Raw genomic sequence first — 72,089 nt, 5'->3', positions numbered from 1 at the left:
TAAGATTTATTTGCATATCCTTTCCTATAAAATGTTAATAGCATTTGACTCTACTTTCCATTATATTGTTATTTTTTATATTGCTTTTTAGAAATCATGTAGTATGTATGAAATAATTGAAACCTTTGTGATGTGAGTTGTATTTTTTTTCCTGGTTTTTAATTTGCCTTCTAATTTTGGTGAAGGTGTTTGTTTTTACTGTACACATTTTAAAAGTATAGTAAAACTTATCACTCTTTTTTTTAATCATCTCCAGGTTGATGTATTGTACATAGAACAACCTCTTCCACTCTGAGATCATTTTTAAAATGCCATGTTTTATTATAGTTATAGGCTTATATTTTACATGAAAATATAAAATATTTTTTATAATTGATGTACACATTCGAGTTATTTTTTAATCAGACTATATATTTTTTGCCACACAAATTTTCATGTAATCCACTCATTATCCCCTCATATGAAATGTAATCTTTATAATACACTTAAATTCTAAATTTGTTTAAGTCTATATTTGGACTTTTATGATATTCCATTGATTTTTGTTTTTATTTATTTGGCATAATTGTACAATTTTAATTATTATAGCTCCAAAATATGTCCAAAGTACTAGTCATAATCCTTCTTACATTTACTTTTGACAAAATTCGTTGGTTTATTTTTTTATAAATTTTAGAATCTATATAGTTCTAAAAACTATTGGTATCTTTTGGTGAATTATCTAATGCTAATAAATTGAAAGTAAAAACATTAAACTTTCACTAATTTAATTTGAGAATCATTGCTGCAAACACAATAGCCATGTTTGTGGCTATTATTATTATTACTGTTTAAGTATTGCTTAATTTGGTTACATGTATGCATACATCTATACATGCTGATATATCAATGCATAAATACAATCATATCTATCTTCCTTGTAAATTAAAAAAAAAATTCTCTTTGATTGGCTCATTTCCCCCAGTTTTTGTCTTTACTATTCTTCAGTATCTCTCCATTATAAACAACCCATGTTAACAACACATTGTATTTTTTTAATTTCATATAAAATAATATGAAATAATAGAAGGAAAATTTCTTCTGCCTGAACTTTAAGAATAATAGTAGAGCCTTACCAGCAAATATCCTTGTTTTGGAAATAAGATTAAAGTATTCTATTTATTTTTTATTAAATCTCAAGACTACATTTTAAGCATATCAAATGTATTTTTAACATATACAGTGATATTTTTATGATGTTCTTTTAAAATGTATCAGTATACTGAAATACATAATCAGATTTTCAATTACTGGTTCATTTTTGCTTTCCTAGAGAAACTCTCATGCCACTGATTGTGCCATTAATCTTTTCCTCCAGCTTTATTGAGATGCTAGAGACCTGGTGCACAAAATTCGTGCATGGGTGGGGTCCCTAGGCCTAGTGGGTGATCAAGACCAATCAGGGCCAGGCCAATTGGGGCACAAGAGTCCCAGTATGGTTGGGGGAGGAGGTAATGGTTGCTGGGCTGGGCATGGAAGAAACAGATGCCAGATGCAGATGCTGCCCTCAGCGCCCCACCGCGCCGCGGTTTTCCACCTCCCCCCTTGTCCTTCCCTTGATGTTGTGCAGCTGTTGGGGACCTACTGGCCAGGGAAGGAATAGGGAAGGAACTGGGGGAGGTTTCTATCTCCAGTTTGGAGCATGCAGGAGGCAGCCAATCAGTGATTCTATATCATCATTGATGTTTCTATCTCTATTTCCCTCTCTAAAATCAATCAAATATATATATTTAAAATGCAAGGTTTTTAGAGGAAGAAAGGTAGGGCAAGGGAGCTATTGACAGGGGAGCATTTGAGATCTTGCTCACTTTTCAGATAGGATAACATAAGATGGTCCTCGGGGAGGTGACAGTTGAGGAGTGGCAGTGAGTGGAGCAGGGCACTGCGGGCTGAGGAACGGGCTGTAATGACTGGGAATGTCTGTGACAGTGACACCGAGTGTGTGTTGGGGCCACTGCTGGGATCATTCATCCCCAAGAGGTTTTGATTCTTCATGGGAGGAGAGACACAGAGATCAACAGGCCTTTCTTAGCCTAGAAGGAGAGGCAGGTGGCAGGAGTGGGCTGCCCTGCTTCTCTACAAATGTAAACATACAGTGTAACTGTAGTACATGGATGTCAGTCAGCGGCCTAACCAATGCCCAGCCAGCCCTGGAACTCTCTGGCTGTGCTGCAGTGCTATTGGCTGGGGAGGCCAAAACTACCCCCCCTCCCAAGTGCATGTAGTATATGAAGGATCAGGCAGGAAGCCAGCAACTGGAAGTCAGAGTTGAGGCGGCCCAGCAGAGCTATGTCTTCCATGGAGCTGGACAGGGAGCAGCTGTCAATGCAGCCAGCTTTGGAGTCGGAGGGTCTGTGCTTCCTGCATATCACTGGTAAGTCCTTGTGAGCCAGCAGCACACCAGCCAGGCCAAGCAGGGCCTGGGGAGCCCTTTCCCTCCTGGAGCCATTCTTCCCAGGATGGCTGAGTCGGGCCACTTTTTTTCAGTTTATTTTTTATTGGAAAGCAAGCTCTAGGTTTGCGGTTCCTGGGATCCCTGGGATCCCTTGGCCATAGCATGCACCTCCAGACTTCACTGAGCCCCCTCCCCTCCTCCTGCGTGGAGCATTTGGCCCCCAGTGGTCAGTGTGCATCATAGCGACTGGTCGACCGGTTGTTCCAATTGTTTCGCCATAATGGTCACTGGGCTTTTGTTATATAGCTAGGTAATTGACATATAACATTGTTAAGTTTAAGGTGGGCAAAGTGATATTTTAATATATATTGCAAAATGAATACCACAATAAGATTAGGTACTGCTTTCTTCATTTCATGTAATTACCATATTTTTTGTTACTGTTGTGGTGAGAACATTAAGTTCTACACTCAATAATTTTCAATTATACCATAAAGTATTGTATTTTGTAGAGATTTTGAAATCTATGTTCACAGATATTTTGGCTTTAGTTTTGTTTTCTGGTGGTGTCCTTATCTAGCTTCAGTAGCAAGGCAACTGCAGAAGTACAAAGATTTTGGGAGATTTTGAGAAAGTTGGGCATTCATTTTCCTTTAAATGTTTGGTAAAATCCACTAATTAGCCATCTGGTCCTGGACTTCTCTTTGTTTGGGGTCTTTGATTACTGATTTAACCTCTTTACTCATTATTTTTCTGTTCAGATTTTCTATTTTTTTATGATTCAATCTTGGAAGGTGTTCTGTTTCAAGAAATTTATGTATTTCGTCCAGTTTATTCAACTTGTTGACATATAATTTTTCATAATAGTCTCCTATGAACCTTTGTACTAGTGTGATATCAGATGTAATGTATATTTCACCCAAATTAACTTTGTATTTCAAAATTTGCAGACCTTTTGGATTTGGGGTTCTCTGGGGTCAGTCAGATGGCATTATAAATATATAAGCAAAAGTGGTATAAGTTAAGGTTTCACCCATAAGAGGATATAATCATCTCTCAATGTTCTTATTTCTCAAATTATTTCTCCATGACAAAGCAAGAGGGAGTTATTTAAGCTTTTATTTTACCTATGTCCAAAGGTATTTTTAAAAAATATATATTTTGTTGATATTTTACAGAGAGGAAGAGAGAGGGATAGAGAGTTAGAAACATTGATGAGAGAGAATCATCGATTAGCTGCCTCTTGCACACCTCCTACCAGGGATGTGCTCGCAACCAAGGTACATGCCCTTGACCGGAATAGAATCCGGGACCTTTCAGTCCGCAGGCCAATGCTCTATCTACTGAGCCAAACTGATCTCGGCCAAAGGTATTGATGGCTGTGCTCTTGGAGTATCTATCCTCTACCTTATTGACACTCTTTTGGATATTTAGTAAGAGTAGTTGTGACTATTCTTTCAGGCCATGTCCTATGCTTTAAGTTTTTGCAAAATGGGTTTTCATGGGGATTTCAGTGCCTACTGGTACACTTCATTCCTGCTGTGTAAAATGAGGCGTCATTAGTTTTGTCCCTTCATAGTATGTCATCTACTTTGGAGATTTGAGTTCTGATAACTTCCTCCTGACCCCTGAAATCTGCAGCCACAGGTAGTTTTCTTACTTGTTTGATATCCATTGTATCTCCAAACTTTAAAACACTCAAACACTGAGCCACAATGCCAGGCACAACCTTTTTTTTTTTTAACATAAAAAATATATTGGGAATTAAAAATTTTTTTTTAGTTTTATTAAAGAGAAAAATTGCAGTTCCACTTTCTCTAATTTTGTTTTGGGTGATTTCTTATAAATGACACATTTTAAAAACTAACATATAATCATCATTTAGTAATTTTAATGCTGCTTAATTCAAACTATTGTCTTTCTTCCATGCATTTTATTTTTAAATATTTTTCTCCCAGACAAAAAATTCCTCTGTTTTCATTGAATCTTAAAAGATGGAAAAATGCAAAACAAGCATTTTTTTAATATGAGGTTAAGAGATTAGATTATCTTGCAATGATTTTTAAAAATTCAAGTTTGTCATCTTTAGATTTATTTTTTTTAATCAAGACTTTAACTGATATCACCAGATCACAGAGCTATCAAAATAACTATCACAGATTTCAGGGAGGAAAATACTATTTCTGCAAAAGGGACCAATTATGTGTAATATATCTATATTTGGAGATAGAGAAAGAAAACAATGAGAAATGCTCCTGACAAGATGCTCTATGTTAGTAAAACAATAGTTTCTGTATTAATGTATTTTTGTCATAATATATAGAATAACATAGGTGAAAGTAACATTCTAATGAAGGAAGTCCAGTGGGAACTAAGTGGAAATTGAAACAAATCTTTCCATAGCTGCTCTTTATTTTTCAGGGATGCTAAGAAATATTTTGAGAAAAAAAGAGCATCAAGCAATGACTATATGCTTCTGTGGGTGAATCTTACTTTATGCCACTTTGGATTATATGTTTTATAATGCTATGTGACTCAACCTAGAGAACCCCAAATCCAAAAATGTTTGCAACATTTAGTATACAAAGTGAAGTTTTGGTAAAATATACAGGGGGAAACTGGCAGAGGTTCACAGATACCTTTTAAGCATCCAACTACCTTGGAAAATCAACACATTTGTTTAAATTACAAATTTAGTGATGTTCTAATTGCTTTTGGAAAATGTTTTTGGATTATAAAAGGGGTTGCCTATGTATAGATGACCCAGTTCCTGTCTGTTTTCATATTCTAATTTCACCCATTCCCTATTGTATACTAAGAAGGTAGAGAAGACCTTACCTCATAAATTGTGATATTTTAAACACTCAGGCCCTCAAAAGTCTAGCCTAAACTACACATAAGCAAGCCACCTTTACTGTATAATTGATTGAAAGTTGGACTTTTCAAAACATGGAAAGCATCAATGAAAACAAAATTGGGAAGCTTGCGTAAGTTCTAGATTAAATGCTGTAAGTAGCTCTGAAAATCAAGGCTACAAACATGGAAAGCAATCAGTCCACTCATAATTACTATGCCACTTGAATTCTAGTAATTTATGGAGAAGGAAAACAAATCTAGTTACTCATCCTCTTCGTGAATGAAATGTGCTCTGCACTCCAAATGCAAATTATTATCCCTCATCTAAGTCATTGACTTAATGATGTTCTATTTCCACTCTCATCTCCATGTCACTGACAATGAACAGGCATAATCCAATGATTAAAAAGTAGTTTCTGTTATATTTGAGCTAAAGTGTATTCAGAGCTGCGTGCTTTAAATAAGTATTTTATGGTTTCATATTTCTGTAAGAGAATATTAAAAAAAAATGTTGCTATACTTTCTCTTCAAGAAGAATGATGCAAATATATAACAGTTCCTATCCAGAAAGCTCAAAATCCATTTCAGAGAGGCAAGGTATAAATAGTGCCCACTGAATACATAAGAGATGAGCAAGTATTCAAAATGATATTATAAGATAATTTCCAAAAGAATACATTAAATTCTTTTTTTTTTCCTGGAAAATTTAAGGGATATCCTGCTAAAAATTATAAGCAATGTTTATTATTTTAAGTACTAGAGTGTTATTAATTTTATGATAGTTTGGTGGCATTCTAGCTGAAGTAGTATACAGATTCTTCTCCATTCCTTTGTACCCATACAAATAACCATAAGTTACATTTTCCTTCATGATTAAAAAATGTGGTTGTAAATGTCTATGCAAGAAGTATGTTCTTTACATTTAGTATTGTGTAATAAATTTTTTTTAGTAGTTATGTATTTTTAAAATGCTTTTCTATCTTCTTATATACTACCAGTGACCCAGTGCATAGATTCATGCACATTTAAAAGAAACTAATTAGAAGGTGACCAGCAGAACTGGGCTAGATGGGCTGAATATGCCCTGGAGCCAACCTCCCGCTGTCCCTCCCTAGCATCTGCAGAGTGAGTGGGGTCCCTCTGGTAGGTTGGGCCTCTTGGACTGGCCTATGGGGATCTGGCCAAAACCAGCTCTCCGACATCCCCCCAAAGGGTCCCAGAGTGAGAGAGGGCACATTGCAAAGTTGCTGACATACAGGGTGTGGAATGCAAACGCAAGTGGGCAGTAAACCAGATTCAGGGCCTATAGTGCCTTAGCAACAACATAACCCGTGGCCAAAGGTGGAATTGTGCGGCCACGTGAGGAATTGTGTTCCCTCCTTTCTGGTTTTGGGTTGTGTCACCCAAGAACCACTGTTGCCAAGTCACTGTAGCTCAGCAGCTCCTGTGTTGAGTGTCTAACCCCTGGTGGTCAGTACGTGTCATAGTGACTGGTCAGACAGTCAGACACTTAGCATATTAGCCAGTCCAGACTGTACCCTCAGCCCAGACTACACCCTCTCCAAACTGGGACCACACAAGGAATGTACAACTGCCCATTCAGGCTCGGTGAGATCAGGCCTAAACAGGCAGTTGGACATCTCTCTCACAATCCAGGACTGTTGGCTCCCAACTGCTCACGTGCCTACTTGCCTGATTGCCCCTAGCTGCTTCTGCCTCCTAGCCTGATCACCCTTTACTGCTTCCCTGCCAACCTGATTGCCCCTAATTGCCATTCCCTGCAAGCCTAGTCACCCCCAACTTCCCTCCTCTGCAGACCTGGTCCCTCCAACTGCCCTCCCCTGCTGGCCTGATAGCCCACAACTGCCCTCCTCTGCCAGCCATCTTGCAGCAGCCATCTTGTGTCCACATGGGGGCAGCCATCTTTGACCACATGTGGGTAGCCATCTTGTGTATTGGAGCAATGGTCAATTTGCATATTATCTCTTTATTACATAGGATTTGTAAATTTTCTAATTGTTCTTCTTTGAATTAAAAAATCGATATAAGACTGTGTGTGTATATATTAATGTGTGAGTGCATGTCTGTATATATGTGTATATTTGTTTGCTTGTGTTAGATTCTTTTAAGTCAAGAAGCAAAATCACTTGTTGAACCTAAAATGCTAGAGGATTTTTCATTATATGATTGTGGAAGTATAAATAGAAGAGTTTTTCGGAGGATCATGCCTAGAGGAGTCCAGAAATAGCCATGCCATGCACCCAGCCAACATGGCTCAGTGGTTGAGCATTGACCTATGAATCAAACCAGGCGATCACAGTTTGATTACAGGTTTGATCACATGTCTGAGCTGCAGGCTCAATCCCCAGTGGGGGGTGTGCAGGATGTAGCCAGTTAATAATTCTCTTCCATTATTGATGTTTCTTTCTCTCTCTCCCTCTCTCTTCCTCTCTGAAATCAATAAAAATACATTAAAAAAAAAAAAGAAAGAAAGAAATAACTATGCCATAGACAGGAGAAGGGAATGTTGGGCCATGGATTTTATAAGGCCTGATAAATCATTTGGTCTGTCCCTGCCAAGGCAACTGTAGGTGGGACTTGAAATTCAATAAATCTAGGAGCTTTTTTCATAGCAACATAAATTTATATTAAGTAAATTATATTAAGCGAATGCTGTTATAAATGGTCCTTGGCAGAAAAAAGGTTCTCAAACTTGCCATAGAAGGCGACTAGAAAGTGGTTTGGGAACTAGAAAGTCAGTTAGGATATGAAACAGCTCTGGGGTCTAGGCTATCTCATCATCTTATCTTCTGCAGGACTCCTTGCAAAGAACCTGACTAATTTGACCCATCACCTACTCTCTCCTTTTCCTATTTGTCTTAGTATTTCTCTCATCCACTTATAAAATTTTCAATTAGCTCTTTTATCAGTTATAATTTAAGTGGCAATATATTCCCAATCATTTAGAAGACCCTTGCCAGCCTATGAACTGGCTGCTTATAAGGTCAGCTATATTTGGTGCCAACTGAGCTATGTATTGAAAAAGTATCCCTTAGAAAGGAACAGCATTTGAGTAGTGTTAGATGTCATAAATTTTAGCCAGTCCAAATTTCAAATGAACCAATTACTTATGACTGCATGGACTAAAGCTCTCAGGCAATTGAAATATTGTATGTACAGTGACTATATTTTATATTTTGATTACTCTGTACCTTTCTTGTTGAGTGTTCCTTTTGTATATTTTATAGCATATTTATAATATATCTTATTAATTTTTTATAAATATGCCACTTTACTTCTTAATTGATCAATCCACCTTCCCCACAATGCCTAGCAAATTCCCTTACTTAAAACCGACAAGGAATGATTGTTTTGAATATCCTGGTTTGAAGTAAACTGAATAAAAATGGTTGTCACTGATGAGTTATAAACATTCTGTGCTATGAAGTCACAGGAGAGAAATAATACTCTGAACCAAAGTAATTGGACAGTTTTTATGGAAGAAGTGAACAAATGAGATGATACATAATAAAAATTTATGAGGCTTTGTCATTGCCAGCATCAATTAAAAATTAACCTGCAAATGTTAATTTCTATTTAATATTCATTTTTATTTTAATTCAAGATATCTAATAGTAAAAACAGATAAATAAATTTACACACAGACAAGTGTGCAAAGAAGATAATATACCAATCTGGCCATCTTCCATCTAGAATATGAGCCACTACATTAATAGGCTGAGGATATATAAATAAAGTTTATGATATATTTAAGTTCCTGTCTTTTGATACATTTTTAAGTGATCTCATCTACAGAATCTAATAACCCAGTGGAGACAGCAAATCCATTTGATATAAAGGTGAAGAAAATGAAAAGAATAGTAAAATTAAGTTTTGAGATTCTTTATATTTAGAACTTTGTGAAGGAAGATGAAGATATTGCCCCCAAGAAAGGATAGCTACATGATGGATAGATAAATGATAGATGATAGATAGGTAGATGATAGATAGATAGATAGATAGATAGATAGATATTTAGAGTGATCTTCACAATTAACGAGTGCCTTCCCCCTCCCACTCAAATCTGTTACCAATCCACCTCTTTATTTCATTGATCTGAAAATTTAATGTTCATATAAAACTAATAAACAGAAATAGTATATTTAAACTTATCTGAGCTGAACCAATGTCATGTTGGAAAATATAATTCCCTTAGCAGAATTGTTTTACAAATGGTCATCCACTAAACCCAGGACCTACATAAACACATCAAGTATCAGTCAGTGATACTCCTTAACCACTTTATCAATGTGTTGTATATGCCAATGTGGTTGCCCACTGTGGAGAGGATCCTCACCAGCTAGCATAGCACCTGGAAAAAATACGTGTTCAATGTTTGTTGAAAAAATTTATGAATTAACAAGAGGCCTGGTGTATGAAAATTCATGCACTGGACGGGGTCCCTCAGCCTGGCCAGCCCCCTCTTACAATCCAAGATTCCCATCACATCTCTGCTGCTGCCACTGCCAATAGTGCAGGACTCAGCTAGCCCTGGTTACCTGAGCCTTTGGTGGCCCTGAGAAGCTAGGCAACTGCCATCTGAGGCTTGCCTTCACCTCGGGCCAGCTCTGGGTGGCTGGGGGACTCCAGAGGCAGGTACGTAGAGCAGCTGGGCCCACTTGTGGGCAGGCCTAGCCTTGCCAAATACTTGCTGCCCCGGGAGGGCTGAGGCAACTGGGCGCTGCCATCTTGTGGCTGTGGGCGCTGCCATCTTTGAGGGTGGGGCAGTCAATTAGTATATTCCCTCCTTATTGGCTATAAGTATCCTGGTCTAATTAGCATATTACCCATTTATTAGTATAGATTTAGGCTGGGAAGATTTGAACTTTTATCAGGCTGGAAAGTTATAAACCAATGACTAATATACTGGCTTCTTCATTTCAGTCTGATCATGTTTGTTGAATGACTATATGATGCTACTATCTTCTGTCCTTAGTGCTTAGGCTACAAAGATAAATATGGAACAGTATTTACTCTCAGTAGTAACTTACAACTTGGGAGGTGAGAGAGGCAAATAAACGCAACTGAAGTTTTAAGTTCTGATGTGTGAAACTGAAACCTTAGGAAATGTCAGGTTTGAAGGTCTTGATAAAGGTGCTAAGCATAAAAAGCTTTTAGAAAAGACCTCTCTCCTTGACATTATAATTCTCTTTCCAGCAGTCTATTTGGGAAGTGATATCACAGGCCACTTGTGGTTAAAAATCAAAAATAGCAAAAAGAAACAAGATGCCCTGAAAAATCCTTCTGAGCTTGGGAAAAATTGTTGAAGGTTCAGGGTTCTTGTTGAGAAATTTGATTATATGCATGTTTCATTAGGAATCAAAGCATGTGCATCTTTCTGCATTGAAGCCAACTGCAGAGGCACAATAGCATTCCCAAGGTGCGGTGACTAATACTTTGAGCAAGGCCTCAGCGTTCCCTTTATAGATCAGGTGTTAATATACACTGACATGCTTGCTCATAGCACTGAAAATTAATACAAACACTGAGGGCTAAATAAAGTGCCACTCTGAAAATGCAAATGCCATAGGTAGAACAGGAAACATTTTATGGCTTTCTTTAGAAATATCCTCTGAGTTCCTTTGAAAACAAAATTAAAATGTTAAAAATCCTATTAAGACCTTTTATGGGTAGTTGTATTTTTCCTTGAACAATTATACTGAAGTAAAATCTCTCATTTGTGTTATAATAAATACATTTCCAGAAGTGACAAGTTGGAATGAATTCATGACCAAGCATTTTTTTCAATGACAATCATTTTTATCCTTAGAAACAATAATATCCTATCTAATAAATACTGACCATCACTACAACACAGAAGATAGCTGCCCGCATGTGGACACAAGATGGCTGCCACAGATGGTGAGCAGGGAAGGGCAATTGGGAGGGACCAGGCCTGCAAGGGAGGGAAGTTGTGGGTGATCAAGCCTACAGGGTGGGGGGTGGGGGGGGCTGTTAAAGGTTACCAGGCTGGCAGAGAAGGGAAGTTGGGGGCAATCGGGCCTGCAGGGAAGGGCAGTTGGGGGGGGGGGGGGCGCCAAGGCCTGCAGGGAAGAGCAGTTGGGGGTTACCAGGCCTGCAGAGAAGGGCAGTTGACGACTGCAGGGGAGGGGAGTTGGGGGTGACCAGGTCTGCAGGGAAGGGCAGTTGGGGGAGACTAGGCCTGCAAGGGAGGACAGTTGGGAATGATAAGCCTGCAGAGGAGGAAAGTTAGGGTGACAAGGCAATCAGTGATTTTCTCTCATCATTGATGTTTCTATCTCTCTCTCCCTCTCCCTTCCTCTCTGAAATCAATATATATATATATATAAATGCTTTTCTAAAAATGTTGCATATATATACATATATATATATATATACACAAACACACACCATATCCCTATTCTCATAGTTTAGATTTTTATTTTACAAAGCAGTGAGGACACAAAGCAACTTTTCCAAACTATAGAATTACATTTATAATTCTATAGTTTGAATTAAAAAAAATGTCCCTTAGATAAAGTTCACAATCCAAGGTTGCAGGTGTTATAATCACTCTAAGGCCAGAGTTGAGAACCTACCATGATCATAGATAGATCTGCTTGCACAGGTGAACATAAACTAGTTAGAGCTATTGAGCTAAAAGACAAGAGCTGAGCCGAAGCTGGTTTGGCTCAGTGGTAGAGCATTGGTCTGCGGACTGAAAGGTCCAGGTTCGATTCCGGTCAAGGGCATGTACATTGGTTGCGGGCACATCCCCGGTAGGGGGTGTGCAAGAGGCAGTTGGTCGATGTTTCTCTCTCATCGATGTTTCTAGCTCTCTATCTCTTTCCCTTCCTCTCTATAAAAAATCAATAAAATATATTTAAAATAAATAAATAAAAATAAAAGACAAGAGCTGAGTGTGGTTATAAGGTTTATCTCTATAAAATGGCGTAAGGGGGTGCCCATCAATGTTATTGGCAAATCTTTTTACATTAGCGAATGTATCATGCCAATCCTTAAATGTAAAATAAAATATTTTAGAAATTTTTTAAAAAGAATGTGCTCAATGAACTAGAATTTTCAGAAAACAGGCTAGTTGACTTCACTAAATAGTATAATCAATTAAAATTCATCAATTTTCTAAGACCATTTTACTTAACATTTACCATTAAAATGGCTACTAATTAATTCTGAAGAAATATGTGTCAGTATTGAGTCCTTACCATGTGCCAAGAACTGTGGTAAATATTTTAAATACAAATATAAATAAGATACCATTCTTGTCTTCAAAGACCTTTAGAGTCCAGTTGAAAAGTTGTATCTAAATGAGCAAACCTCTGAGTATACAATGATAGTGATATACATTCTGCTGCAGAAATATGTGGAGTTTAACACCTCAAAATAGTGGTAGTGCTACCTGTAGGTGCTTTTAAAATGAGACTTCAAGGGAAGGTAGCAGTGGTCTCTGTGGAAAAGGGAAGAGACCATATCACAACCAAAGGCAAAGACAGTCTTCCTTTATCACATTGGCAAAGTTCCTTTTGCCATGAAGGTACATATTCATAGTTTCTGGGGCCTAATCATCCCAGGGAACTATTTTATATGGCAAGATAGGCTATGAGGCTGACTATAGAGAAACTGACTTCCGGAATTCAGTGAATCAAGTTGAGGAATAAAACCATCATATGTGATTTGGGAAAAAAGGTCAATCTGGTGGGATGTCAAGGCTGGATTAGATGGTAGAAAGATTACATACAGGGGAAACAGCTATGTAAAATACTAATTCAGTAATCCAGTTAACAAGTAGTAAGAATGTTGATTAAGAAAATTAAATTAAAAAAAAGAAAAATATAAATAGACTTGACTAGTAATGGAAAAATAAAGATATGGTTGTAGACTCACATGAACATGAAAAGTGAAGTAAAGGAGATTTGTTTTAGGTAGATGATAACATAGTCACTAAAGTGGGAAACTCCGGGGAAAAAGACAGACTTTATAAAAAGGATAATGACTTAAGTTTTTAGACCTATTCTGTTTGTGTACCTGTAGGACATCACAATGGAAATGTAATCTATACAGTTGGATATATTGTCCTGGAGATCAGAAGGGAGCAGATAAGCCTATGATATACATACTAGTACATATCCACAAATAATTGAGGCCATACAGGATGATTAGGTTTCTCCAGGGAAAGTGAGAAGAGCAAACTGATATTGAATAAAGGCCTAAAGAACACACCCTTTTCCTTTAAAGGAAAAACATTAACATAAAGAGAAGCCATTAGGTCTAAAGACTGGTAACATAGGAAGAAATAGGGGAATATTAGGCTAGGAGGCAAACACTGTGGCAACCATTGCTCTCATTTTCTAACCCCAAAGTAGCAAAATCAATTGCCCATGGGAGCGACAGGTAATTTAATGAGCGGAGAAGCTCGGGTGTGGAATAATGACAAGGGACTGTCATATGCCAGAAACCACCTTGTACACAGGCAGCAGCTGCTATGTAGGTCCTGCCTATTACGGCCCTATGGGAATTTGGGTCAGTATTGCCAGATATTTGGCTTTTTCAAGTAAAGCTGAAACTTTATATTTTTATATGAGCTCTGCCATTTTTAAAATGCTCAAAGCCTCACACAAGGTATCTATGGGATTTTCTCAGCCCACGGGCTGCCAGTTTGCAACTTGTGCCTCAGCATCAATGACAGGAACAATCCTGGACCAGGAAGATCTCGGGTTGGACCCACAATAGTAATCTTCCATTTCCATATTCATGAGCAGGTTCTCCCTGTAGGTACCTGGATGAATAATTTTGACAACCTGTGCTACTCTATTTAAAGCCTGACAGTGGAAAAATTAATAATAGTTCATGAAAACAGAGGTAGTCTAATCAATGCCGGAGAGTGTTTTGTCACCTTAACATCTATAAATATGCAGATTAGGTTCTCTGGCTCTCAAACACAGGCACATTTGGGGTGAAGAGGGGTGGTCTTAAAAGGTTTAAAATAAGATGTTTGACCGCCCTAAATAAACAGACATGTTATATTTTATTTAGATCCTGTGAAGTCAATGTTCTTATGAAATGGGACTCGTTTTCTCAAAATTACTTAATCTTTCATATTTACCTTGAGGGTAGAGCATTTCAGTATTTTTAAGTCTCACTTGCTAGTCATGCAATTTATTTCAAGCAAAAGCAATTTTGCTGTGTATCAATTAGTGTGTGGTTTTTTTTGTTTGTTTGTTTTGTTTTGTTTAGAAATATACAAAGTAACCTTGGAATAGGAAAAAGTAATCAGGTCATGTATCCTTACAGGTAGTGCATATAATTTTCTCATTTATAAATCGAGCATCAAAGACTGCTCTTCTTCTGAATGTCAAAGGCCATTCAATTAGTAGGACTAATTTTCTCTGGCTCTGTGTCAAGTTCTGCTATTTGGCTTTGGGTTCTGAAGCAGATGATAAGTACATGAAAAAGGGCTGTTTTTAATTTTTAGGGGATGAAGTATTAATGATTTTAAATACATTAATAAGCTTTTTTTATGCACCTTTATTCCTAAGGTGGCTTTATTCCTAAGAATAGAGCATAATTTGATATTCCACAACAAGGTGGCACCCACTCACATGAGCATCCCTGCTTACTCTCTGCTGAACTCTACCGGAACAGCCTTAAGGAGAGGAAAACAAAACATAATCCATGCCAGCTATGCTCCAAGGAATACAAAGCCCAACGTCTTTCTGAGCTGATTATAAAGAAAAGTCCTTTTAGGACACTTTATTTGAAAGGGTTAGCCAGTATCAGATGGGAAGGAAAATGTACTTGGGGGAAAAAAGTAAAAGTAAATAAATAAGTAAAAAGAATTTTATTACCGTTTTGTTACTGCAAGTATGAGTCATGGAATTCATCAAATAAATAGTTTTTAAATGTGTGTGGGACACCTTTTGAAGTCTCATAAATATTTACATATTTCAAAAGATGAGTTTGCAGTATTGCCAAGATCATTTTTGGTATAAAATGTATCTGTGGCATTTTAGTTCGAAAAATGGCCTCTGAGGTTTTCCAAGTTCAGCCATTACTCTACTTTTCAGAGGAGTTTGAAAAATCAGGAGAGCAGTTTAAGACCACCCCTCTTCACCCCTCCTTTTTTAAGCCTGGTGCATTTTCAATTACACATTTTTACATTTCAACCATTCTTTATCATGTAAACATCACTCAAATATCCAGGGAACTAAGGGAGGAAATATGTAAATGTTTAAAGTAGCTTCCACATCATGAAAAATGTTATTAATTTTAACATGGTATATCTAGATGGAATTAAGATTTTTAAATTACTAGTAAGCATATGCATAAGTGTATTTAGGGTGTCTCCCCCCCAAAAAAAATGTATACAAACTTTAACAGCTGACAACTCATTTAATTTTCATTCCTTTTCAGATTTAACTGATTTGAAATAATGGGTGAAGGCAGACTAAGCTTTGGATAAAGAAAATTTATCCTAAAGTGCCACTAGTCTTTTTTAATATGAGTACATAAAACATAAAGCTTATGGTACAAAACCAGCAACAGTCGATGAATTGAGGGCACACAAATACAGAGCAAAATGTTTCTTGATGTTTGTGAGTCCGTTGCATCAAGTTATCAGCAGCACCTGGACCAGAACAGTCATCAGTTTGAAAACAGACACCCAAAATTATTCATTTCTGTAGATGCTTTTAAATTTCAAAAATGAACCGTATGTTAAGAAGCACTGACTTTATAATCATTCAAAGTGCATGTACACTTTTAGGACATCCTGTGTACACATGAACACTTTATCTGGTCTTGTTCAGCCTCAGAATATAGTCTGAACTACAATATTTTGGGACTATTTGGTGTTTATTTCTATTTTCAGTAATACCTGGAGGGATATTTAACTTGGTGCTTGCCTTGCTAAGAGAATCCTGGGGACAAATATCTTTTTCAAAGTCCTAAATCTGAAATTCACTCTCCTAAGAAAATACCTCATCTTAGCAAAAGTTTGCTTTATTTAGTCATCCGATTCTTTCCTGAATTATTTAAAAGTCCTGGACTTGAGTACAAAAAAAAACAACTCCTGGCAGTTGCAGCTTATCACACAGCAGTTTTCATATGGTACAAATGTTTTGCTTGAAAGGAATGGTTGAGACTATCATGTACGTGCATATCTACAAGGGGTGTGAGTTAATCGTATATTGGTAGTCCATCACTAAAATGCCAGGCCACTTCTGAAGTCTTTGGACTGATTAAGGAGGAACCAAATAATTATTTTCCTTGGATATGAACTTGGTTAGTAGTCTCTATAAAAAAAAAAAACTCTACTTAAGGGAGAAGCATACATGTTGTAGCTCTATTCCTAGAACTAGAAATTAAATTGAAAACATAATTATGAATAGTAATTATAAATGTAAAATTTATATGAAATAATCATTAATTACAATAATAGAGAACTCTATGAAGAAAACCATGATTACATAATGTCCCCAATCATACCAAGAAATAAAAGCTGCATACTGCTTATATCTAAATTAAGCATGATTATCTGCACAAATATGAGCAGTGTATAAAACTCTAAACTTGTTTATTTTTGGGATATCTCTGTTTTGGCTGGATTTAGATTCATTATGTTGGATTATTCAGACTCCAGAATTGCCTCCTCTGACCCATGATGTTCCTTGCCAAGGGAGGCTGTGGTTGGCAGTGTGCAAGTGGTCCCATGATTCCTACCTCCCAGAGTCCACATCCCTGTATAATCCTTTCTCTTGAGTGTGTGCAGGACATGAGTTGCTTCTAACCAATAGACCAGTCATCTCAACCTTTCTAATGCTGCTACCCTTTAATACAGTTCCTCATACTGTGGTGACCCCAACCATAAAATTATTTTTGTTGCTACTTCATAACTGTAATTTTGCTACTGTTAATGAATCGTAATGTAAATATCTGTGTTTTCTGATGGTCTTAGGCTCTACAGCAGCGGTACTAAATCTAACTGCTAGTAGGGTTGTCTAAGACCATCAGAAAACACAGATATTTACATAATGATTCATAACAGTAGAAAAATTACAGTTATGAAGTAGCAACAAAAATAGTTTTATCGTTGGAGATCACCACAACATGAGGAACTGTATTAAAGGGTCGAGGCATTAGAAAGGTTGAGAACCACTGCAATAGACTATGGCAAAGGGGAAGGGATGTATATGGTTGTGTGAGTGAACATGATTACATTACAGAAGATTGTAATGCTCATCTTGCGGAGACATTTTTGTTGTTTCTTGCTGGCTTTGATGAAGCAAGCTGTCATGCTCTGAGCTGCTGAAAGGAGGGAGTCCCATGACAAGGGACTAAAGTCAGCTTTTAGCTGACATCCAGCAAGAATCTTCAGGTACCCCATCTGACAGCCTGCAAGGAATGCAATTCTGCTAACAATCCCATGAACTTGGGAGCAGATCTTTCCTATTTGAGCCTCAGATGTAACCACCAACCTGGCTGGTTCCTCGATTGCTGCTTTGTGAGCCCTCAAAGCAGATGACCAAGATAAGCTCCATCTGAACTCCTGACCCCAAAAAACTTCTATATAGAAGTATGTATTTTTAAACTGAAAAATTTGTGGTAATATTGCTACTCAGCAATAGGTCACTAAAACAGGGGTCTATGCTACAATAGAATGTTTGTTCCTTATATTAGAGCTCATTGGTTTAGTCCTTTATTCCAAAAATGTTTATAAAACCTCTGTGATGCATAAGGCTGCAAATGCCTTATTCTAAAAGAGGAAAGAAATACTATGAAGTCATATACGTACTGTGAACTGAGTTTGGGCATGTCCAGTAGAAACACAAAGAAGAAAACGCTCTGTCCAGTTTGACCAATTCAGTAAGGGAGAACACCATATAGGTCATGATAAATGCAAATAATAATCAAATCTAGTAATTATAGGCTATGAATGTTATTAAGCACATAGACATTGAAGATAAATAATAATAGTTAATAATCATTGTGTACTATAATATGCCATGCTTTTTTTTTTCAACAAAAGTATTAAGCTATACTCTGTTTCAGGCAGTGTAAGTGAATTTCTAAGCATTTGAAGTAAATAAATACATCTTTCTTACAATATTTCTATTAGCATATTCATGAAGAAACTAAGGGGCTGACAGATTTAAAAATTGCTCAATGTTTCCCAATGAGTCAGTGGCAGACCTGAGACTTAAACTTTGGTTGTTTTGCTCCAGAGTTCATGTTCTTGACATGATTTAGGTGGTATGGTCAGGAATTCCTCTCTCAGATAACCTTTAGTTAGTATGTGATAGATAAGAATCTAAAGATACAAATAGCCAGGGGAAGAGCCACTCCAACAGAGTGAACAAAAGGGAAAAAGTCATTAAGAGAGAAAAAGTTGACATATTCTAGGAGCCAACAGAAAGCCAGTGCCACCAGACTTTAGTGACCACTGACAATATTGGAGCAGAATGTAAGGGTCAGATTATACAAAGAATTTTACTTTATTTTAAGTCAGTGGTTCTCAAACTTCCTAATGCTGATCCTTTAATACAGTTCCTCATGTTGTGGTGACCCCCAACCATAAAATTATTATTTTTTATATATTTTATTGATTTTTCACAGAGAGAAAGGAAAAGGGATAGAGAGTTAGAAATATCAATGAGAGAGAAACATTGATCAGCTGCCTCCTGCATACCCCTACTGGGGATGTGCCTGCATCCAAGGTACATGCCCTTGACCTGAAGTGAACCTGGGACCTTTCAGTCTGGAGGCCAATGCTCTATCCACTGAGCCAAACCAGTTAGGACCATAAAATTATTTTCGTTGCTACTTCATAACTATAATTTTGATACTGTTATAAATCATAATGTAAATATCTGTGTTTTCCGATGGTCTTAGGCGACCCCTGAGAGTGGTTCTCAACCTGTGGGTCACGAGCCCTTTCACAAGGGTCACCTAAGACCATCTGAAAACACAGCTATTTACATTATGATTCATAACAGTAGCAAATTTACAGTTATGAAGTAGCAATGAAAATAATTTCATGGTTGGGGATCACCACAACATGAGGAACTATATTAAAGGGTCAGCATTAGGAAGGGTCAGCATTAGGAAGGGTCAGCATTAGGAAGGTTGAGAACCACTGTCTAAGTGAAATAAAGAGCTTTCATTCAGGAAAGTGAATGGGCTGCTGTGCGGAGAATGATTTGGAAGAGGCAGAATTGGGCATGGAGAGACTAATGAAGAGACAATTGCAGTATTCCCCGTGAGAGGCAATGTTTACGAGCACCAGGGTGGAGGCAGGATACAGAGTGGAGGAGGGACTACAGGTCTGTTCTGGAGGAGAATGATTGGATTTGATGAAGCAGATAGGGTAAGAAAAAAGGGGGATAAGGAATAAGAAGTTTCTGGTTCTAGTCCTGGATGGATAGTGGTGCCCCAATAATTTAAGTATGTTTGATGGGCTTCTGAGAGAGAGAGAGAGAGAGAGAGAGAGAGAGAGAGAGAGAGAGAGAGAGAGAGAATGGAACATACTAGGATGCACTAAAACAGGAGCATCTTAGTGCCATGGAATATATGGAAAAATGAGGATTCATTCTGCATGGTTTTCCAGGGCGATGTGAACTAAATACCAGGCACAGCTTCCACAGAGAAGAGGGTATTGGAGCTAGATCTTTGAGGTTAATTAAGAGAAGGAGGGTGGGAAAGCAGAAGAAACCACCTAACAAAGGTATCAAGGATTTCTCTATATAACTTCACTGGTTTATTTCCACTCCTCATTCCACAAATAATTTGAAATGATTCACTAAAGTACAAAACAGTATGAAATATTTGGAGAATAAACAATAGTCTATCTAGCATGGCTAACAAATTAGAGGGCTGATGGGAAGTCAAAGTTTGAAGAACCTAGTTGAAGATATATTCATGAAGATGTATGTGCCATGCTAGGCTGTTATTAACTTTCCTTCTACTAAGATTTCATTGGGAACATCTTGTTAAGTGAAAATGCATTAACTGGATTTAAAAGACTAATAAAATCCACAAACAAACATAAAAGTAACATATCATGTCTTTTTTTTACTACTTTGGAGAGGATCAAATTGTATATGTATTTATGCATTCAATAAATATTTAACAATATATTGTAACCTTATTAGTAATAATAAGGTAAATATGATTATTGTACTCAGCATACTAACAATCTAGTAGGAAAGCTAATTATCAAATTGATGACTTTAATAAAGTAATTCATTAAATAGCTGTAAAGTGCTAGAAAGGAAAAATTCAGGTTGCTATGACAACATTTAAACCTGGGAACCTAACCTAATGAGGTATCCTGGTCAAGGAATGGATAATTGAGGTAATTAAATGATGATGAATGCTGTGGTGTATGAAAATGACTATTTTATAAGGAAAGAGTAAACAGCATTTGTATATATCTGTTCATTTATTTACACAACATATCAAAATACTATTTAGTTATGAAGCACTATGAGAGAAACAGGAAAAATAATATAAAACTTTTCTTATAAATTTATTTTGCACTTAATAATTTATAAGCCATATTTTTAAAATCAAACAGTTGAACAACACCAGAAAACAAAACTCTGTACATAGATATTTTATGCATATGCATATTTTACATGGATGACAATCCCAGAAAAAAGAGGCCTTTTGGGGAAATAGAAGATAGGTAGGAAAGGCACAGTCCTCCCTGGCTTATGAGACAAAAGCAGTTTTATTATCAGTCAGTTGAGCCATAGGAACTAAGTTCAGGTTTCCCCTTTATTCAATTTTGAACAAAGCATAAATACATAAAATAACTGCAAGGACAATTTGAACAACTTCTCTCATTGTAACATTCCTTTGTCTTCTCCAAGTTTTAACTGTGTCTTAGCACTATGATGATTGGAAGTAGGGGGGCTCAAGGCCTGTCACTGGGATGTATGTTACTATATCAGAGACAATTGTTCCCAAACTCAGACTCTGATATTCACTCCATTGAGACTCGGCACCTCGACCACCAGCATAAAACCCCAAAGTACTAAGGAATTCAGGTTTTCATTGATGTTGAATTATTCCATATAAAAGCTATTACTGGGTCTTTTCCTACATCCAGTATCATTAGTAAACTATATATTATATACACCAACTATTAAAAGTTAAGGGAAGTCATTCTAATATAAAGTGAATGCAAATCATCGAGTGGTAAGAGACTCTAGCATACCTCCCCCAATTCTTTTTTTTTTTATATAATATATTTTTACTGATTTCAGGGAGGAAGGAAGAGGAAGAGAGAGATAGAAACATCAATGATGAGATAATCATCAATTAGCTGTGTCCTGCATGCTCCCTACTGATGATTGAGCCTGTAATCCAGGGCATGTGCCCTGACAGGGAATCAAACTGTGACCTCCTGGTTCATAGGCAGAAGCTCAACCACTGATCCACACTGGCTGGACTATTTTCCCCAATTCCCATTAAAGTGACCTATAATAGAAACAGGGCAAACTGAGGCTCAGGAGTCAGAATGGTTAGGTGCTCAGTAAATTGTTCATCATAGCCTTGAAAATGAGTCTCTTAAGCATGCAACCCAAACTTATTTTTCTGTCATTGCCACCACTTTAGGTTTTTAGTCCAAAAAGAATGGTGAAGGTTAGTAGGGGAGATAAAACATGCATATCAATAACTACAATATAAAGTGCAGTATGGGATACAAATATATAGATATCTTTACTATCTGGACTTCCTTTCAATGGAAACTTATAGAGGTCCTTCTGAAGGCAGTGCAATTTGTTATGCTGAGCTTCCATTCATGGCAAGGGAGCAGTTTCTTTTGGCATAAAGCATCTTTTAGTATTTGCACTTCAGAGGAGATGGCATAAAACTAAGTATGTGCCAAGGATGGCTTTGCTGTTTTTACTTTATTTATTTGATTTTTAAAGGTTTTATTGGCAGCTTAAGCTAGGTTCTGAGACTTCTACTCGACAAAAGTACTACTAGCTTTGTTGCATTTGGGACAATTTACTATGTGATAAAAATTGTCATTTGTGGATGCTTTCCCTGCCAATAGAGACTAAGGATTTCATTACCACCAAAATGCCTGTCTCACTGTAAAGGTCAGAAGCATATTAGAGAAAATGCTCTCATATATTTAGCTGTCACAAAATTGTTCCCTTACCACGAGCTCTAGAACAGGTACTGTCCGAGGGTTCACCATTTATTATACATAGAGTGAATGTGGGCCCTGGGTTAGAAGATACTAACATTTTAAACTTATGCATTTTTCACTGGTGGAAAAAGATGGAGAGTTGTAACTTGCATATTCTAGATGTTTATGGGATTAAGGAGTGTCCATGAGTGGGGAGTGAGAGACAGGAATGGGACAAATATTATAGTTGCTCAGGCTATTTCCGGAACCTACATGATTAATAAGGCTTCCCAACAGGACCACAAACCAACCTGAACCATGACAGGATGTTACAGGTTACTGTCTAGAGTGAGAGCAAATGTCCTCAGAGGCCTATCATACCAGTAAGAAATATCACAGAGGGCTTGAAATGACAGCAGTGAGACATCAAATAAAAGATGCTTTTGTGCATGTGTTCTCAGCAGGCATTTGTCAGGATATCCTCTTTGTTCTGGGATAGTTTGGATATTAGGCAATCAGAAAAAAAAATAGAAACATTTATTAGGTGGCTAGATGTTGCGGCAGAAGCAATGTATCCCTTTAGTTTCCTTAGGTTTCCCTTTTCATATGGAATAGAGAGCATGGACTGAGTTGTGTACTTGTACCAAGATGTGCTCTATTTTGCTATTTTTCCTCAAGTTCCATTGGACACGTATCCTTAGAATGGAAGGGAAAATTCATGTACTGGAGGGGGGCCCCCCAGCCAGGCCTGCCCCCTCTTGAAGCCCTGGGATCCCTCAGGGGCAGGAGGTGATCAGAGGAAGTCAATGTCCCCATCACACCTCTGCTGCTGCCACTGCTGGCTGCACAAGCCTCAGGGGGACCTAGTTACCTGAGCCTTGGGTGGCCCTGGGAGGCTGGGAAGCCAGCATAGAGACTTGCCTTTGCCTTGGGCCAACCCTGAAAAGCTGGGCAGCTGACATCTGAGGCTTGCCTGTGCCTTTGGCTGGCCCTGGGTACGGGGGGGGGGGGGGGGGGGGGGCTGAAAGGACTGTGGGACTGTGGAGACAAGTACATGGAGAGGCTGGACCCACCTGGGGGCAAGCCTGGCCATGCTGTGTGCCTGCCACCCTGGTGGGCTGAGGGAACTGGGTGCTGATATCTTGCCACTGGGGGGGCAGCTACCATCTTTGAGGGTGTGACAGTCAATTAGCATATCCCCTCCTTATTGGCTGTGGGCATTGCCATCTTTGTAAGGGTGTGATGGTCAATTAGCATACTACCTCTTTATTAGGCATGATACAATTTATAGATATCTCTGGCCATTTTTCTATATATACAATGGATTCCAATTATTCCGGGAATTATTTTTCTACAGAAAAACAAGGGGGAAAAATTAGTCATAGAAAATGGCTTTGATGTTCAGTTAAAAATATAGATTTTGACTTGGGGATAATGAAAGCATTATCCATAAACAGCAAGTGAATTCATGATTACATGTACCTTAAGGCCAAGGACACCATTATCTGGAATCAGCATAACCAGCTCTTCATATTCAGATTCAGTGCTATAGATAAGGAAGAGTGGAGGAGTCTGGATTGGTCACGCCCAAACATGCCCCCCCCCCGCCCCCGTCCTCCCTTTCACACACACATACACACACAGTCTTGTGAAGTATTAGCACTGTTTTAAAGCTTCAGATTCTTCTTTACATCTGTATTAGTTTTCAACTGTTGCTGTACCAAATTACTATTAATTGGCTTAAAACACACAAATTTATTATGTTCCAGTTCTAGAGGTCAGAAGTCTGACATGGGACTGAGCCCAAACCATTGTGTCATCAGGGCTGCCTTCCTTCTGGAGGCTTTAGGGGCAATTTTGTTTCTTTGCTAGAGGCTGTATGTATTCTCTGATTCCTAGACCCATCCTCAATAGTCAAAGTCCTCAGCACAACACCTTTAAGTTTCTCTGACCCTGACTTGCTTTTCTACTATCCTCCTCCACTTTAAAAGACTCTTGTGGTTATCTTGGTTACACCTGGATAATTTAGGATACTCTTTTTATTTTAAGGTTAGTTAATTAACAATCTTAATTTCATCTGCAAATTTAGTCTCCCCCCACCCCTCACCCCTTGCTATAACATATTGACAAGTCTAGGGGATGAAGACATGAATATTTTTGGGGAAGGATATTAACCTCCTGCTACACCATTTAATTGCATGTTAAATTAACATATTTATATAAGAGTATTTTCAATTTAAATTAAACTTGACCGAGAAGACCACATCATCCAAGCTTCAGAATGTGTGCAGGTGCTGCATTACTTTATGATTTGAAAACCTTAATCTATCAACAAATCAACCTACTCAACTTCATCTACCTCTTTTTTTAAAAAATATATCTGCTCTGACTGTAATATATTCTGAATTCATTGAGTTTGAATTCTTTCTTAAAGGACATTTTGCTTCTCACAGATGAATTTGATTGCCTCAGTAATGTTTTCATTTTATTTTATGAGTGTGTGTATTTAGACAGTCATATATTTCACAGAGTGGTCCCCCTGATATTTCAAGTACCCCTCCTGGCCTATGCATAGCTATTATAATATTATTGTTTTTCTCCATTGACTTCTCCTTGACCACTGCCACCTCCCAGCACATGCCCTCACCCTCCTACTGTCTGTGTCCATTGGTAATGCTTTTATGCATGTATACAAGTCCTTTGGTTGATCTCTTACCCTACCCCCTCCTCTGCGTTCCCTCTGAGATTTGACAGTAAACATCTCCCTCCTATCCTATCTCAACCCATTCATTGTCATATTCCATAAGTCCACTATGTGTCAGATGCTCTGCGAGGTATAGCATATTCAAAGACAGATAGAATAACAGTCATTACTATTTAATTAGAATCTGAAGTGAAGGCAGAGAAGGGGACATAAAATTAAAGAAAAACAATGTGGTTTAAAGTAAAATCCTATGGACTATGAAATCAGAGAGAGAAGCCCTAACTCTGATTGGCAAGGTTAGAACATCTTCACTGTAAATATGAACTTGGGGTGTGATGAGTGAGGGCAGGGAGAATGGCCTTTCAGTTAGAAGGGAAGAGCTTGTGGAGAGGGAGTCCCACATGTCTCTTTTGCTGCCTGTGCTTCCTTGGAATGTCCCCCTACTTTCTACCACATCTAATCTCTCTTTGTTCCTGTCCCCATTCTCAGTCCACCTGTCAAATCTCCATACCTGTTTTATTGAAAGAATAAGATGAGGACAAAATAAAATCTTATTACATGATGCACAAGCTCCTTATGATTTTTCTTGTTTACTTTTCCAAACAAATCTCTTAATAACTTACCCCCATAAGCCTAAATTCTAGATATTTCAGGTTTTATTTATTTTATAGATTTCATTGTGTAATGAAGAGAGAGAGGGACTTGAGAATCACAAGGATTTTAGTATGAACCCTAGAGCAGTGGTCTGCAAACCTCAGCTTGAGAGCCAAGTGCGGCTCATGAGCTGCAGTTTGCTGACCGCTGCACTAAAGCAATCACTTAGAAAGCATGTGATCTAGAATGAATTGCTTTATCACTCTTAATGCTATGAAGCAGGGATGTCATAGGAAATAAACATGTGACTGATTTATTGAGCAGGCAGAACATGGTATGGTTCAACCAGAAAACTATTTTATTTTTCTGTTTCCTTCAAACATGCTCTGTTGTACTTCCCTTATTCCAACAATATTCACAAAAGACTTTATAGCTTTATATCATCTTAATAAGAATGAATTTCATGTTGGTCATAAAGATTAAATTTTATGTATTTACTAGGAGCCCAGCGCACTATTGGAAACTGTGTGGCATCACCCACCCTTGAGTCACTGGTTGTCCCTGCCTCACTCCCCAGGCCCCGCAGCACCCACAGCCACTGCAGGTCTGGCTCTGCCTCCCTCTCCAGCCCTTCAAGCAGCGACGGCCGCTGCTGATCAGACCCTCCCCCAGTGCAGGTGCACAGAGGTCCCTGCAGCCCCACCCCCAATGCTGCATGCACAACCTCCTCCTGTCTGGTCAACCTGTTACCATGTCCCAGTTAATCGGCATATTTCTCTATTTTATGTATTGATAGATGATAGATAGATGATGATAGATAGATAGATAGATAGATAGATAGATAGATAGATAGATAGATAAAAAGGTTTCTTCTAGACTTGGGACTCACAGGGATTTTAGTGTGAACCCTATAGTGATCACTGATCAATTCCATTTGGTCTGTATTGGGGATATAGCATGATTTCTCCTTTTAGTATTCCTCAATATTTTTTCTGCTCCATTTCCCTCCTTTTCAACCTTCACTTTCTCTGGGGTTAAGAAGAAGAAACAAATGTTCAAAGTCAGTTTTATTTTTCTTTTCCTGTTTCAAATTCCCTTTTGGCTTATCCTACCTGCCATTTTCTCTATTTTGACAAATGTTGAAATGCTTTATGTTTTTGTAAGGCACAAATATGTGGGTTGGTTGAATTCCCCCCACAGAATTTCCCACTGAACAATTGCTGATATAAATGATACATTCTACAGCTGGCCTGTCAAATCCACTCACAGTCTGCCCCTTGTTCTAGTAGTTCACCCTATGGTACTTATAGAATCCCTTTGTCTTGGGTAGTCTCAATAATGTGGCTCAAGATGGTTATCTTCTGTGAAATCCATCTGGCCAAAACAGACTCCATCTTTTCCATGACAAACGTGGATTTGCACAACCATTCTGTTGCCACCTTCTCTTGCACACCAGGGCATCTCCAGTCATCCTCCACCTTCAGAATCTTCTGATGGAAAGCAGGTGCAATCTGGATTTAAGACAATATTCCAGAAAATACCTGCAGCGATATTAAGATGTTTCTCCCACACTGTATTTTCAAGACTGAGCTGGGTCTGCAGGTTATTCTAGGTTATCAAACATTCAGCTTTAAAGAAAGATACCTGCCTTTTCTTTCCCCAGGCATTCTATATGTCTGTCTTTAATCTTTGTGTTTTGTGTTTCTTGGTTTGTGGGCATTGTAGAACCACATACCACCTGTACATCACTAGGGACAAGAAGTGGACACACTCACCATGAGGCTGGCAACTCCTCCATCTGACCCTATATCACTTGGACAAAGTGATAGGATGAAGATTGAAGGGGTGATATAGCCACTTCTAGGGCACCTAGGATGACTGTTTAATATCCCCCCTTACTTCTGCTCTCAGAATGCAGAGGGACATCTTGCCCTGGTTTGTACCTGTGTAATTTTAGCCCAAATTCATTTTATATCCAGACTCATACATACATTCAGTGGCCTGGCACATTATAGCATTCAGAAATGTTAGTTGTTCTTTTTAAATTATTATTATTTTGACCTGAAAAGTTCAATTGGGCATTTCTGTAATGCCAACTACTTACATAACTTTTTGAGAAGTATTTAAATCTAATTCTCATATCCTGTCATTTTTTTTAAATGAGCAAGAAAGTGAAAGGAGAGGGGGGAAATCTAAATTTTAAGAACTGCTTGAGGGACTGGAGAAAAGTAATAACTTTCTGCATTGAGATCTTTCTTCAGTTCAGAGAACCGCGGGCCTCATTTATGCTTGCCTTTTCCAGGAGCTCACTTGTAGCTCAGCTCACCTGCTTGTAGGAACAAGTTGCTTCATTTTACCTTAACATCCAGCTAGTGCATTTGAAATTGCTGATGAAAGGTCCTGTCAAATCCCTGGCCTATTTTGATAATGATTTGCACTTGTAAGGCAATCTGCCCATTAGTGTCGAAAAGGAGAATTGGGTGAGCACCTCACAAAATGATCTCTGAAAGCAGGCACGAAGCCCCAGAGTCTGTTGGGCAGGAATTTATCCTCCTTGAGTATTTTGACTCAGCACACAAATGTGGGATGTGTGGGGGTGTTTTCATTCGGTGCCAGATTGTTTGCCTACACCAGAGGCTGTCCGAAGAGATTTGTTGTATCTGCCTTTGTTTACAGATTGCAATTTAGGGAGCTTTTATTTAACTGCTAAATTAGAGCACCGAGTTTCTCTATATTTTATCTATGGCTGCTCAGGTATAATCACCTCCAATGATCAGGATATATCGAAATGTATCCAGCTGTCAGCCAATTAGGTGGAATAGCATCTGTCACTACCCTGCTCTTGTGTAATGTACTTAACTATGGAACTTATAAATCGAAAGCTACTTGTGTATCATAATATGCATTGAAATCCTCCTCCATCCACCCTACAGACTGCTATTTTACCTCAGGAAAATGCATATTATATTGAGAAGATATAAAAAACTATAATCTGGACTAAATTTCTGTATTTAAATTTTTGTGAGTTTGAGTTAAAAAAAAAAAAGAACTTATTTTTCTGATCTACATTTTAAAAGACCTATATCTTTGTCCTGGTCAGGTGGCTCAGTTGGTTGGAGCATGGTCCCTTACTGGTTCAATTCCTGGTTGGCGGTATACAGGAGGCAACTAATCAATATTTCTCTCACATTGATGTTTCTCTCTCTCTCTCTCTCTCTCTTTCTCAAAGCAATAAAAACATATTCTCAGGTAAGGATTAAAAACAAGATAAAATAAGAACTATATCTTTGTATGCTATGAGGGAAATAAGCATAGGACCTACAACATTACTTGGCATGTAATCCCTAGTCAAGAACTATTTACGGTATTCTCTCTCTTCAACCCTAAGACAAGACTGGCTTACTCTTGTAGCTAGAACTGCCACTGCCATTTTTAGTAAATTTTTTTTTATTAAAGCAATTGTTCCAGCTTTTGAATTTTGGGGAGCCAGCATTTCCTTCAGCAAGCAGTGCCTCGGGGAGAGGGTAGGAGGTGTTGTCTCAAGCCCTCCTGTAGTCTTCCTTGGAGATGTGTAGAAGGAATGCCCTTTCTACTTCAAAGTTCCCTCTTTATGTTAGGAATTTGTGTTTGTGAGGAAACAGCATAAAGAGCTTTGTGTCTCTTCATGTCTTCATGGTCAATTTCAAAGGCGAAGATGCTTGTTAGGATTGCTGTTACCACTTAAGCTCTTCAGGTAGACTTTTATGAGCTCTCAGACTTTTAGGATCATGGTACTTTTACCCATTTTTCATTTTTTTCCAGTTCTTTGAGCAATCAGATTCTTTCCTGTCTTAGGTCCTTTGTCCCTTCTAGAAATTTCCTCTTTGGTAACACCCATCGCACCTCTTCTCCTATCTACTTCCCATCTTTCCAGACTCAGTATTTCTATTTATTCAGAGAGATCTATTTCAGGTTGATTGCCCTCCCCCCCCTTAGTTTTAATCTTAGCTCTCTTGGTTCTTTCTTTACTTATTGCTATTTTAATGGTATATTTGCTTATTTATCTTTCTAATCTCCACATTAAAAAAAAAACAAAAAACAAAAAAAAACCTCTTTGAGGGCAGAAACTAGGTCTGTTGTCTTGATACCCTAAATAGAATACCTCACCCAATGGCATAAAGAAGGTGCTCAAGCATATTAATAAAAGCAATGGATAAATATTTCCCATCCTGTTTCTTCATAATGAGGATAATGATGACAATAAAATAATAATAATGATAATAATAAATTGGTGTGAGATTTAAGTGAGATGACAATGGGAAGGATCTGGCCAAGCACCTGGTGTATATTGACATGATCACTGTAAACATGTGCACTGCTCTCCATTATAGGCCAATGATTGTGTTAAATGGGCAAGTTTCCTAGTCCTCTGGCCTCACTTACCTCATTTGAAAGCATCGGGCTGTTTCATCTGAAGAGCTAGCAAACACAAAATCTATCTCTAAATTTTTAAGCATATAAGACACCTTCTTGGTTAGACAATTAAAAATGTTATGCCACAACATGCTAAAATATTTGCGATATTATGTAGTGAGATCATCCCCTTTCCTCCGGGAAAGTCATTACCACCCAAGAGAAAAGGGAAGCACTTCACTGGTTGTAATTCTGTGAGGCTTACTAGCAATAAGGAGAGAAACTGGAAATAACACCATTTCTCCGCTGCGATAAAACATGTATCACATTCACTGAAAAACAGCTTTTACCATTTGTAAAAACTGCAACTGCTTCTCCCACATTTCTAGGTTTTCTACTTTGAAGGAGGAGTCGGGATGACCCATATTTTGGTTTGGTTTATTTAATTAAAAGTGCAGGTGCAGAGGAATCACCAGGAAAGTGATGGTGACATAGCTTATTCCATTACTAGACAGTGGGGAAGCGTTGTCTCCTTGCCCCCATGTCACTTCCTGTTGCACAGACCATAACACAGGTCCCAATTTGTAGGGCTTGTTTCAAACTAACAACCTGATCTAGATCACAGGTCTTCCCACGGTGCTCTGGGGAGATGTGTTACATGAAATTTGAGAAATTTTCTCCTTTATTTTCTGTCATTCTGTAACTTGCTGCATTTTGCCTTTGCTTTCTGCAATTAGAGCAACGGAGATGAGGACAACAAAGGCTAATAATGATGAGTGTTGTGGCACTGTTGAAATGTTTACATGTATTCATTTATTTCCTCCTGATGTAGGAATTATTTTGCTTTACTTTTTACAGAAGAATAAGAAGGTTAAATAACTAGTTATGGATGATAATTTAGTAAGGAATAGAACAGGATTGAATGCAGGTATTATGGCTTCTATAATCTATGTACCCAACCTCTATATTTATGAATGTCCTCCATCAGTATGAACACCTGCACTTAACACCTCTAAACTGGCCCCCCATATCATCCCTGAGTACTGATATTCAATCCTTATATTCTTATGTAATTTCCTCCTCCTACTCCTCACCTTGTGGGAGGGCTGGATACAATACAGCAAAAGTACTGAAATCAGGTTGAGAAAGCCAGTGACTTCCATCTTGTTCTCTCTCTCTGCCCCTTTTCCTGGCTCTTCTTTCTGATGAAGCAAGTTGTCACGTTGCGAGCTGTCCTAGGGAGAAGCCCACTTGGCAAGAAAGTAGGGGTGGCTGACAGCCATCAGCCGTCAAGGAACTGAGGTTTTCAATCCAATATCCTGGGAAGAACCAAATCCTGCCAACAACCACGCGAGTGATCTTGGAAGTGGATCCTTTCTCGTTTCGGCTTTGAAAGGACTGCAGACTCAGTCAATACCTATAAATTGTTCTCTCTTGTGAGCAGAACTAGAGAACCTACTTAGGCTATAACCTGGTTTCCTGTGAAATAGTAGGTGTTTTAAGTCATTTTGTTTTTCAGTGATTTGCTACAGAGTAATAGCTGATGGATTCAACACTCCAGCAGTTAATTTATCCTTTTCCTCCCTCCTTTCCTCCTGCCCTGCCTACCTTCATTCCTTCCTTTTGTCAATGCTTGCTATATGTCAGGCAATATTTCACGTATATTGTATCATTTAATTCTCACTACTGCCCTATGAGAAATATGTTATAATTTTTATTTTATAGGTCAGAAAACATTCTCAGAGAAACCTCATAGCTAGTAAGTGGTAAAGCCAATGTTTGTACCTAGTCTCTGTGATTGCTTCATCTTTTATGAATTTATCACTTCTTCCATTAATTATTAAACCATTAAACCCTAATCCTAACAAACAGAGCTAATAATTTTATTGTGTATGATACCTCTCTCTGGACTATTTCAAGTAATTACTGGTAATAGAATTATTGAGTGGCTTTAATATTCCAGGCTAAGAGCTTTATATACAGTATCTTATTATGTTCTCAGAACAATGTTCGAAATAGATTGTATCACTTCCCTTATTTTGAAAATGAAGAAGTCAAGGAGTATAGATATTAAATAATTTTTCATAGTAACAGAGGTAGAGCATTTTATGTTAACTAACTAGCTTTAATTTAAACACATGCCTGATTTCCCCAGTGGACTTTGAGCTCCAAGAGGGCTTTCATTTTTGCAGACTATAGTAGTCAACACAGAACCTTCCCATATGGGTGCTGAATAAATGTTTATTGAGCTGAACTGAATTGTAACCTCAAGTACTCCACTCTGTGCATATGGACCTCAAATTTATTCAGAGAAATATAAGGACCAACCCCCCCCCCCCCATTTTCTAATTTAACTCATTCTGTATTTTATTATATATATACTAGAGGCCCAGTGCATGAAATTTGTGCATTGTGGGGGAGGGCGTCCCTCAGTCCAGTCTGCACTTTCTCCAATCTGGGACCCCTCATGGAATGTCTGACTGCTAATTTAGGCCCAATTCTTGCTGGCTCCCAACCACTTACCTGCCTGCCTGCCTGATTGCTCCTAACTGCTTCTGTCTACCAGCCTGATCACCCCCTAACTACTCCCCTGCCAGCCTGGTCACTCCTAACTGCCCTGCCCTTCTGGCCTGGATACTCCCAACTGCCGCCTTCACCGCCCCCCCCCCCCCCCCCCCCCCCCCCCCCCCCCCCCCCGGCTCTCCCCATGCCTGCCCAGTCCCCCACAACTGTCTTCCCCTGCCTGCCATCTGTGGCCACATGGGGTGGCCATCTTGTGTGAGGGTGTAATGGTCAATTTGCATATTACCTCTTTATTATATAGGGTGTGTGTGTGTGTGTGTGTGTGTGTGTGTGTGTGTGTGTTGTTTTGGCAATATGTTGGAAGAAAGAGTTCATTAAGTGATAGAAAAAATTGAGATTTACAAAAATTTGATACAGTTGCTTCCATAAAATTCTTGGTACACATAGCTTACAACCACTCAAATCTCCTTACGATTTGTATCTCTATTTCACATGCTTTGCAGCTTAAAGCGATGTGTAGAATAATGAATTCTGATAGTCTACAAAATGTGTAGTTATAAAATAATTAAGTGCATAACTTCAACGTGTTGCTCTTGCTCTGAGATTTGAAGGCAAGAAAACAGTATATAATAGAAATTTCTAAACTAGAGTTCAAACCAAGTCATTATTTGTATATATTTGTAAAATAAAATGATGTGGGACCCATAAAACTCTTTAATCAAACTTCCACTTTTTAGCAAATTGAGTAGTTCATGTAGTTCATCTTGAAGGTTCTTATTGGATTATTTGTAATTGCTTCATAATAATACAACTTTTAAACTATAAACTTGATTAATTCATCCACTTAGTTAAGAAACATTAAATGAATGCTTACTATGGCAAGACACTGTTTTGGCAAACAATAATAGAAATGAGTGAAGCATGATCTCCATGCCACAGGTCTTTTGGTTTAAGAAGTTAAATTTGGCTGTTAATAGCTACAGTATCTTCTCAGTGCAAAGATAGGTGTATATTTTATACAAGAGAGTTTCTACTTTCAGTGATTGGATTATATCAAAATAATATGTTGTGTATAAACTATTTCTTCATTCATGTGATTTCCAAGTAATTCCATATTCTCTGCAATTTTCTTTAAATACCAAAGTATGATTATAGAAACTACCAAATCAATGAAGATCTGTTTGAAAGTTCTGGCTCTCCTGTAACAAATGCCTGGCAGCTAATGAGTCACCTAGAAATATGGCACATTTAACGTTATATCTTTGTGTACTAACATTAGCACGGAATCACACTGGGAGAAGTAAGAGTTTGAAAACTACAGGTACTTCGAACTCCCTAAATGTGTCCCAACTTCAGAAACACCTGTGCTAAATAACTTTGTGCATATCTGCTGTAATGACTCACAGATTTTATAACTGTGTGGGGCTTTGTATTGCCAGATTTTTTTCATTTTGTTTCAGAGAGAAGCCTAGCACTGCAGTATACTAGTAGACTGTGGAAGTTATGAAGTCCAAATAGAATTACCCTCATTCCACAAGAAGCCTCCAATCCAATAGAATTACAATACAGACTGACTTGTTAGACTTATAATTGTTCAGGGTCACATGGTTGACTGCATCTTAAAACTATAATTTTAATGTGTTTTCTCTTAAGTTCATCCTATAAAAATGTTGTTATATTGTTTGAAATAACAGAATCATGTGTGTGTGTGTGTGTATGTTTGTGTATGTGTAGTTAAAGTGAGCAATAACTACCATATTTGTCTTACCACACTTCTTTCTTCCCTTCTCTTTTGAAATTGACAATATTTAAACACACAACTCTCCATTGCTCATGATCACTATCATCTGGCCACATTCTTATCTATTGCTCTCTTTCTTTAAATGCTTTTTTTACTTGCTGCATTAAATTTGCATTCCAAGCACTGCTATTATCGTAGTTAACTTACATATATACACGAATAGCATAGATATTTCTGGTCTTCAGAGATTCTTCTTCCATTCAGTTTCTTTATTCTATTTTTTTTTTAAATCCAGTGAATTCTTTCTCAATGATGTTTTTCCTTTTCACTTTTTCCTTCCTTTCTTAGTTGTTGCCACAGCAATATTCTTTTTCCCCCTCTAAATGTATTTTTATTGATTTCATAGATGAAAGGAGAGGTGGAGAGAGATTGAAACATCAATGATGAGAAGGAATCACTGTTCAGCCACCTTCTGCACCTCCCTGCCCCCCACTGGGGACTGATCCCAAAACCTGGGCATGAGCCCTTGACCAGAATCGAACCTGGGACCCTTGAGTCCACAGGCCAACACTCTACACAATTAGCCAAACCAGTTAAGGCCACAGTGGTATTCTTGCCATTCCTTCCTATTTTGGTCTCTTTCCCCTTCAATCCACCTCACATATTCCTGCATCATTCTTTTTATGTTCATTATTCATTTTTGGTGAAGTACCCAGTGGATCACAACTGTGTCTCATTCAGCCTTTTTCCCTTTAATATACTTACTACCACTTTTCTTTTATTATAAAAGTTTTGTCTACTCATAGAAAACATGGAAAGTATCAATATATTAAATATAACTGCATTCAACATTTAAAGGTGAAATCCTCAAATATCTCTGGAAAGTTTTGTAGCCTTCTACATGAAGGTCTTACATATAAAGTGGGGCAAACATAGCTTTATAGCTGTTTATATGGGAAATAATATGATAAATAATATATAATAATACAAGAGTAAACTTGGTTTCCCAGACTCACAACTGTAAACCTACTTTTGCCCCATCCTGTGTTCTCTGTGTGGTGTTTCTAGATCATTTATTTTTACAGCTATTCTAACTCAAAAGATTCTCTTTGACATTTCTAAACTGGTTATCATTGTTTTGTGTAAAAAATGTAGATATTTGTTCATTTTTAAATAGTCTTATTAACTCAACTCTCATTGACTCTTGAAATTTTCCATTTATTTTCTTGACATTTCTGGGCACATAATTTTATATTCTTCACATTATGGTAATTATATTACCCCTTTCTTTTTAACATCTTATTAGATTTAGTTAGGACTTCCAGAAAAATAAGAATTACCAATGGAAATAGTTTGCTGTATTGTCTTGCTTTTGATGTTAGTAGGAATGACTCCAGGTATTAATTTATGATATTATGTTCCTAACTAAATATCATTTTCTTCACTTTCTAAGAGCTTTAATCAGGAGACTCATTCAAAAGGAATTTGGCCCAATGATGGTGGGCTTCTTGACTAACCCTCCCCTCTTCCCCAACCTCCATCCCCCTCACTTAGAGTCACAGCCCAGCAGCACCTCACCAGAGGCCCAAACAGGTGTGAGGGACATACTCTGGCCCAAACATGGAGCCTGGGGAAAATCATCAGAAGCCAAACAAGGTTTGCAACCTTGCAAGCACAGTTCACTCCCTTGTACTAGTATAGTATGCATGCATACAACTCTTGACCTTTCTTCAAGGGAGAGGCCTCAGAGCAGTATTAGCTTTGTCTGCTGGACTGCTGGGAGGAGCAGCAGCAAGCCTTTCAGTTCTCTTTTGTTTTCTGTCCCCCCCCCCCCCCCCCCCCCCCAAGGCTTGCTGGGCCCCATTAGCTGTTTTCATAGGCAAAACAGAAACCAGTTCTTTGGACTGCCCTCTGAAAAGCTAGAACAATGGGTGCCCCAGGCACATTCCAACTTTTCCCCTCCTCTGGGAAAAAACTGGGAGTTGAGGATTTCTTTCTGCTCATTATATGTTGAGCTGGGGGGAGGGACTTTGGCTAGCAAGTGTGAGGCTAGTCCAAATTGCCACCTTTGTTCTGGGCAGTTCCCGAGCTGACACCTTTTCCTGTTAGTGCTTAGATTCAGGCAAAACAGAAATCAGTCCCTTGGGCAGCCTCCTTCCCTGAAAGTATATTTCAGTCTTCTGTCCTCCCCAGGGAGAAGCCAGGAACTCTTAAGTCTTCTGATTGTGCCACACTGAGCCAAGGAAAGGGACTATGGTAAGTGAGTGGCCTGGATTTTCCTACCAGTTTGGATACAGCTAATTTAGTCCTCATCTGGGGTGCACGAATCTCCTCACTAGTTTACGGGAATCTCTCAGAGGGATTTGGTTCATGTATTGTTGAATAGGCAGCTCCTTGGGGAAAGGAGAGTCAGGGGCTTCCTATTCTACCATCTTTTTGACCACCTACACTTTGTATTTTTAAGGTGCAAAATGCAATACATATGCTTTCATTTAATATTGTTAATTTATTATTTAAATTCTCTGTGGCCATATATATATATATTTAAATAGTTTTTCTGGTAATAGAGGAGAAAGCAATGCTAAATTATATCTCAGAAATCTAGTTATTTCTTTCTTGCATTTTAAGCTCTTTTTGATGAGCATATTTAAATGATATAGGCTATCTTAAAAACCTGATAAAAGTCCATGAATATATAGGTTTATTAAAAAATAGAATAATCTGAAACTTTCATTTTGATTTTTACCTTAGATTCCAAGGACTTTGTCTTAGATTCTATGATACTTATTCAATGTATATGATTCAACCAGTTTTATTTTATGTGTTTACCTAAAACATTGTCATTCTTTTATTTTTACCCTTTTTATATGACATTCTTTAGTTGTGCCTCTGCAGATTATTCACTTATCAACCTAATTAAAATGTTTTTTAATAGAGGAATTTGAATTATTATATTGAAATCATAATTATTTTATATTTTAAGATATATATATATATCTTAAAATATTCAATATTCTCAATAACTTTGGAAGCATACCTTATGGTTGTAATTACATAGATTTTTTCCCTTAGCTTCAAAATATTTTTTTAGCTTCAAAATCCTTCTCTATAGAAAACATGGAGTTTGATAGAGCTTTGCTTTGTCTATAACTCATTTTTATAAATATAACATTAATTTCCTTATATTATTATAGTTAATTTTTTAAAATAATGTATGGTCCCTTTTAATCTTAATTTTATCACATTTGACATTTAAACTTGGGGTTCTATTTCAATTGAAAAGAATCATTTAGCATCCACTCTATCTACTCTATTTTTACTGCTCACTTCCATTCCCTTGAATTAAAAAATTACTATTTCAAATACATAATTTTGATTAATCCCCTGGCCATCTGAAGTCTATCTTCAAGAAGGGTAATGGGCTATATATATTTTGGTACTTGTTTTTTTGACAGTGTCTTTCTCTTATCTTCACATTATTTCAGTCAAATTGACTTGAGTTTCACATGTCTTTCTAAACTCCATTTTGAAAAAGAACTATGTAGCTTAATTTTTTATGTAATATTACAGAAAGATCTGAAACATTTTTGAATTTTATTCTTATGTAGGCATTCTGATTATTTTTATGAGGTTGGATATTTTTCAATTTTTGTAAACTGTTACTAATTCTGTTATATTATTTCAATTATTTAATTTTTAATTTCCTTTATCTGTTCCAGCTCTCTTCTTATCTCATTCTATTGCATTTATTTCTCAATATCTTTCATGACTTTCTGATGGTATTTCCAGCTCCATAATTTGGTTCTTAGGACTTTGAAAAAAAAATGGTGCTTGTAAAAAAAGACAAAAAAAAAAAAAAAAAGACTAGAATCCTAAGTATATAGCACTTTTCATGCTCCTCTTTCTATATTCCCCCATACAATAATTTACTTATAGGTTCTATACCTCCCATGGTGTCATTTCCCCCCAAAAAACAAAAACAACAACAAAAAAAACAACAAAAAGAAAACAACTTTTAGTAGCTTTCTTGGAGTTGAAATATGAATGTAGACAGTAAGGTACTGTGGTAGATGGGATATAGAAACTTTTCCAGATACACATCCTGGTTTTTTTTTTTTGTTTGTTTATTTTTTGTTTTATTCTTTTGAGCCACTGGAGAAGAAAGTAGAGACAAAGGATATTCTTGCTTAGTTTTTGCAGGATTAGTGTATTGTTAATCCATCTTTCATCAAAATTTTTATAATTTGTAGAAATCTAGACATTAGTTGAATGAGTGGTCTTCAGTCTTGCTGTGATATATATCTATATCTTATCTATCTATCTATCTATCTATCTATCTATCTATCTATCTGTATTCTAAGTAGGAAATTGAGACTCACTCTGTCATGGAGAACCAGTCAATACTTTTACACCTCTCACACAATGTAATAATTTTAAATATCAAGGTCTTTTACAAAGTAGACTCACTTGCCCTTATCCAGTGATGCTTTTTACTGTTCTCCAGTAAAAAACATTAATGCACCAATGAGAAGCTCTTAGGTATGCTTTTTTTCTTTATTGCTGTATCTTCCTGTTTTTCTCATCACCATCCTACTAATCCATTGAGGGTCAAATATATCATTATGAAGGTTTCTTTTACTAAACTCTCAAAATGTATTCTTGATACCACAAGAATGCTCTAAATTAGTATTTTTGTCTTCTAATTATTCCATATGTCTAATCTTAATCGCATTATTGGAATTCTTTGGCAACAGGAATTAAATATTCTGAGAATATCCACAGTACATTACAGTAGACTTTTAAGAATATTTAAAAATGTAAGTGTCCCAGTTTCAGAAAGTATAAAGCGCAATTAAAAAGTCCCTTGTAGCCAAAACCAGTTTGGCTCAGTGGATAGAGTGTCGGCTTGCAGACTTAAAGGTCCCAGGTTCGATTCCGGTCAAGGGCATGTACCTTGGTTGCGGGCACATCCCCAGTAGGGGGTGTGCAAGAGGCAGCTGATAGATGATTCTCTCTCATCGATGTTTCTGACTCTATCCCTCTCTCTTCCTCTCTGGAAAAAATCAATAAACTATATTTAAAAAAATAAAAATAAAAATAAAAAGTCCCTTGTAGATATCTCTACAAATATTCAAATTACTGCACTAAAGGATAACAAATTATACATTATATGGAATGTTTTATAATCAAGGAGGGATAAATAGCGTTTTCTGGTATAAATCTGCCAGTGGTCTTAATAATGAACAAAGGAGGTGAAGAGTTCAAAAGTATTTATGGACTAATTATTCTGGTGAGAAAAATGCCTTGATCAGTTGCTGGCAGCATGCTAGGCACATGTTTAGTGGGTGAAAAAGAAAAAAAAACATTTAAAAGTCACAAAAAGAAAAGATGAAAAAAATGAGATCAGATATGATAATTTACTAGATTTATGAAGGACAACAATGATTGTGTTCCCTGGACTAACATTTTATTTTATTGTTATTATTTTTAAAATATATTTTATTGATTTTTTACAGAGCGGAATAGAGAGTTAGAAACATTGATGAGAGAGAATCATCGATTAGTTGCCTCCTGCAGACCCCCACCGGGGATGTGCCTGCAACCAAGGCACATGCCCTTGACAGGAATGGAACCCGGGACCCTTCAGTCCGGAGGCCGAAGCTCTATCCACTGAGCCAAACAGGTTGTGCTGGGCTAATATATTTTAGATGTAAAGACAACCGAGTTGCTAGTGGCAATATATTTTCTTCAAAACTAGTTTTGCCTGCTTACTAACACTTTATAATGATGTTGTCCAATTAAGAAAGTAAAGTGGTGCTGAGTCACGTTTGAAATCTGAATATTGCTCAACAGGTATCTGATTTTCACCTAAATTACCAATTTGTAACTGGATCCTATCTTTCCTTTTATTACACTCTTGTTCTTGCCTATCTGAGTGGCACATGAAAATGTTATTAATTATTCTAATTTGTCTTCAGTAAATCTTAATTTCATAGTTTCAAAATATATAGGTCGTCCTCTTCTAACCAATACACATCTAGTTAGTAAGCACATGTGATACAGTGCATTTACTGTAATATGATAATTTATAGAGTAAAATCAGGGCATAGCAAATTAAATCTTAAATGCTCAAATAACAGCAGCAAAGACTAAAAACAGTGCTTTCTTTTAGTCTTTGAACTGACAGCATTTGAATCTTCCAGTTTTGTTGTTCTTTTTCAAGATTGTTTTGTCTTCTTTGATTTAATCGTGTGCCAGGCCTCTAGTTTATTATAAACAGAAACTGTAAAAAACATTAAAACCCATTAAAATAGGATGGGTAATAAATACACTGTGGGTATAAGCATGCATGAAAAAACCATGGAACAGTGACAAAAACACACCCAACTGCTTTAGTTAACAATGTGGATAAATCTTAAAATCATAACTTTGAGCAAAAAACAAAGAGACAAAAGTCTGCATGTATAAGATTTCACTTAAATGATGAGGGAATTTTATTTTTAACAGAGGAGGTAATATGTATCAATAATGAAATAGTGATATTTTCAACAATTAAATGTTGGTTAAATTTGATCATTTTATAAAATATCAAATTAGACATTTATATCACAACTTACATAAAAGTAAATTTGAGTGAGGACTTAGGGCCTAAATTTGAAAAAGAAATATATACGTATTTAGAGAAAAATTAGAGAACTCCTTTATGACATTAGATTAGGAAAATACTTATTAAAATATACACAGATATTTGCATATATTTATATAGAAATATGACAATAAAGGAAGAAAGTGGTAAGTTTAATCACATTGAAATGAAAAACTTACCTGGAAAGCCATAGACTTATGAATATCAATTTTATATATGTTGTTTAAAGATTTTTCAGAAATCAATATGAAAAAGATTAGCCAATACAATAGATTAGGAAAAAAAATGGCAAAAGATAGAAACCTAAAATTTATAGAAGATGGAAACTGAAACAATCACATATATATTAAAAGATGGATAAGCCCTGGTCATTCATTTGCATGCTTGATTCCTGGAAGGAGGCAGCTGATCAATATTCTATTCTCACATCAATGTTTGTATTTCTCTTTCTGCCTCTCCCTTCAAAATGCAATAAAATACATACATATAATACATACATAAATGAAAGATGGTTAATCTCACTAATAATTATAAAAATGCACATTAAAATATGTTTTACTTATAATATTGACAAAAAATAAGAGCTGAAAACATCAAGCTTTTATGTGTGTGGGAAAATGAGAACTCTTACATCAGAAACATGCTGATTACAAAGGGCTGAAATGAGTAATTGTTAAGATAAAATAATAGAATATTTTAATAAAATTAATATTTTTTCTTGAACATTAACTTACCAGACACTGAAGCACTGCACACATTAATAAGCATAATGCAAATAAACCTATTTTTTTTTTGTTCTTCGAAAGTATTTCCTGTTGCACTCACCAAATAAGTCAGTCCAAGTCTAATAATGTGAAATCAGCTGCTAAAATATTCACTGCTAGTACTAGTGGAGAAAAATGGTGCACCTGCACATAAGGGGAAATTAATGCAACACGATTATATTAATCAGTCATTAGAAAATCTTATAGTTCATTATTAATAACTAGAGGCCCAATGCACAAAATTTGTGCAAGAATAGGCTTTTCTTCCCTCCAGCACCTGGGACCCGGGCTTCCCTCGCAGCCCTAGCTTCATCTGGAAGGTCGTCTGGAAGGATGTGCAGTCTAATTAGCATATTACAATTTTATTATTTTATATTTTGTATAACAGGATATTGTAAACATTAAGTTACAAAATTTATTAAAATGTTTATTACCTATAGTTATATTGGCTGGGCCACAAGAATATTTGTTATGGGCCATATGTGGCCGGTGGGCTGCGAGTTTGACATGCTTGCCTTACATGGTGGTATACTGAATGTGGAAATTAGTTTGGAATTACTCAATGAAACTGAAAGATATGCATATATAGCAGTTCCTATTTCTGATGTCTTATTTGACATACTCTTAAATGTATGCACAAGGAGATATATACAAGCAATATAATGCCAATGTTTATCATAGTGAAAAAGAAGATACAACCAGAATACCTCTTTATAGGAAAATTATATAAAAAGTGTGGTGTAGTCATATGGTGAAATACCATAGAACAGTTGTATTATTAAGTGAGCTACATAGATCAATGTGGGTAAATTTAAAAATATAGCATAGCCGTAGCCGATTTGGCTCAGTGGACAGAGTGTCGGCCTGTGGACTGAAGGAGTCCTGTGTTCAATTCCAGTCAAGGGCACATGCCTGGGTTGCAGATTCGGTCCCCAGTAGGGGCCTGCCTCTCTGAAATCAATCAGTCTATATCACAAAAAGAATATCATTCCATTAATAAATATTTTTTAAATCCTACAAAACATATATATATAATATATATATATATATATATATATATATATATATATATATATATATATATATATTACATTTCACAAAAAGGGAATATCATTCCATTAATAAATATTTTTAAAATCTTACAAGACAATGAAGGTTCTTAAATAAAAAAACATAGCTAGAAAAAGTAAAACTTGAAAATTATAAAAACAACACATACATTTCTAGTTTTTAGGGCCTGTCTCTTGCGAGTCATTCTATTTCCTCACATCCAACCCCCTTTCTATAGGGAAATCCCTTAGCTATGCTTCTAAATATATTCATTATTCAGCAACTTTTACTCCCCTCACTGGCTAAGACACTATCATCTCTTAATTATTTCAATTTCCTCCTAATTGGTCTTCCCACTTCCACCTTCACTCTCTCTCAGTCTATTCATAACATCACAATGGTCCATTTAAAATGTAAGTCCGATGAGGTGCTGCTTCCGCGCAGAACCCTCCAATGGCTCCCCATTTCGCTAAGAGGAAGTTCTAGTAATGGATTGAAAGGTTACACATGATTAAACTCCTGTTATCTCTCTGACTTCATTTTTAACCGAAAGCCCTTGTGCGCGCTGCTGCAGCCCCAACTCGCAGTTCTCAGAATGTGCAAGGTAAAATTTGGCTTTTGGTTTTTTTGTTTGTTTGTTTTTTGAAACACTTAAGTTCTTCTCTTTTTGTGAATTTCAATTATATTGCACATTGTTACCAACTATAGTATCATGTTATTCATTAGATTCTCAGACCTTATTCATTTTAGAGCTAAAAGTTTGTACCTTTTACCATCCTCTCCCTAGGTCCCTCGCCCTCAGCCTCTTGTGATCACTTCTCTATTGTCTGTTTCTGAATTTTATATAAAACTATTTTTTATTGCACATATAAGTGATACTATGCAATATTTGTCTATGTCTGGCTTATTTAACTAGTATAATGCCCTCAAGCTCTATCTATGTTGTTGCAAACGTAGGGTTGTTCAATCATGCTCCTAACTTTGGGTTTAGTTAGCTCTTTTTTTTTTTTTTTTTTTTTACCAAGTTCCTTGTAGGGGAAAGTTAGAGTTTTTATTTGAGAATTTTCTTTTTCTTACTATAGGTGCTTGTCACCATAAACTTTGCACTTAGAAATACCTTCGTTGCATTTCACACATTTGTATGTTGTATTTCCATTGTCATTTGTCTGAAGATACATTTTTCATTTGGTTTGATTTCTTCTCTGACCCTTTGCTTGGGACACATTCTTTGGGCAGCACCCACAACAGCTCAACCACCAGACAAGTGTTCAAGCGCCTTCCTGGGGAGTTATTGGCCATTTGGAGTGGGCTCAAGTGAGAAGGTGGAGTGGTGTCTACTGGTTTCCTTCCTGCTCTGAGTTCTGGAGAGGTAACCCCAGTAAGTCCTGGTGAGCTTCTTAATATAATAACTGTTTCTTTGTTTGCTATGAAGCTTTTGGGTCTCCTGGACACAAGTCCTATTGGCTTTCAAAGCGAGGTGTTCTGGGGCTTGCCCTTCCTGTGGGAGTCTTAAAAGATGGGGAGCCTGATGTGGGATGTGAACCCTTTGCTTCTGCAGGGAACCCAGCACACAGAGAATCTGGGAGATGGGAGTTCCCTCCTAATTGTGTGATGTAATGCCTGGGGTGGATTTATGGTGAGTGTCTCAGCCTTTCTTTACCATCTTGATGTGGGTGATGTGTGTTTGCCTGATGTGTAGGAGTCACTCAGCTAATGTCTGGATTTCATCCAGGGAAAATTGCTCTGTGTGTAACTATAGATAACATGGCAGGAGGTGAGTTCAGGAGCCTTCTATGTTGTTATCATGAATGGGAAACTTCCCTAAGGTCTCTATTTTGCCTACTTCCTCTGCCAGGAAAATATTATATCTAAATATCCATTAGGCTCATTTCATTACTCTTTCAAATTTTTGCTCTTTGCTCTAATTCACCTTTCAATTCACAACCCCCCTCCCAGCTCCCAATCTTTCTTATTCAGCTTCATTGTTTCTTTTTTTTTTTTTCACAGCCTTGCTCACTCTCTCACCTAATATAAGATGTACTTATTAGTGAATTATGTTTGTTGGTTTCAATCTGCCTCATCTTTCTCTACATGAGCTGTGGAAGGTCAGCAGTCTTTGACTTTGTAGTTCACTGATGTATTCCAAATACCTGGAATAATTTCTAGTATGCAGTAGGCATTTATTAAATACTAGAGGCCCAGTGCATGAATTTGTGACTGTGTCCTTCGGCCTGGCTGGTGATCTGAGCCAATTGGGGCCATCTCACCCAGTCCCGATTTGGGCTGATCAGGGCTGACAGGCTGCGGGAGGTTAGCAGTAAGAGCACACTGACCACCAGGGGGCAGCTCCTTCATTGAGGGTCTGCCCCCTGGTGGTCAGTGCACATCATAGCTACCAGCCGGTCATCTAGTCATAATGATTACTAGGTAGGCTTTTATATATACAGATTTGTTGAATGAGTAAATGATGAAATAATCTTATTTATGTCAAAAATATTGGTTATTCTTAGGGATAAAGGGATATAAAAAGATGAACTTTTACCTGTAACCTAACGAGAGAGAGAGAGAGAGAGAGAGAGAGAGAGAGAGAGAGAGAGAGGGAACAGATATGGTGAAATGTTAGCATTTGATGTATTTAACAGATACTACATGTACATACCACTGTATAATGAATGCCTCTAAGCTTCCTTGATCTTTTTCAGAAAGTTTCTGGCTGGAATAGAGGCCACTATTGAGATTAGTAGACCTTAATTTCTTTCTCTTCTTTTTGTCTAAATGCTTATTTATCTCTTACTTGTGTGTGTGTGTGTATTGTGTAGTAAAAGAACATTTCTGAACCATGTGATCAAAGTGTTTAATTTTCATTCTTAATGAAATTATACTGTCTGGGTTCTCAGAAAATCAATGGAGGCTTTATAAACTTTGCTTTTTAATTTAGCTTTAACCTACTCTGGCCTAAAAATTGAGATATGAAAATTTCATCATTTGAACAAATACAGTATAAATGCCAAATTCCTTGGAGGACGGGGATACAGAATAATTTTGGAATTATAGACTTCTAGTCATTTTTGTGTGTTCAGACATATTTAGAAAAAAAATCACTTTACAAATGCTTCATGCAACTGTGGTAATTTAGAAAGGTATGTTACAGTATCAGAAAGAATAGCAGTCACATTTCAACACAGCTGACACCTGGAAGAATTCTGTCCCTGAATACTGCCATGCATTCATTAATGAGCATTTATATACTCCAAGCAATATGTTGTGTGTTTTATATATATACAGTTTCCAATAATCTTAAAGACAGAAAGCATTTTAAGGTTATGCAGCTGTCATCTTCATTACATAGATGAAATTCCAGAAGTTAAATAACCTCTTTAGTTTTAAAACCAATAAGTAGCAAAATTCTGATTCAAATCCATTTTCTTTTTTAACTCTAAAGCCCAAACTCAATGGAAGTATATAACATTTTATTTCTATCTATTTTTTCCAATCTTGACAATGGATTGCAGAAAACTATATACATTCTGTTTTGTGACTAGGAAATGTACATTTATCATTCCTTTTATGAAAAAATCTAAGGTGACCTATAATTTTGGAGAGGAATTTGTTCTCAATTGGTTATATAATATCTCTAGAGAGAGAAAATAGGTGATTTGGGAAATTATTAGCTCATTAATTGATTATGTTAGTGTTTTTCACAACTTGGTTTCCTCATAGCTCAGACCAAAAAAAAAAAATGTTTTGAAAGGGAAGTTACTGAGATACCAATTTTAAAAATCACAGCCTGTTTTTGGTTTATTCAGTGATTTTTGGTGTAAAATACATTGGACAATAAAAGGTACCCTTTTTAGATTCTCTCTCTGCCTATGAGAATTCTTCTTAGCATCACATGTTTGGCACTTGAAAATGTTTTGTTCTCATGATAAGTAAAAGTTTGTATAACTTTAAAACATGAATCATAGGCTCATGTTAGATCACAGTATCACTAGAGGGGGAAAATCCCCATTAAATCACAATATGTTATAGATACTCTGTATCCTAACTCTGATATTCTTATATTTGAATACACACATTTTAAAAGGAGAATTAGAGGTGATATTTTTCTTCATCCTACTGGAGGATATGTGTGTGTGTGTGTGTTTTTAATTAAAATTAGAAAAGAAGAGAGAGAGAAAAAGAAAGAGATAAATAAACTATTAATTGGTTGTGTTCCAACTGGAGATCAAACCCTCAGCCTAGGTATGTGCCCTGACCTGTATTGGAATCTGCACTCTTTTGGTATACCAATGATGCTCTAACCCAGCGTTTTGCAACCGCTGTTCCGCGGCACACTAGTGTGCCGCGTGATGTTGCCTGGTGTGCCGTAGGTGCAGACAAGACAAGAATTTTATAATTTTTCACTATTTTGTTTACTTAATATTTCATAATAAAGTAATTATAAAATACTTTCTTTGTGTTTGTTTGATTCCTATTCAAGAGAATTACTTTATATATAGTCAATATAGGCACAGAGTTAAATTTTTTAACATTTTCTAATGGTGGTGTGCCTCGTGATTTTTTTCATGAAACAAGTGTGCCTTTGCCCAAAAAAGGTTGAAAAACACTGCTCTAACCAAATGAGCCAACTGGTCAGCTTAAACATGTTTTCACATGAATGAAATTGATCTGAACCAAATGATGATCTCAGAGTCATTTCCCACCACCTCCAACCTCAGGAAGATTTTTTTTTTTTTCCTAGACACGCAGGAAGCCCCTTTTCCCACTATCAAAGCATGGGTAGAACACAGAGTCTAGACAAAGTAGGAAGTTGTTGGACTGCTAAAATAGACAGAAGCCATTTCCAGTAATAAGCAACTGACTTGTCCTGGCTGGTGTGGGTCAGTTGATTGGAGAGTCGTCCCATGTACCAAAAGTTGCCGGTTTGATTCCCGGTCAATGCCTTCCTCTCACGTATCACAAAAAAATCTTTAATAAATAAGCAACTGACATCAGATAATTTATAAATTAGAGGGAAGGAACTAACACCTTTTATAAAAGTTATTGGTAAAGAGTTGACTTAAAGACAATTTAAGCCATAGTATTTGCATTGATAGAGGATGTTCTAAAATTTAAATTCAGACACATATACACATGGTTATAATATTTGTGATAAAATATTGTGACTTATGCTGGCTGCTCTGATAGAAGAGAGACAGAGATAAGTCAATCTGATGGACATACTGGGGAACAGAAAAATCTTTCTGGAAGAAGCAATAGCACAGATAGATCTTGAAGACTGAATAGAACTGACTTAAACAAAAAAGGGAGTGAATGTTTTTTAGAACCAAAGAAAATATTGTGTGTAAAGGGAGAGCATGGTGTTTTCAGAAAAATGATATTTGTTCAAAGTGGTGGAGTCCATCTCAAATGGAGAGGTTTGGACAGATAGGAAGCTAGGGAAATAGATAAGGGTCAGATGTGGAAGAGCACTGAGTGCCATGTTAATGTGTTTGAGTTTATTATTATTTTTTCCTTAGTGTGGTTGGTGGCTATAAAATAAATTTAAACAGGAAATGGTATAATTATATTTTTCACTTTAGAAAAAAATTTCAAAAGTGTCAAGAAGAATGGACTGAACAAAGTATTTATAGGTTTAGGGAGAAATCTTTTGAGTATCCTGTAAAATTTTTCATGGGGAGATAGTAAAAGACTACAGAGGAAGGAGCAGGAGAGAAATGGAGATAGGATGAAAGAAAAAGATTCAAATGTTAAAATGGCAGGATGTCAAAGTCAATTGAGGAGAGGTAAAAAAGAATCTTTGGACAGACTTAGTGATGCTCACTAAAGTAATTAATGTGGGAAAGACGCTGGTTGTGGTTCTGGGAATGATGTCTTGAACTTCAAAGGTGTTGACTTGAGTTGCTGTGGCACATCAGATGAGGATGCCCAGTACAGAACCTACAGAGCTTGCATTCATGAGAGCTACACAGAAAATAAAGATTTCAGTGATGGTTCATGAGAATGAATTAGATAACTCAGAGGATTGACAAGAAAATGCAAAGGTCCTGGCAAAAATTGAGGGATTAAGGGAGTGGCCTGGAGAAAGAAAAGGTTGGAAACATCACTAAAAATAAGACGACAGAGAGATTTTATGGCACCTAACAGAAGGTTGTCACTATTTCCAGAATTCACATGCAATGCATTTTTAATTCATCAGTTTCCAACTAAAGGAACAAGAGCTGGAAGTAAATGGATTGGTTATGAGTCACCAAGTCTCTGAATATTAGAACTATATTAACATTTTGTGTGGGTACATAAGCCAGCAAGAGTTTTTAGGCCCAGCTGAAGTTGTTGGGATTAAGGACACCAGGGGGGAGAGATGAGCACATTATCAAAATTGTTGCTTGATAAAGAAATATGGGGAGAAATCATACTATATTACTCTAAGAAGAAGCAAAATTATTGTAATATACCTGATATTTTAAACCTTTAGAGTCTTATAAAGTTGATATATTAACTAATGTGGTTTCCAGGTAATAGACAGATAGACAGGTTTAGGATTATGGCACTAAACTAGATCAGCGGCAATGCGTTATCCTAAATATTGAGGCTCAGTGAGTAATGAAGCACATTTACAAATATAGAATAGTAATTAAGAAATAAAACTAGAGATAGGACCAAATGCTAAATGTAGAAATTCCAAAGCACATTTTCATCTAGTTTCCCTGAATAATGTGATTTATGAGCAAAGAACCAGCACCTACGCTCTCATCTGGCCATGAGTCAGCAATGACTGCCTTTTTTCCTTTAATAGGGCCACGTCCTTGGTCTAGATTCATGGGGAAAGTGACACGCCCACTCCTCTTGAAATATTAAATAGATGAACCTCAATCCTTTTACTTTCTTTCAAAACCTAGAGAGTTCCACTGTGGGAGTTCTCAGAAGGTGTCTCAGATGTGTTCAGGAAAAGAACTGCGTCATCAGTTTGCTTCCTCTGATATTCCATTTGCTAGGCCCCATCACTATGTTTTTACCTTTGCCAGACACTTCCAGGAACCTCCTGGCTTCTGCTGAGCTCTGAAGTGTGAGGCTGTAAGGGCATAGCCTGCTCTTGACCATCTCATGCTCTGATGGTATACAAAAAGTGATCACTGGGCTGCATGGTTTTCTCCCGTGAAAGACGGAGGGGTATCTCTCATTCTTGTGTGGGATATCGTGTTAGAAGTTTCTAAAGCAGTGCTCCTTGGGTACTAAGGTCCATTTGGAACATTGACTCATTTCAGGCAAGATGCTTGGTGTTGCGTATGAAATAGTGAGCAAAAAAAGCCACTGTAGTTAGTAGAAGAAACAGTCTCTACTCAAATAAATTCCAATAATAACACACACAAGTATAATTGTGGAAAGAACAATAATGGAAAGGAAGAGGTTACTGTGATATTTAAAGGGTCAGTAAAAACAAACTAGGTAAAGTGGGGGGTGGGTAGAGTTGGGAATGAGTGGTAGATGATGGCAGCAGAAGGAACTGTCTGAAGATTGCAGCAGCTGGAGCTCAGGGCTTCTCGGAATCTGAAGAAATCTAACGTGACTACAGTACAGAGAGTCAGGAAGAGAATGGTGCAACCTGGGGCTGAGGCGTCTATAAAGGCCAGAGCATGCCTTAGTAAGGGCTGACGTCTTCATTCTGAGAGTAACGTATTAAAAACTGGGGGTGAGTGGGGTAAGTGTCTTTATCACAATTGTGGGCTGCTGTGGAGAGTTGATTAAAAAAGAGGCAGGACTTATTTTAAGCGAAACAAGACTGTCATACTTTGCACGGAGTCTACATCCCATTCTTCCCCTTCACAACCACATTCTCAATAACTAAGACTGAGGAGTGAGTTGAAGGAGAGGACTGTGCTTGGAGATAAATCTAAGACACAGTTATGTTACAGTCAGTTTGCTCCCCTCCTCTGATAACTATAGATTATTTTTATTGGGCCCAGCTTTTTGTGCCTGGCTCTGCAGGAAGCAGCTCATGAAAATTAACTTTGGTTAGGGCATTCCCAACAATTTCTCAAAGATGCCCAGCCATTTCTGAGCCCTGACACATTGCATTCCAGCTGGGACCCCCAATCTCTCATCGTAGAGAAAATGCATCGTCGGCAATGTTCTGTGTTCAGTATCCTTAAAATCTCCCGTATGAATGTATCTGTCTCCCTACTCAGAGAAGATAGTTCTGATTTTATTACTTAATGATTTCACTCCATAAACGGGGCCTTGTGATTCAAATAATAGAGAAATCATTTTTCATCAAATCTATAACAGCTAATCTAATACACTGTATATGTTTTGTGGTTTCAAATATTGTATCTGTTAAACTATCTATAAAATTTAAAGGCTGAAGAGCGTAGTGATTTTAACTGATGTCAGACAGATGTGGGTACAAATTCTGGCTTAGGTACCTAAAACGCTGAAATCTTGGGCAAGTTTGTTTAATCACTGATACTCAGTGTCTTTACATGAAAAATAGTTGTACAATAGTTGTGGGATTACAATAAAATAGTATGTACTGGTATGTGTAAAGTGTTTAGAAAAGCACCTGACAATATAATATTCAAAAATTATGATCATTATTAATCAAGTTTAATGGTGACTAGTACAATATAATAAAGATGAATGACTTTCTACTAAGTCTTTTTTTTAAAATTATTATTATTGTTATCTAGTTAAAAGCCTTTATGCCTGTGGATATTAGTGATATCTTCCCTTAATAGGCAGCACATGGGATTATTATTTTTTTTTAACAAGGCTTCATAAAAATGGAAAACTTAACTTTTGCAATCTAGTCCAAAAGCATATGGGAAAAACAGTTTCAGAAGCTTTAAATATTAACAAGAGGAACACGGCATAATGATACAGGGAAAAAGTGCGAGCATGAATGCTCAGAATTGCTTTTAGTGGGAAAAAGCAGCCAGGATTTGTTGAGAGCTAAAGATTTTTTTTAAAAATAGATCTGAGTTTAATTGGCAGGACTTGGCATCATTTACAGGAAAATATGTTTTATTTATTTCAGTTTAAATATATTTCCAACACTATTTTAAAATACAATTCTGCCAAGTGATGGGGCAGCTGTTAAGTGGTTCAGAATTTAATGCCCTCGTTAGCCTTTGCCTCTAAGGCCCTTGATCTGTCTCCATGTAATTAAGCTCGTGCATTAAATGAGTTTTATGGGATAAGGGAGCCCCAAGTGGAATATGGACATTTCATACTAGGAAGCCATTGTGGATAATTGGCAGCTTCAGCTTGAAAAGCGTTTGGAGTGGGGATGAATGGGTGTTGCAAGTTTACCTGGGATCAGCACCAATAAATACCAGTGATGAAATTGAACTTTCTCCTGTTTTTGATCAGGAGAGGCAAAACTATCACATAGATGCAGAATATCTTCATTGGGACTCCATCCCTATCAGGGTTTTCTCTTCCTTTCTCCCCTACTCCCGACAGGGTTGGAAATACACACATCTGTGAGATGTAATTTCTCACTGGGGCGCCCCTAGCACCATACAAGCTACAGACTTAGCCATATTCCAGACCAGTGGCTCTCAACCTTTCTAATGCTGCGACCCTTAAATACAGTTCCTCATATTGTGGTGACCCCCCAACCATAACATTATTTTCATTGCTACTTCATAACTGTAATTTTGCTTCTGTTATGAATCGTAATGTAAATGTCTATGTTTTCCAATGGTCTTAGGTGACCCTGCTAGCAGTTCTCAACCTGTGGGTCACAACCCAGAGGTTGAGAACCACTGCTGTTGAGCCTAAGACTACCGGAAAACAGAGATATTTATTGTACATTATGATTCATTAACAGTAGCAAAATTACAATTATGGAGTAGCAACTAAGATAATTTTATGGTTTACAGTCACCACAACAAGAGGAACTGTATTAAAGGGCAGCGCATTAGAAAGGTTGAGAACCACTACTCCAGACATAACTACTACTTGCAATTCTCCTTGTCATGCTAACTCACAGTGTGTGCCTTTCCTGTGCTGTTGTCTCTGTTTAGAATGAAAGACAGGCCTAGCCCCCAAACCTCCCAGGGCTTCCTAGTGAACATACTATTTATCTTTCAAAACAGAAACGAGAGCACCTTCCAGGAAGATTCTCGAGGTGGGATTAGACGATCCAAGCAGAACAACCTCATCTCTGCCCCTCTTCACCTAGTACAGGTTTCTATTGTCAGATCAGAGAATTCTCAGAGTAGAGTAGGTCACATCACCTTGCGATGCAGATGTTGATGGTAAGGGACATTCCTCCTCAGAGTCAGTCACTCAGTGACCAAGGTTGAAAGAGGCCCTGCCTTGACAGGGAAAGAGAAAATGTGGAACACTCACACCTACTTCTAAATGCCCTGGTCCAAAGTGACAGAGTCACTCTGTTTCTGGCCTATCAGTTGAAATGGACCTAACTAGAAGATCTACAAGTTAGGACAAGTTAATTACATCAACGGAACTTCAAGGAGACTGGGAAAGGCAAGCTCATAAATGAACTAGGGGGTGGGCATTACTTCTCACATGGATTGGGATATTGTAACAAGTTAGTGCTCATGTGACATGACTGATTTCTCCATAACCCCTATTTTATGTCCTCAGGGACTGGGAATTTGTCCCCACATTATATTGGCATATTGTGCACTGGCAATTAATTTATGTCAGAGAATTACTATGTTGGCCATAGAAAAGAAGTAGACATGAGCTCCTTCAATCCTCATAGAAATGTAAGACAGCGTTCTTCTCTTCACTTTACAGATAGGACAGTAAGACTCAGATTTTTTAAAGGAATTATCACAGAGTTGGAGTTCCAGCTCAGGCTGACTCAAATAGATGCTACATTTTCAATTTTGAAAGTGTCTCATTATGAAAGGAGATATCTTGAAAGACTAAAACAGAAAGAAATAAATTTCTCCTGTGGCGTTGTTTCTCCTGGCTTAATTTACTCTACAAGTCGGGGGAAGTTTGGAGGCTTTGAATCATAATATCAATGTGACCCTGACAGGAATCCATGGTTTGTGGTTAGTGTTCTGACAATCTGACCTTTTTTTTGGGTCCATGTGATAGTGAATATAATCTCATGGGGTTTTAGAGAAGATGAAAAGAGATCTGAGGTTTGTAAAGTGCCCAGGATCATATCTGGCACAAAGCAAACACTCCACATTGTTGGTTCTGTGTCTCCCTGACTTTCTTCCCACCTTGGCTGAATAGATCCTTGGCTCATTCTGCAAAGGGTATATAGCTGTTAGACTCACATGCACAAATACCAGAGATGACTTTTTAAAAAAAAAAATCGAATGGGAGTATTATAAAATTTTAGATTGGAAGGGACTGTAATATATAGATGAGAAAAGAAGTTCAAGTGTGGCTTCTTCAAGGTCACAAATGTGGCAGTAGCAGGAGCATCCCAACTCCTAATTCAGCATGCTTCCTCTCTCCGAGCAGTGAGCAGGTGTTCAGTAATAAATACTTGTCAGGGATTGATTGATTAAGAATATTAAATTTCTTCTATTTGGTTGTGTGTGTTGGGGTTGTTGGAGTCTGCATGAGCAGGGGGTGGGGATGGGAGGATGGGGAGGAGAAATCTTACTGAAGTAGTTTCTGCCTCTTTGGTTTCTATCTTTAGAAAATACTCCTCTAGCCAATGTTTTCAATAGAATAATTGCATTGTATTTATAACCAATTGCAACGCTTTTCAGCAACGGTTTCTTTCCCATGTGATAAGCCTGGTGAGCATTTCTATCCCATCTTGAAATGATATTTTCATTTTCAAGCCTAAACATAGTAACTAGGGTAAAGACTTGGTTTCAACTTAGCTGCTAATAGCCCAGGCTGTTAAATTTGTCATTACAATAATTCTTTTTTGCCTGAGTGCAAAGCTCTTGCAAAGATGAAACAGTCTTTTGTTAGCAATGAAAGCTATTGCTTTCAGCCATGTAATTTCCCGAAAATAAAGAGGGTACTGTAACATATTTTATCTCTTGTTACTAGATGACACAGTCACAATGTTTGCATTGGGGTGGAGGGAAGAGTTGGCAGAAATTAGATGAGGTCTCTAACCAGGAGTCTCTTTTAAGGGGATTAATATCCTTGTAAGGAAGAGGGTATGATATTATAGATATTCTATCACCCACTATTCTGTGGCAGGGAAGTAAAAGGCTTACTTGATATTATATTCTGATTTTCTCTGCCCTCTAAGTGCAAGTCCAAATTGATAATTAAATCATCTTCATACTAATGCTTTATCCTATTTTCTTAAACTTGTGTACCATCATAAACATCAAGTGCAGTCATAAATACCACCAGAAAGTGAGATTATTTAGGAGGTTAACTCATTTGTCCCCTTAATGTGTTCCTGATCACATTTAAGTCATCCAGGCAAGTGATAGTTTCCTTAAACTTAAGTTGCTCTCACCTCTCATGATAAAGGGAACATCCTATGTTCATATTGCTGTGTGGGTTTGGATAGCAAACCAAATGTGTGTGTATGTGTGTGTTTGTGTGTGTGTGTGTAAGGTTGTAATATGTAAAGGTGTGTCTGAGTGTCTAAGACTGCCTCAGGGTTGCAGACTCTTGGAGATTATTTTCAAACTAATGTTGAGAATGGGTTTAACCTGTCTCAATTGGGACTACTCAAAACTATTTGATTGATACCTTTTACAACATTCCTTCCACACCACGCTCTGTATAATATAAAAGAGAATAATTCTCTCATAGCTCTGCTTCTCTCCTTATTGGCCTTGAATTCTTTATTGTTGTAGCTACTCTTTCTTTCACTCATATGCTCTCTGATAGACACAGAGGTGGGCTGTCCAGATCCCCCTTTTTGGAAGGACATGCTCACCAGGGCAGATCAATGGGCAGATCACGCTCTCAGCTTCTTCCAGGTAGGTAGGGCTCCGGTGGCAAATATCAGCTTCAGAACTCACCACCACGTTGACCAAATTCCTTCTTGTTTCTGCATTTCTGATTAACTCCTCTCTCTGCTGAGTCCTGGATCTTACCTCTTCCTTTCACAAGGGCTGATTTGGAATAAGTATCTTTGACCTGAAACTTCATATGAGCATCTGCCCCTGGAGCACTTAACGCTACTAACTTATGTATTCCTGTCTTTCTCTATCTTACATGCCTGATTAAGCCTCACTCAGATACATCCAACCATTTTTGTCTGTCTTGAAACAGAGAGATAGTTCTGGAGAAAAACACACAACCACCAAAATTCACTATAACTTCATAATCATCAGTCTCAAAGGGGCACCCAACCCTGCCAAACTGACCCTACTCTGCCTCCTTGGGGTTCTCCTTGTTTTCTATTTTTTCTCTAGGATCAAAACACAAGCACCCCTTTTTCTTCATGGTTTAGTAGGAAAGATCTAGAAGACCTCACTTCATAGTTTAGTAAGTAGGAAATGTGCCTCCAGTAATGCTTTCATATTCTAGATCCATGCCCTCCCCTTCCCTGTAGTGTGAGGAGACCCTTCCTTATCTGTACTATTTTGTTTTTGACTTTCTTCAATCTTGCCTTCTTAAAGACTTGGTTTCTGACATGCTACTCTCTCATTCTGGCAATTGGCTGATATCATCAGCATAACAATGCATGGGTTAAGGCAGACTAGCAGAGTGAGGGACAATTCATAGAAGGGGGCAGTGTGTGTGTGCACGCATGTGTGGGAGGGGATGGGTGAGAGATCAACCAAAGGACTTGTATGCATGCATATAAGCATAACCCATGGACACAGTCAATAGTGGGGGTGAGGGCATGTGCCCGCTGGGGAGTATTGGGAATGAGGGGGAAGAGGTCAATGGGGGAAAAAGGATTCATATGTAATACTTTAAACAATATAAATAATTAATAAAAAATTAAAAAACAAAAACAAAACAAAACAAAAAACAGTTCTACCAGTCTCCCTCTAGATCCTACTCAATTTCTCTGTTTTTCTTCACATCAGAATTTATAGATTATTCATATCTTCACTTCCTCGTGTCCCATTCTCTTCTCAGTGCACTTGGGCGTCATTCCCTACCTCTTTACTTGCCGTGCCTTGCTGACTCATCTTTGAAAAACCAGCAATCACACTGCCAAATTCAATGCCATTTTTTAGCTGCTTTATATGATTTCTCAGCACCCATTGACATAGCAACCACACCATTCTCTTTCAAATACTGTTTTTTGTTGTTGGTTTTTTTTTTTCCACTGTGATATCACAACTTTATGGTTTCCCAGGAGCCTTTCTGATGGCATTTTCTCTGATTCCTTTGCAATATCCTCTTCTATCTAACCTTTAACTATTGGGTTTCCTCTTGGCTTAGCAGGAAAGGTTCTTCTATTTTGCCTCATTGCACTGTTTCCTAGGTGATCTAATCTGTCTTGTGGTTTTATTTTATTTACTTCTTTTTAAAAATATATTGTATTGCTCTTTTACTGAGAGGAAGGGAGATGGATAGAGAGTTAGAAACATCAATCAACTGCCTCCTGCACACCTCCCACTGGGGATGTGCCCACAACCCAGGTACATGCCCTTGACCAGAATTGAATCTAGGACCTTTCAGTACACAGGCCAATACTCTATCCACTGAGACAAACCTGTCAGGGCTGTCCTTGTGGTTTTAACCATCATTTGCTGGGTGGTTGACTTCCCAATTTAAAAGCTTACTATTCTGGCTTGTCTACTTGGTTACAAACATGGCATAGCCAACCACTTACTTGGTATCTCCACTAGGGATGGCTAAAATAAACTCCTCATTTCTCTCTCCACATAAACTGTTTTCTCCTCCTGTCTTCTCCATTTTAGCAAGTGATAACACCTAGTTATTCAAGAACGAAACAAAAGAATCTCATTGGATCTTTCCTTTATATTATACCTACATCTAATCTCTCAACAAATTCTGTTTTCAAAATACAACCTCAGTTCACATTTCTGATCTCTACCTCCTGTATTCAAACTATGATCTTTCTTGCTAGAATCCTGGAAGAAGCTACCAACTTATTTTCCTGGAATTACACTTGCCCCATTAAAAATCCATTGCCACCTAAGCAATCATAAAGATTTTACATGCAAATTAATTAGGTCACTTCCCTTCTAAGAGGCTCCAATGAAGTCTCATCCCAATAAGAATAGAATCGGTACTCCTTTTCAAAGCTTCCTTCCTTCTTATGCTCTTCTTCAGCCTGGTTGTCATATGTTTCTTTTTCTGTGAATGTAATCTCATTCTCACCTCATGACTCCTGTACTTGATTTTCTCTCTGCCTAGCACACGCACTCTCCAGATTTGCACATAGCTGGACACTTACTCATCATTTAGTTCTCAACCATCACTTTTTAAATGCGGCTTTTCCTGACCACCCGTTCTGATGCTCCCCTGCCCACTTTCAATAGGAATCACATTGTCCTCTAAATTTTACTTTTAATGTTATCTTCATCTGAGATAATCTTGTTTATTTCTTTTCTTGGTTATCAAGTTTAGAGAGGTTAAGTGATTTATGTAGGCTCACAGAGATAGTATGTGAATGCAAGAGAAATTTGTACAAAATTTCCAAAATATAAGTTCATATTATTTCTGCTATATTCTAAAGGAGTGTCTCAAAAGCATGGTATTGAGGAAGGATTTGGAATTATAGAAAGTTCAGTAGATAGAATCTGGGAAATAACTATAATAACAATAGCATCAATAGTAGCATTCAAATATATCATGGGAAGAACAGGTATCTATTGCTCATTCTGGGAAAGCTGATGGCCATGACTTTGTAGGACACCATTCAACTGAGTAGTGCTGCTTAGTGAGAATTTTTCACATGGGTTTGCTATGTAATTTTGCTTTACTTATTATTTGCCTTTTCTAATTCATCTTACTGGATCTTTTCAAGGACATTTACAGAATGTATCCCTCAGTTCAATAAATAGCTATGTACTAGGTACAATAGCAGGATTTTTTCACTGGGTTCAAAGCATGACAGGAGTATCCAAATTCTGCTTTCTCTGCTTAAAGTTTAACCCAAGGCAGGTTACTTAATGCCTTAGAGTCTCAGTTTTCTTATTTATAAAATATGATAATGTCTACATCATTGTGGTGTGCTGAGAATTAAATGAGGTACCCTAGCATAGCACTGAGAATATAGCAGGAATGTAATAAATGTCCTTTTTTCTTATTTCCTTCCTTCTACAGAGAATACAATACAGAAAGGAAATAAGACAATTCCAAAATCATTGCAATGGTTCAGAAGAAAAGTATAAGTAATGTTATGACTCATTTTTTTGATGGATTGAGGTAGTGGACAAATAAATACATGAAGGATTGGAATTAGAAAAAGAATGAACATATTGTGTTATACTCACACAGTGGGATAGGACTCAGCAATAAAAAGACACAAACTATTGTTGCATCCAGTAATCACATAAAAGAATCTCAAAACGTCATGCTGAGTGTAAAAAAACACATACAACAACAACAGGCACAACTGAGTACATACTGTATGATTTCATTTATATGATGTTTTATAGTAGGCAAAGTCATTGTGATAGAAGTCATAACAATGGTCACCTCTGAGACAGAGGGACTTGCTGGAAAGGGGCGTGAGGATATATTCTGGTATGGTAGAAACTATCTATGCTTCAATTAGTGGTAGTTGGCCTGGCTCAAAACTCACTAAGTTTAACTCCTATAATCCACACATTTGTCTATGTAAATCAGAACAATTTTTAAAAGTACCTAAGAGATCATCCAAAGGACTTCTATGCATGCCTATAAGTGTTATCAATGGACACAGACACTAGGGGGGTGAGGGCATGTGCTGGGGCGGGGTGGGAGCGAGCAGGAACCAGTCAGTGGGGGGGAAATAATGTAATAGCTATGTATGGGCCAGGGGTGTACTTTAAATATCAGGGGGACCACTCTGTAAAATATATGATTGTCTAACCACTATGTTGTACACCCGACTACTAATACAGAATAATATTGAATATGAACTATAATTGGAAAAAAATACATAGGTCTAGGTTTTAATAAAAGAGGAAGAAAGTAATTCTAGTTGAAAGCCTGAGGAAGCTCTGTTTAAAGGGTTCATGTAGGCAGGAGGTGGAATGACTGAGAGTTAAAAAGAAGCATAGAGGGAATTCCAAGAGAAGAATGGTGAGGATGTGAAGGAGGAAGAGGATGGGGAGAAGTGGAGAGAGGAACTTTTGAGATGATGATAGAGGCTGGATTATAAAAGGCCTTACATCCCAGTTTGGGAGGTTTTACCTAATTCACTGGGTGAACACGGAGCCCAAGGAAAGTTTCAGTGTTAGAGATGGGTACTCTTGAAGCAGTGCTTTAGAAATTGTTCTGTCAATTACCTGCTGACTAAATAGGAAGCAATGAAAACAGGCACTGGGCTACTTAAAGGAAACAAGTAGAAGGAAACTGCATATCATGCTAGTGAGTAGGGAATGAACTGCTTCTCATGGTTTACAGGTAAGTTTTTCTGGTAGGCAAAGTGAGTGTTTCCAATTTACGAGATAGCAAGTATGTCAATGGCACTAGCTGGTTTCATTCAACAACACCTGACACCTCCTAGTTTTGAAGTCTGAAAAAGGAAAAACATTCTCTAGCATGTGGTGATACAGAGGTGTTACTGGAAGTCCAACTGGATGACTGCCAAGAGATTCTACAAGGCACTACCTTTCCCTGATAAAGTTGCTCTACATCAGAGTTTGAGCATTACATACTTACAAACTCAATTGCTTTTTGTATCTAAGAAATCAGATTTGGGATTCTGATTCATGCTATTTTTATAGGAAATTGATATCTAAACAATACCACTTTAATTGAATATACATATATAAATTTATTGTGTACACACACACACACACACACACACACACTCACACACACTGGGTGGCCAGATTATTATGACCACCTGACGTATGTAATCAAATTAGTGGTATACTACATCGTAAGGGATATGGAAGGCAAATGCCTGTTTGAATACCTTTGCTACTGTCTGCAATTACCAAGATAAAAGATCTTCAGTTTGCATAGGAACACAAGAATTGGATAGTCGAGCATTGAAAAAAAAAAAGTCATGTGGTCCCATGAGTCATGTTTCCAGTTGCATCATGCAGATGGCAGAGTGAGAATTTCACAAAAACAGCATGAAAGCATGCATCCCACATGCATGAGTACAGCCCTTAAATCTGGTGGGGGCAGTGTTATGGTTTGGGACATGTTTTCCTGGCATGATTTGGGCCCTTGAATTCATGTGGAACAACATCTGAACAGCACAACTTACCTAAGTATAGTTGCTGATAGAGTTCATCCTATCATGTTGATGGCGTATCCCAATAAGACAGTGAGCCATGCCACGCTGCTCGTATTGTGCAGGAGTGGTTTCAAGAACAAGAGGGAGACTTTACCTTGCTTAGATGGCCTCCACAATCACCAGATCTCAATCCAATTGAGCATTTGTAAAACAAAGTTAAAAGAGCCATCAGGCAGCTGGTTCCACAACCAGTGAAACTTAACGGTCGGGGGGAGGGGGCGGGGAGTTGGTTCAGGCCACACCCCTGCCCCAGCAGGGTTTGATGGGGGATCTGAGACTGTGCCCCCCATCTGACACTGGGTGGGGGGACCTGATGCTGCTGCCCCCGGAGGGGCCCACAGGGGCTTGATGGGGGCATTTTTGAAGCACGTGTAGGTGATGGATGGGGACTTCACTCTGGGTCGCACACTCTGACAGGAGGAAGACTTTCATATACATCTACTAATTTTTCTTTCATCTCTGACACTTCTATTATAAAGGAAAAATAGCAATATTAAAATATTTCCTCTAATTAATTCCCTTTTAATGTGCATGAATTCTGTGCACCAGGCTACAGTGCCAGGCAGGAAAATATTGATTGAGGAGGAAGGGGTAGGGAAGTTTGGGATTCTTCCAGGTAATCAGAGCCCATTATGGGAACTGAATATACCATTTTTCTTGCAGCTAATGCAGAGTCTACTTATCATTCCCCCCACATACCCTTAGAGAAGCCCACTTTAAATTTTAAATAAGAAACTAGTAGTGCAGGAACAGGAATTATCCAAAATCTATTCTAGAGTGTCTGGTTTGATGGCAGCCACAGACATTGTAGAAAGGCAGCAATTTTAGGGTTACTGCATTGGTGGCGTGGGCTGTCAGAGCTGAGGTCTACCCCATGAGGCTGTGGAAGCAATTCTGTCTTCCTTTGATTAGTTTTGCTGTGTGATTTTTGCTTGTCATTCCTGCCCACAGAGCCACACCCAGTCACAGAGCCACAAGGCTATCTGTCTCTATGTAGTTATCCCTGTGTATATTAGAGATAGTGTTATGTAAGTAAGTAAGGGAATAAAGAACTTATCTGCAATATCCACATATTTTACCTGTGGATAAATCACAAATTCATAGAGGATTAGAGATTGAATAAACTTTAGAAACTCTTACCATACTTGCTAAAAAATGACTTTGACCCATATAAGGGACCATGCCTGATTAATCCATCTGTATCTTCCTCCTTGCCTGATGCAGTGCCAGGCATTGGCAAATACTCAATAAATGCATTTTGGATGACGAAACCATCTAGTTCCTGCATGGCAAGTGCCTGGCAAAATACCTTGCCAGATCAGGTCTAATCCTTCCAACACTCACAGCAGTGCTCATTAACTGATCAAGTTAATGCTCCCTTTTCCAACAGATCTTATATATGACCTCAGAGCTCTTCTCAATAAAGCATCACTTGGAGTTGGCATTGAGATAAAACAATTTGCCATTTCTGAAAAAATTCAATATTGTCCAAGATGAAAAACTGATATATACAATGTTAAATATTTTGACATTGCTAGTGTCAGAACCAGAAATAAAATATAAATTTTAGCTTTCTACAATAGTGTTTTTCTCATATTGCCTATTCATTTGTAATGGATCTGGAGAGTCAAGAATCTTTTGTCTTTGGAATTGAGAAAACTTTTAAAATTATGTATTTAATGAAAGATCTAAGTGAAAGAGGTTCCAATAAGTTACATATCTTAATAATGTATTTAAGGGACCAAAATTTAGCTTCATAGTGTTATTGATGAGTTGCTACCTATTGTCAAGAGACAGGCATTAGATAACTCTCATTAAGTCAAAACTCTGAATTGTTTATTCTTGGACTAGTAATGGAAAAGATGATTATAATGATCATTAAAAATTGCTAATATATTTAAATATATAAACCAACACATGTGAATGTCAAAACATATTTTCAAGTGCTTTTATAAGATTTTTTTAACCAAATTTATAATTCTTCTCTGGAAACTGACAGCATTTTCCTAATAATCATGATTGCACAACATGGCCTTGGCTATTATTGATTGGAGAAAGGATAGACACTTTTGGGTAACCTGAGCCAGTCATAGTTTAGGATTTTGGAAGTTTGGTCCTCAAAGAGTTGAGTTATACAACTAGTAGAGTTATAGAAAGCAAGCCTTGAAATCTCTCTGTTAGAATCTCTTGGGGTATTTAGATCTTCATATTTCTTGATAATTAGTTGCTCAGCTTTTTTGAGGGAATTATATCAAAGCCCTAAAAATAAATTTATTTTATCCCCTTGAATATCTTCAAATAATTTCACAACTTATACTTCTTTCAAAATAAAAACTTAACTAATTCATATATTTAAAACGAGCTTGGGCTCTTAATTTCTACCCCATCTATTTTCCTTCCTTCCTTCTTTTCTTCCTTCCTTTCTTCCTTTCTTTTCTCCTTTCTTTCCTCTTCTTTTTGGTTAATCTTCTGCCAAGGATATTTTTGCTTTTTTTTAGGGAAAGTGGAAGAGAGAGGGAAAGACAGAGAAACATCAATAACACATTGATTGGTTGTCTCCTGTATGAGCTCCAACCAGGGCCAGTGCCAGGGCCAGGGAGAAGTCTGCAACCAAGGTATGTGCCCTTGACCAGAATCGAATCTGGGACTCTTTGGTCTGCAGGCCAATGCTCTATCCACTGAGCAAAACTGGCTAGGGCATCTTCCTCACTTGTTCAGGTAAACTTTTCTGGGCTCAATCTTTGGGATCCTTTTTTTTTTTTTTTTTTTTTTTTTTTTTAACTAAACACACTTTCTTGCTAATGCCATCCAGTCTCATGATCCATATGAGGATGATTCCAACATTTAAACCTATACTCCAGGCCTCTTTCCTGACCTCCAGACTCTTAGATTCAAATGCTAATTCATCACACAGATGTTCAACAGGCATGTTAACTTTATTATGACCAAAACCAAACTCTTAAGTCTTCTTTTCACAGTTCTTCTAGTCCAGTTAATAGTAACTCCACCTGCTTGGGGCAATTTTTCTGCTATTCCTCCAACACCCTACACCCAATGTCAATAAGCTTTTGAGCCAACCACTCACCAACTTCACTGCTTTATGCTTATCTATTCTACATTATCTCACCTATTTTCTCTAAAAGTCTCTTACCATCTTTGTTTCTGTTCAGGCTACACTCAACAAAGCAGCAAGAATGATGTCCTGTTAAAAATGAAGTGATATTTTATGAAACAGATGAAAGCCCAAGTCTTCACAATGTTGTTACATCTCATTATTTGGTCTGCATTATCTCTTTCACTTTATCTTTTACCTATATTCCTAGATGAGTGATTTGGAGCAAATTATTTATTCTGGGCCTCAATTTCCTTATTTTTAAAATGGAGATGATAAGGGCCACCTGCTTCATTGAGTAGTTATGGAGATAAGATAAATTATTATAAACAAAATATTTAGAATGGTGTCTAGCATGTTGTAAACATTTAGTAGATATCAGCTATTAATAATAGAATGCCAGAGATCATGTCAGTTTTGTACTTACTAGAAAAACTATCATTTTTAGCCCATCATAGGTTTTTAATAAATATTAGTTATATAAGTCTATTTTTAAATACCTATGGTAGCTTCTGTTTATAAATGAATGAATAGGCATTCTTTTACCCAATTAGACAGATACTATAGCTCAATACTGAGTGAGGAGCATGGTGGACCTGCCAGTAAATGACTCAATTTCTTACCAGTTTCACAGAGTCCATGATTTAAATGTACATGCCTGGAAAAATTAGCACTGATTACCTTTCAGGGATCTTTGAGCTTGCATGAGAATAATAAAATCAAGAAAGGTAAAGTGTGCATATGCCAAGCATTCACTGTGTTGTACTGCTACATAATGACTCTCCCTGGCCACTACTTTGTGTGGCCTAAAACATATGCGATAACTGATTTTTTTCTTCCTCTGTTTTCCCACCCTTATCAGTCACTAGAAATAATCTATCTTGAAAAGATGAACAGGAGGCCATGGAATAAATTAACATAAATAAATGAAAACCAAACGTGATGAGTGTTAATAATAAGGCCCCAGTTGGATTTGACATTAGATAAGCAACATCCAGAATATGAAGGCATTGGGCTAGGGCATCTCTCCTGTTTCTCAGAAATGAAGGCATCTCATGTCAACCATTTACTGGCAATAGATACCTTCTTACAGGAAAAAAGTACCAAATGTAGCCAGCATATTCACACTTGTACTATTTCCCTATGAAAAAAATCCATAGCTCTCTTACGAAATAAAATTAATATTAAATATTCCATTGGCTGAATCCCATGCAGACTCTAATGGGAATCTGAAGAGAGCCCTGCTTTTGGGAAGCAGTCTTGATCTTTTTATTTTCCTTTTCATAATATTTAAAAAAAAAAAGATGCATCTTTTTCTCATCTCTTTTTTTTTTTTACTATATATCTATCTTATATTCTTTGGCTCTAAATAAGCATATTTAGATATGTGAAAAAATAGATAGTACAGCTCATTCTCTTAAGAACCTCCTTGTCCAGCTGAATAGGCAGCTATAATATAAATGAAAGCAAGCGTCAACATCAAATATGAATGCCAATGTAATGGTATTGCCTGTTAACTTCATCTCTAATCTATGCTAGTCTACAGCTCAGCTTTATTATTTGAAGTTCCTCTCTTATATTTATGTCATCAATATTATTACTTATTATCATTAATTATCCATTATAATCAATTAATAATTGATAATAATGAAGAAGCAACCAAACAGCACTGGTTCTCTTTCAGCTTGACACCACTTTGATTACCACATCGTTTATGCTACACCAGACTTTCTGACTTTTCTTCCTCTGATGGCTTTGAGCCCTTCAGTACAAATGCTAATAATTATCCCTAGTGCCTTTAATTCTTTCTCTGATGGACTATTTTTCTAATTAATCATATGTTCAATTGAACTGTCTTTCTTTTATCCTGTGTTATAGGCAACCATACTCAATTTAATATCATCTACTGATTGTATGAATGTAATTTTAATGCGTTTAATAAGGTCACTGGTAAGGATAAAATAATTATCTGTGTTCTAAGAGTATTTTCTTAAAAAGTAAGTTCAAGAACAAGCCTTTATACACAATTACCCATTTATGCAACATCCACATTTCACAATTGAAATCAAATTAACCAACTTTCATCAAGTTCCTCATGAACTGATTATCTTACTGATGTGCCAGTTATTAAAAACTGTAGCAAGTTCCAATAGGAAAAATAGCATCTTTAATCAAATTAGTAAAACCATCAATTACAGTAGCTGGGAAATTAGAAAATGTACTTAAATGATTTTTGTTATTGGGCAGGTAGAGCTCTTAGAAAAATGTTGGAAGTATATTCTGGTGTTTTTTTGTTATTGTTGCTGTTTGGTTTTTACTTGTATTTGATATGGTGTTTTTTAAAAAGTAAGAATGAGCTTGAACAAATAATGAGCAAACTTTAGAAGAAATATAGAGTTCATATTCTGTTCAGTTAGAAAATAAAAGCAGCTCTTATCTCCACCTTCTCCAGACAGCAAAAGAATCTTCAATTCTGATAAATTCTGATGGTGAAGATAAAATCTTAAGGTTATGACAAATGTTCCCAAAATACATAAGTAAGTCTTAGCCATTTTGTCCTACATGGTAGCCACTAGCCACATGTGTCTATTAAAATTAATTATAATTATATATTTGGTTTACAGTCATACTAAATACATTTTAACTACTCAATAGCCATGCGTTTATAGATAATACAGATAAAGTATATTTTCATCGATATAGAAAGTGCTATTAGACAGCTCTGAGTTATCTACATTAAAAAAAGTCCACTAAGGGTTTTAAAAAACTCAATTACCACATTTGCTACTATTCTGGACTAAAAAATTCTGAGACTTCAAAATGTAAGAAGATCATTGTACCCCATCTTTTACAGTCAGGAAGGTGCATCTTTTCATAACTCTCCTCATAAGTAGCCAAAGGGATGTGATGGAAAATGTTACTGAACTAAAGGGGTTTGTTCACCTGTATACATAAAATTCCAATTAATTATAAACAGGAGGTAGGAACCAAGAGAGTAGAATTTATTCTTTAAGGAAATGGCATCAAATCCAGATTTATAGGTGAGGTGGTACTCAAAGATCTGGCTCCACCATGGTTTCTGGGAGATGGGTTATATAAAGGGGAAAAGTCATTAATCATGATGGAGTTAAGATTATGGTATTTATTGATTGATTAGGGCTAGGGTAGGGAGTAGTTGATCATTGCATCTGTTCCTGATGTCAGCCATGGCATCATTTTGTCTGATTTGGCAAGAGTGTGGTTGTTGGGATCATTTGATTTTCTGAGTCTGAATCTGAAACACAACTGAGGCCTAGATGTTACCTCTGGTTTGAAATTTGTCTCATTGATCAACAGACCTGGGGCTATGTTCTTAAGATTACTTGAGGCTGACCAGAAACATATTGTCCTGAGGGCTTAATGGTTAGGGGAGTGGGAGAGTGAAGGTGGCTGAGTCTGCGTGCTGGCTGAGGCCAGTTGGAATCAAAAGGAAGGAAAGGAGAAAAGTTCATATTAAAGAAATGAAGTGTCTGTGTGATTACAAAAAGAAGGGTGCTTCAGAGTTCAAAGCATGGACAGAGCTGTGGTGAGAAACAATTACTGGGAGTTATTCCCAGAGTTCACTGGTGCCTGATAAACATTCCCTGCCCAAGAGTAAGAGAATTGAAGGATATCTTTGAGTGTGATTTTAGAATTGTGGTGTTCAAATGGCTGCTCTCCTCTCTCTCTCTCTCTCTCTCTCTCTCTCTCTCTCTCTCTCTCTCTCTCTCTCTCTCTCTCTCTCTTAAATAGAACTGTTTATTGCTCTTATCTTCACCTTTTTACTCTTGTATATTGGTTTGTGTAGGATAGATAACTTTTTTGATAATGTCTCCAGATCAAGAGAAGTCACAAATGAACTTGATATACACTGAGTGGCTATATATATTAGAGGCCCAGTGCATGAATTCATACATGGGTGGGGTCTGGCCAGCCTGGCCAGGGGAAGGGGACATGGGCAGTTGGCTGGCCTATCTGCTGGTTGAACTCCTGGTCCAGGGGGCAATTTACATATTAGCCTTTTATTATATAAGATATACACTGAGTGGCCAGGTTAAGTAGTGTTCAGAGATCATAATAATCTGGCCAATGAATGTACTAGATCACAAGATCCTAATAGAGTTTAATGAATGACTGAGTGAAATGTTTGTGGTTCCTGTGATGGGGCTAAGCATATTTTGCATGTGAGAAGGGTGTCAAAACTGTGGCTAGAAAGGCACTCTGTACTTTAGTGACCTTAAAACTACTCCCCTCCCTATGTCCAGGTCTTTGCTCTGTGACTTTAACTAAGGAGCAGAGTATATGTCCCCTTTGATTTAGGATTTAGGATTCAACCATGATTTAGGATTCAACCATGTTACTTGCTTTGGTTTAGGATTCAACCTTTGATTTAGGATTTAGGATTCAACCATGTTAGGATTTGATTTAGGATTCAAATTATTGAATTTGGGATTCAACCATGTTACTTGCTTTGGCCAATGAAATGTTACAGAGTGTTAAAAGACTAAATGCTTGGAAGTAAATTTATGTGATTGGGTTATCCTCTTGACCCCCTGATAATACCATAAAAATAATGTTTCTGGACTAGCTTCATGGTTCGAGGAAGTGGATGAGCAGAATGGCTCCAGCTGAGTTTAGACTAGATCAACTGATCTTCTAGCAACATGCAGATCAGTATGAGTTAATATTGTTGTTTAAAGCCCCCAATTTGAGGGTTGTTTGTCATTTTGCATTTTTATGTTAATTGTAAACCTATAAAGTCGCCAGTGATCTCTTGTTCATTAAATTCAATTAATATTTCTTAATCTTCATCTAAATGTCTCTGCAACAGTTGTCACTCTTGATCATTACTTGTTCTTATAACTTGATTTCCATAACCCATGTTTTCCACCTGCTCTTTCTCAGCTTTCTTTTGTCAATTGGCTTCTCTTCTTGTTTTTAAATCCAGATTGTATCCATCCCTTAATTTTTTCTTTTCACTCTATGTACTATGCTTGGTGATACATCTGTCTCCTTAATTCTATTCTACCAACTTATAATGAGCAGATCGCTATGTTCTACTGGGATCTCCCTGTGTCTAGAGTATTTAACCATCGAAGGGGTACTTTAACATGTATGGATCACTGGATTTGTCTAAATGCAAATTCCTTATCTCATTTTTAAATACGTACTACTTCACATGTTTCTTTAGCTCAACCTCATAGAATCAGAACACTGTATTATTAGAATGAGCAGAACAGTTGGACAGATTACTTGTACCTCTTCTAATAAGTTGGGTCCTTATCTGGTTCTGGGAGTATGGCTTCTGCTACCTCCCAGGTCTGCTTCAAGCTATGCCTAGCTAAATCTGTCTAGTCCTTCAGACGTCACTTAAAATTCACCTCTTCCAAATCCTGAGATCGCATAGTGTGTCTCCCATGAGCTCCTTATAGGCCCTGTACTTGCTTCTAGAAAAGGACTTAATATACTGAGTTTTAGTTGATTTTTAGAGAAGCTGGATTAAATCTCACTCAATTTTGACTTCCTAGTGGCTCATACTATAGTTGGCACACAGTAGGCACTCAGTACATTTGTGGAAACTTCAGAAATATGTTCCTTATTTCATTGGTACATTATTTGTAAGCACCATTAAAATGGTAGTAAATATCAACCACATATGGCAAAGATGCAAGATAGTAAGGCTTTGAATTAATGAAATCCACCCACTCTGGCCTCATAAATCACACTGTGGCATCATGTTCCAGGCTCCACAGGTGCAATGCTTACATTTAATTGCACTGATCAAGCTCTCCTTATGTTGAATTTGTGTATATATCATCCTCTAGGTAGGATCAACTGAGCAGTTTCAAATCCATTTGTTTCAAAATCCCAGGAGGACTCTGTGTTCTTTTGTGACTTTGTGTTACTTCCTGATGACTCATGGAGTGTAAGCAATGAAAGTAGATGCTGCGTAAATAGATTCTCCTGGGGGGAAAATTCCTCTTTAAACCAATTTAATTTTCCAAGTTTTTATTTTATTTTTAATGTGAGCTAAGCATGTTGCATCTTTCTTTTAAGGAGATTAAACCGCTTTGATCCTTTATTCTTAGAGCATTCTGAAAGCCAGAGATGACTGGTTTCAGCTTCTAAGTTTTATAATTCCTTTTAGTTTGGTATGCATATCAAAGGCTAGAATCAATTGCTTTGCTTTTATAGACAGATTAGTGGCTGTTATTAGGAAAATAATAATAAAAGCAAATACCAATAAGTTCGATTTCTACAGAGCATATTTTGCTACAGAACTGAAAACCCTTGCCCATATATTATCACATTTTATTTGTCTGTCAACAGGACATAAATGTAGAAATAAAAGGGCTGGGATGCAGAGACATTTTTTAAAAAAATCTGTTCATTCAGGTTTATCCCCTTGTTTGTAATCTCTATAACATGTTGTTGTCCCACTTATATGAAAATGTAGGCTCATGATCTTTTAAATATCACAGGTTTTATATTGGCAAATTTTTCTCAATTTTCCTCTGGCTAGTATGCTTTAGGATAGAATGACTCCAAATTGACCAGTGCTATGTTTTGAATACATACTATAATGAATCAATTCACAGAAGCAAACATTGGCTTCCCTTACACTGATTTGATTTTCTGAAACTTAACAAGGCCAGAATTCATGAGCTTGATTCTCTAAATCTTTTGCCATCAGATCCCCTAAGCATTTTCCATCTCTTTAACCAAGTACTTTACAATGTATATTCATTGAATATTAGTCTAGTTAAATATTCTGGAAGGAAGTGAATTCAAGAGTAAAATAAGTTTATTAATGGCTTTATAATACATTACTTTCTTAAGAATTTATAATGCAAATTACCATATTAAAAGTTATGAGAAATCTTTTAATAAGGAGGCTGATTCCATTTTGTTTAACCAAGTGTTTTTCAAACTTAGTGGATCATAGATGCCCTTTCTATATACCTCCTAACTTCTCAAGGAAAGCATTCCATTCCTGGAAATGTGTTCTGGAAAGCCTTGCTGTTGTTATACTGAACTTCTGCCCAACAGTTCATTTGTCCATCCAGTCTCTCACTCTGGAATATGCTACCCACCATGTAAAAATAAACATGTTTAAAAATATTTTTTATTGATTTTAGAGAAGGAAAGAGAGATAGAAATATCAACAATGAGACAGAATCATTTATTGGCTGCCTCCTGTGTGCCCCCCACTGGGGATTGAGCCTTCAACCTGAGCATGTGCCCTGACTAGGAATTGAACCATTACCTCCTGGTTCATAGGTCAATGCTCAGCCATCAAGACACACCAGCTGGGCTTATCCACCATTTTTAAAATAACTTTCAAAGCTAAGTCTGTGGGCTACTCATCCTCTTCCACAATTATCCCAGGAAGATGTGTCCTCTCCCACTTCTGAGCTCCCACTGAACTTGATCTCTCTCTCTCTCCCATGGCCTTGCTTATTCTCTATGTGGAACAATAATAAAAGCCAGTTTAATTCCTTTTGCTGCACTTGGGGCTCCATGGGGACAGAGCCCAATTTTAATCATTGCTCTAGCTTCTGAAATATAGATACTATATCATCTGTTGTGCTCATTCTAGAACATAAAGGCTATTGAGTAAACAACAAAACAAAAAGAATGAATGAATGAATGAATGAATTCACGAGTGCTTAACTTTAAACATCATTAATCAATTGTCACTGTTAATGTTGTAGCTGGATTTACCTCTATAAAAATAATTTTGTTGCTGATATGCAAGATGA

The sequence above is a fragment of the Pipistrellus kuhlii genome, unplaced genomic scaffold, assembly GCF_014108245.1.
Source record: "Pipistrellus kuhlii isolate mPipKuh1 unplaced genomic scaffold, mPipKuh1.p scaffold_m20_p_9, whole genome shotgun sequence".
Classification (NCBI taxonomy): domain Eukaryota; kingdom Metazoa; phylum Chordata; class Mammalia; order Chiroptera; family Vespertilionidae; genus Pipistrellus; species Pipistrellus kuhlii.
This window is presented reverse-complemented; position numbering follows the sequence as displayed.